The sequence below is a fragment of the Phoxinus phoxinus genome, assembly GCF_949152265.1.
Source record: "Phoxinus phoxinus genome assembly, chromosome: 14".
Classification (NCBI taxonomy): domain Eukaryota; kingdom Metazoa; phylum Chordata; class Actinopteri; order Cypriniformes; family Leuciscidae; genus Phoxinus; species Phoxinus phoxinus.
Window position 1 is genome coordinate 33,351,675 of NC_136889.1, and position 70,954 is coordinate 33,422,628.

A 70,954-nucleotide genomic window follows, 5' to 3' on the forward strand; every position below is an offset into this window, starting at 1 on the left:
TTTTGTAGGTCCTGCATTGTCTTCTCCTTGGTTTTGTTGTACCTTTCGCTGACCATTGCTTTAAGCACCTTCCGGGATGGGAGGACATAGCTTGGATCAAGCTTGTTCACAAAGGCCCTGAAACCCTCATCCTCCACGATGGTGAAGGGCTGCAGATCCTTCACCACCATGTTTAGAAGAGCCTCATCCAATTCCCTCTGTCTGCCTTTTAAAAGAGAAGATAAAACATACTTTCAGAAAAATACACTGAAAAAAATCAGCTTCAAATAGTGCACAGCAATTAAAAGAAGCCTACTGGTTCATTATTTGGAAACCTTTCTAAACAAAGTTATGTTATGAAAGTTTATGCTCAGTGTGCAGAGAAAGATAAAATGAAATGTAGAACTACAACAATTAGGAAAACCAAAATGATGTCTTCACTGGCTGTAGACTGGGCACTCATATGTAGACCTATAAAATGTAAAATGTATATTCACAAAATATTATATTATATTGACAACATATTATATTATATTCAGTGGTGGAAAGAGTACTAACAAATTGTACTTAAGTAAAAGTATTGCTTAAGTAATAATTTACTTGAGTACAAGTAGAAGTACTGAAAAATAATATGACTCAAGTAAGAGTAAATAAGTAGTTAACTTAAAAACTACTCAAGTAACTACGTTACAAAGTACTTTAGTATTATTTTTCTATTTTTACCCAACATGGGGAGATGCTAGCGATATGGAGCGTTCTGTTTCATTCATACTGGAAGCCCAGTACTAATCAACATTGTATCATAGAATTTAAGAAAATAATATATTCTCACTCTGTGTTAAGAAGCAACACAGTTGACATGTATGACATGTATACAGTTGACATCAAACACGATTGACATGTATTTTGATTTTGGAGCAAAACATGACATTAAACTCATAAAATGTAGTGTTTGACGGTATGCTAAACAAACATACTAGCTTTCCCTGTTGTCAAGAGCAATTGTTTTATTACTAATTTTGAAAAGTAAGATAATTTGAATGTTTTAATTTAAATCATTTTATAATTGAAAGCAAAGAAGGTTAAGTGAGAGGTCAAAAAAGTGCCAGTAAAAAAAAAATGAAGTGAAGTATGGTTAACATTATTATTATTATTTTTTTCGTTCTACCGAAAATGTGCTGGGAGCCCACTTGTTGCTATAGTAACGAACTACAGTTTTACATGCATCTGATTGACAGAAATAATAAATGCGATCTTATTTCACTGTTGTCGAGTTTTTATCAACTTTGTACAAAGTTTGCTTCATATATTTAGTTTAACTGTATGTATTGGTAAAGAGGGCGAGCTTTACCATTAAATTAAACTGTGTGCATTTAAGACACTTACATTGTTTTTCCTCCGTCCACGCATTATCCATGTTATGAGCCGAGTTTTTTACTTCAACTGCTCAATGCTCTGGTATTATCAATGGGATGACCCATTTCAGGAGTTACCATTATTGAATATGAGCATAGCTCAGTTACATTCACTGAAATATTGAAACGTTAGTGATATTAGTGATTCAAAACACGAGCGCCAGTGATTGAATGTGCGGTTTGAACGCCAGCGCCCTCCAGCCGAACTGGAAGTTTTGACTGGTTTTGCACCCGAGTCAGACCTGTCAGTTATTGGTTGAACTGCTTCAGTTCTGTCAGTTATTGGCTGAAGCGCAGGGCTCCACCGCAGTGTCTGTCAATGTCAGCTCACCCTGTTGCTCCGTCGGCAGACTCGGCACCTTTGTCAGAGTACTTTGTACTTTTGGTGAAAAATAAATGTAGCGAAGTTGAATACTTTATTTTTATTCTACTCAAGTAAGAGTAAAAGTACCACAATTTAATTATACTCAAGAAAGTAGAATTTTTAAAAAAAAATCTACTCAAGTACTGTAACGAAAGTATTTATAATTAGCTACTTTCCACCTCTGATTATATTCACAGTTAAACTGTTTTTAACATGATTGGCAGTTGTGATTGGGACGTTAGGTTGTAGGGCTTAGGTTGACACAGGCCTATGGACTTTCTAAACAGTGTCCCAACAGTTTATTATATTTCAATTATAATTATATTTCAAACAATGCATACATTGCTTAGATGGCCCAGCAGTGTCAGTAGCAGGCTTAGGTACAGGGGGAATGCTACCATCCTCTGCACCCTGCAAAATGGCAGGATGAGTGCTCCTCAAATGGCGCATCATGGATGATGGATGATGTATTGTTGCAGTATAGGCTAGCTGCCGATCACAATACATACATCTCACTTTATTTGGGGTTTCACCACAGATGTACGGCACAGATTGTCCACTCTTCTGTGGAGCCTCCATTTTTATCTATCTAGTATCTATCTATCTATCTATCTATCTATCTATCTATCTATCTATCTATCTATCTATCTGTCTGTCTGTCTGTCTGTCTGTCTGTCTGTCTGTCTGTCTATCTATCTATCTATCTGTCTATCTGTCTATATTTCTATCTATGCATCTATTAATGTGTCAATATATGTATACTCTGTCTGTCTCTAGCCTATCAGTCAATGTCTCCATTTAAATGTAAGCCTAAATATAACTAAACAAATCGCACAATAAATGTCACTATATCACCAAAAATCCGCTATCTCAAAATCAAACTCCTCTCACAAAAACCCACGAGGTCAAGATCCGTTGACTTCACTTTTATACAGATGTGCGATTGTGTGGTCTGTTCCCGACCCTGTCAATCAAACGCTGATTCGGCGGACCATGCCACCTGTCGAAACACTTGTGAAACACTCCGAAGCTTCATTTAGCCATAGTCACGTGACATGGGTGTTTTGAATCACGCTTCGGATCAGTGTTTCGAAACATCTGTGCTTCGGGATCTCAAAAAGTTTCGGAACGCCACTTTCTCGTCAGCCATCCCTAGGTTCGGGTCGAACTCGGAGCTCTCCCCCCGGACAGCACATCAAATACGCATTAAACTTTTCTTCCTCTAATTGTATGTAAGTGTGAACTCGTGAAACTTAATTTATTCTCCCAGGAACTGAGGTGGCCAGGCGGAAAGACCTTCTCTTGCTTAGTGGTGGTGGTGCTGTAGTGGGTGACACTTTTGGAGTGCCCCCGTGTGTGATCCAAGTGCACGGTGGCGTGTGTGCGTGAGTAGTATTGCGCTTTTAGAAAAGCCATTAAGCGGTCCTTCCGCCGGCAGACTCAGTCGGGTTGTTTGGTTTAAATCTTCTGTCTGACGTTGGTGTGAGTTAAGTTTACAGATCTTTTTTTGAGGCTCCTCCTATCCTGGTGTGTAGAGGACCGTGCTGATGTTTGCCATTTCACACTGCCCTATGTGATCACCTTTCTGGTAGCTTGTCATCAATTGTACATGTAGCGCTAAGCGCCCTTTTAAAGAACATACTGTTTTAACTATTTTTGTACGTCAATAAAGACTCTTTGTATTAATTGCTTGCACTCATGTCTCTGACCTTCCTGGCGCACACGAATCTGTGTGAGCTAGAGTTAAATGCTGGGTTATTTTGATATTCCCTGGTTGGTTCAGGGTGGCGTAGTCAACAATTATCACAATAAGCTAAATCTGTTTATTAAAATCTTATACGGCTTTCATTTTTAAAAATTGGCAAAAATCGAACCTTTCATATAAGTAAAATAATTAAAGAGTGGGGGGGAAATCACATTATTAAATAAATGTTTTTCTCCAAAACACGTTTGCCACAATTATTGGCACCCCTAGAAAAATATCTCTTGAAGTATTAATATTTAACTTATTTTTTTAGCACACCAGGGTGACTAGGAACACGGATTGTCTATGACTTGTTTCACAGGAGTTAAAATATGAGGAAACACAAAGGTCAAATTCCCTTAATCATCCATCACAATGAGTAAAACCAAAGAATATAGTTCTGATGTGCATCAAAAGATTGTTGAGCATCACAAAATAGAAAGTGGCTGTAAGAAAATAGCTAAATAATTGAAAAATCCCCATTTTGACCATCAGGGCAATAATTAAGAAGTTTCAATCACCTAAAGATGTTGCAAATCTGCCAGGAAGAGGATGTGTGTCTATATTGTCTTAATGCACTGTGAGGAGGAAAGTTTGAGTGGCCAAAGACTCTACAAGGACCACAGATGGAGAATTGCAGAGATTACTTGAGTCTTGGGGGTCAGAAAGCCTAAACAAATATATCAAACAACCCCTACACCACCACATGTTGTTTGGGAGAGTTTCAAGAGAAATCCTCCTCGCTCCTCCAAAAATAAACTCCAGCAATTCATTTGTCAGACATGACTGGAACTTCAAAAGGGACCGGATTCTGTGGTCAGATGAAACAAAAAAGGGCTTTTTGGCAGCAAACCCACTAGATGTGTTTGGTGAAAAACAGGGATAAAAAGTACCCCATGAATACTGTTAAATATTCTGCTGGATTTTATATGTTGTGGGCCTATTTTTTTGCTGGAGGCCCTGGACATCTTGTTCAGACACATGGAATTATGGATTCTAGCAAATACCAACAGATAAAACATCTAAACCTGACGGCCTCTGCTAGAAATCATATAATGGGCCATGGTTGGATCTTCCATCAGGACAACGGTCCAAAACAAACATCAAAATCAACACAAAAATGGGTAACTGAGCACAAAATACAGCTTCTGCCATGACCGTCCCAGTCCCCTAAACTGAACCCAAAAGAAAATAAGTGGGGTGAACTGAAGAGAACAAGCGCCAACATGAACTTGTGAATCTGAAGGATCTGAAGAGATTCTATATGGAGGGATGGTCTCTGATCTCTTATCAGTTGTTCTCCAAACTCATCAGGCATTATAGAAGAAAACTCAGAGCTGTTATCTTGGCAAAAGGAGATTGTAAAAAGTATTTAATAAGGAGCCAATAATTACAGCCAGCGGGTTTTGGAGAGAAGCATTTAATTTATAATGTGATTTACCTCCCACTTTCAATTATTTTACTTCAATGAAAGGTTAGATTTCAGCACATTTTTTAAATAAAAGATTTAAAGGATAACCAATGCAGTATTGGTTCACAAGACTTTTGTAATTGTATAATGTAGTCTAGAGTTTGTTTCAAAATGATGTGAAAATCATTCTGCCCACTCATTCACATTAAATAATATATTAATTCAAAATTTGTAAGATATGTTTTGGTAAGAAAGCTCTCTGCGAGGCATAAATAATCATAAATGCTGTTTTTCACACCTGGGAAGATAAAGACCCTCCAATAAAGGCCCTATCAGGTGAGACTGAGGGAACTATAAACAAAGGAGAGATTTAAATAAATAAGTTTTTTTTTTTTTACAACACATAGTCCTTAAATTCAAAAAGGCACATTGAGCACACTGATCAAAATAGAGAGACGTGAAAGGTCACACACCTTTGTGCCCATTTACCAGGTGTTTGCTTCAGTTTACCATGTACAGAGACTCGTGTAAACGTTTAAGTCAGCAGGGTTCATCTGGTCTCTATATACTAAATGAGGCAAGGTGTCAAGTTACATTCAAGTGGATGCTGCACACTGATAGTTGAGGAGATATCCCCGGATATGATTGTGAAGCGCTTTGGGTGTACAGTTGTACAAATTAAAGCGCTATATAAATGCCTCAGTGGTAATGATTTTCACCAGGAAATCTTCTGTTAAACAAATTGGAACAAACTAATTGCTTCAAAAGCATAACCTTGAGCTCTCACCGGCAGTCTTTAAAAGGTTCATCATTTAAAGGAGAAAGTTAGTTAACTTCAGGAACCCTATGGTTGCATGCTATATGAGACTTGAAGTAGGCTACAGGGCAACTATCAGGTTCACCACATTGGCAAGAAAAGGGCACTTTTTCCAAAGCCAAAAGTAGTCAAACCAGACATGCAGCAAAATGACAAGCCAGGTACAACCAAGGAATATTTATCAGTTTTATTGAGAACCTCGCTTTTGACCTTGAACCATTACAGGACCAAGTGAGGCCTTGCCTTCCCACTGAGTGCCTAGAGAGGAGAAAAAAAAGCCAAGTTAGAGACTTGAATAAAAAGAAACCTTAGAAAAGCAATCGCTACCAACCTCCATAGGGAGCAGCAGCAGAAAAGTCACCATCAGGACCACATGTTGAGTCACAGCAACCACAAACTTGGTCGTTTCCATCAGCAGCAAACCACCTGCAACAAAACAGACATGGAGCCTTCAACATGAGAAAAGTCAGCTTAACCTCCGCCCCCAAAAAACACCTCACGTACCCATTAGCAAAGGAACAGGATTTGTGCTGAGCGTCACTGGGTGCAGAAGCAAGAGTTGCCTTCAGAATACATGTTATGTAGATCTGCTAAGGGATGACAGACAAGTCACAAAACCAAAGCAGATGGGAGGAGAAGTCAGGTTAACTCATGATATTTGTAGTACATACAGAAGGACTGTTGCCCTCCTGAAACAAACGCCTCTAGCTGGAACTGGATCTTGTCAACCTGGGACCGAGGCATGAAGCGGGAGCTGGAAGCTGTAGTTTTGGCATCCACAAAGCACCTGACGACAAATCACAAAGAGCAACTCATGAATGTCAACTGTAGAGCATCAAGCAACTAGAGCTTACCCATGTCTCTGTGACAAAGTGGTTACAAAAGGCAATTTAAACAGTCCTACCGCATCAAGGGCCATGACCTTACCCGTGATTCTCAATGAAGGAATATCTCGGAAGAGAGTTCACATCAGGAACTTGAGTGGCCACACAGCTGTCCACAAACACACGCAGAGGAACATGATTGTACTGCTTCACAGATGCCTCTACGTTAATAACGCCACCCAGGAAATAGGTGTATGAAGGCCTCTGATAGAACCAATCATCTACACACAAAAACACATTTCAGGCACAGCCACAATAGCAAGGGTAATGTTTATTTTATTGAAATAAAAACATGTACCAACCCATCATGATCTTCAGGGAGAACAGCAAGACTTCTTCACCAGACTCTGTTGAGGCATACGGGACCCATGTTGGCCTCAAGGCATCACTGCTTACATTTTGGAGCCTGCGGTTCATGAAAGTACCCATTAAATGGTCTCTCGGTTGTACAAGAAAGTGCACCAAGTCACAGAGATCCCCTACCTTTGATAATGACATTGAACACCAACAATTGCACCATCGGCCCGGGTAATCGGAGTACCTGCAAGTGCCTCAGGGGTGTAGGTAAGCGAGAAGGTGTAGACAAGCTCATCCTCATTCAACTGTAAAAAGATTGTGGTTACCAAGAGGATCATCCCAAATACTTTACAAACACCAAGACCATGCACTCATATTGCTATGAATGGGAGAAGATGCACTGTGCACTATGGTGAAATTCCTAAAGAGCAAATCCCCAATTAGTAAATTCTTCAAATCACCACAGCTGCCCTCAGAAGCTCCGGTGTTGCCAGAGATAGTCAATGTTTATGAGACATGCACAAAGGATTAAACATTTTGCTGTTCCAGGGTTAAAACTATCTTTAATGCTGTTAAGGCTCAAGATTTGTTCTTGTTTCTTAAGCTCCTTTCAGACCATTTATAGGATAGTTTACATCAGATGTTTGAATGGTTATTTAAAGGCAAGTAGTTTTAAAACTCAGGATTTACCCAGTCAAATAGATAAAAAGCTGCCCTGGCATTGTAAAACCAAGTGAACTGACTTTTGTTGTGTCAGAGGACCTTTTCAAATAACCCATTAAGATGTCTCTGTTCTTACCATCAGTACGCTGTTGCAGTCCTGTAATTCATATTCAAAGATGAGCACTCTTGACCCAGGATCCTGACCAACAACAGGGCATCCACCTAAAGACAGACCAGTTGGCTGGATCAACTGACCATTGCTGAAAAAGTCCTGCTGGACCTCTATGAGAACCCGGTTCTCACCACATTTGAACTGCTACGCTGCTGGGAGTCACAGGTTGCCTCAACTGGAAGTCCACCGCCATCTCGCTCTGCACCTCGGGAACGATGGGATACCTCCAATCCAAAGGCTTCACTGGACCCTGCAACAGCTGCTTCTCTTGAAGGCCAAAAGGCTCCTGCGCAAGGCTTTTGGAGTCAGGACCCAAAGGACTCTGAAACTGAGAAGCCACTTGCAAAGGGTTCCAGAGCCCTAGAGGAGAAAGGGCCGGACTTCTGGAAGCTGGATCGGATTTTGGCCCCATGCTTCTTGGACTATGACTGTTCCTCAAACTTCCCAAGACATCAGGCAGATCAAATGCAACGATCACAACCACCACTAAGACGACTTTCAGGAACCCCATTCTAGCAAACTTTGACACAAACACCAGCACTTGGCTTTGCCATTTTGTACAGCTTTGAGTTAAGGTGGCTCCACCCCTTTTATCTTAATTGATTATCCTTGATTCTCCTCTGGACATGTAGAGTGAATGCATTTTGCGGACGCACCACTCTGCCCTTTTTTTATGCGCCTGTCCAAATACCCACACTTGCCGTCTTTGTACTTGAACACTTGTCCACTTACATGACCTACAGTATTTCCGGTCTTTGATCTGTGTTCAAGTGGGCTTGAAGAACGCAAGTGTGTGTAGAAATTTTGATTTCCCAATGGGATTGTTTACAGAGCTTTATTTACATTTAGATTTTTTTTTACTTTGCATTTTAAAATAAACATATACATGTCTGTTCAGTAGTCTCTATGAAACAAAAGACACAATAACATTTTTTTGATGTTTTTATTAAGCAAGAAAAGCCCCTTTTTCATTTACATGAGACTGCAGTTACCAGACATGTGCTGCGTCTCATATCACCTACTTATACTACACCCTAAAAATATGTGCTCTTTTTGTGAAGAAAAAGTGCATACTTTTGAGTGTGTAGCAGAAGAGTAGACAAGCTTTGGGAAATACTATCACATTCATACAATTGCGTCTTTAACTGTAGCTCTCTTCCACTTAGTTACACGCATCCTATCATGCAAACTGGCCTGTCAATCATCTAGTCAAAGATAAAATCCTCCACATTAATTTAAGTCAAGTCAAGTCAAGTCAAGAATATTTGTATAGCGCTTTTCACAATACAGATTGTATCAAAGCAGCTTCACAGTATTAAATTAAAATAATAATAAAACGTCCATGTTTGGTAATGCTAATCAATAGTATTATTTATTGATTAATTAAATTGAATATCCCAGAGTAATTTAATTTCTCAGAGTAATTTAATTTCCTACTGTATCGGAGAGAAATGCAGAAGCACGTTGATCTTACATGCAGAGATTCTCCTCGTATTAGCGCAGAGGGTTGTGGTGGGTAATATTAGCCTTTAGAGTCTGCACGGATTCACACTTCGAAAATCCACCGGAAATAGAAGACAATCTTGGGACTTCTGGCATACACTTTTCAACATACTATGCTTTGGGAGACACTTATTTTAACTCTGGCGTGGACATTTTTGCTTCAAGTGATCAATGCTTGACGAGTGAAATTATATTTATATTATCTTTCTGTATATGTATAATTTGCTTTAGATTCGTTCGTAGAAACTCTGGCTCCTTTAGTGACTGTGAGCTGAGGAGGCTCCACATTTAAAAAATAATAATTGGAGATCAAACCGCTGGAATAAACTGATCTCAATATGTGAATTTATTTAACCAAGTAACACTTTAGCATGAATATTTAATGCAACTTTCTCTTGCTCTCTTTCTCCCTCCCATCCCACAAAACAGTTTGAGACCTGTCTGCAGTTTCTATGTGCTTTTATTAAGTGTAATATTGTATGGTGATTGCATCTACATCTGCACCAGCTGGGTGGTCAAGGGTGATCGGGTCAGTTTCATTGGGGAGAAGCTTTGTGGTGGTTCTCCTTTCTAATGGTGGCTATATTGTGCAGAATGGCACATGCAGCCACTATCTGTGATGCCCGCTCTGGTGACTCAGCGCCGAGGACAGTTGAAACGTGCCTTTAGGATGCCAAAGGTCATCTCTAACTTCACTCTGGTTTTACTGAGGGCCACTTTGAAGCGGTTCTGTGGCCCTGTCTGAGGGTCATGATAGGGGTTGTTCTGTAGGTTTTGCTGTTCCAATTCAAAATAACAGTGTTTTGTACTGTACCAAATTTAACTTGCTTTCCTCAAAGCGCTGACACAACACACTCACGGAAAATGCATGAGTCATGCACTGAGCTAGGCCATTTGACATCCAATCTTGTGATCTTACAGTACGTTCATGATCACAAGTCATCTACGGATTAAATGTTTAGTAGATCATTGTTATATCTGTTAATGTTACTATTAATTTAAATATTCATCCCACAGAAAATAATCATCTCACATGTATGCCTGAACATTAAGGCTGTGAAAGGACTTCCTATTAACATAATCCACCTTATGTTCTCCTAGAGAAGTGGAGATTGCAACATGTATGCAGTCTATTGCTCCAATGACTCTAGGGAATCAAATCATAAGATTAACAGAATAATAATAAAAAAATATTTAAAATAATTCTTAACATGTACTGTATTGTATGCATTTGTGGAATTAGCTTTTTGAAAGAAAACAATTTGTTCATGTTATGTCACCCTATCAATATATCTTACCGGCAATATTATAAAAGCCCTCTTTTATGGATATGGTCGATAAATGTCCGGGGAACATTATTAATGAAACTTTTAATATACTCCTGCAGAGCGAGGACCACCTTGCAAATGGTTCGACAAACCGTGTTTTCCCCTAGGTTCTGTGCATCACCGACCGTGCAAGTATGTAGGCTACCACTTGCAAAAAAACGCAACACCATTTGCGGTACAGTAAGTGCATGGATTCGACATGTCAAATTCTTCATGTGCGGCTCAAGAAGTTTGCAAAGATAAGATATTCCTTCCGTGTAAAATCTGTATCTTTCATACAAGTAACTATCAGGAAAGGCAAGGGGATTTTGTCTGTCCCTAAAAAACTCTTTCTCTACGAAGTGCTCGTCTAACGATTTGCGCTTAGATGTCCACAGGATTAGGAAGAAAATGTGAAGCCATTGCAACAGACACTGGGAATTAGTTACGTCAGTTATATGTTTCTTTGCTCACAGCTGATTGGTCAAACTTCAGTCTGAGATCTCGAATCCAGAATTTAACCTGTCCCGGAGCAGGTTAGCCGTGCAGCGTAAGATACCATGGCGACGAACACCGATTAAAGCTGAGCTACTTTCATAGTACCTAATACCCAGGGTTGGCAGAAACTAAACTGAAACATAGCTGGCTAGCCACCTAAACCGGCTTCATGGTATAGGCACCTGACTTATGAATTTGCACATGATTTGTCTTAAAGCATATTAAAAACACCACATTGACAGCTTGATTTTCTCCACAAGGGGACTTTAAGTGCTGAGGGAATTGTTTCTTTATGAAGGAATTCCACTCCAAAGAACTGATTGTCATAACTGATGGAGCTCTGATGTTTGGACGTTAAAGTGGGGAAGTAACTCAAATGCAGGCCCTGTTCCTTGGTGCCACTTATTGGCATTGTACGGCTCATAGACTTGAGCTTGCTGTGAGTTACACATTCAAAGAAATTGGAGCAACTAATTTTAAAATCCTCATGAATCATCTTTACTTGCACCCTCCGGAAGACTCAGCCTCCGAATTGGGACACACCTACAGTCAACAGAATGTTCAAAAGGGACCATCAAAATAAAGTGTTACCATGTTTTCAAAGACATCTCGTGATTTCGGGGCATTCGAATTTCCAAACACAATGCATGATGGGATACACTTAGCCTTGAATACCACTCCGAAGCAGTATACGAGATGGTGCGGGTTTAGTGGATATTAAGGGCGCTGAGTTTTGGTTTTTAAGACATAAGGTAGTCTTACACATCAGTACTTCCTGTCACATGCACACGTGATCAAGTGGCCAAGACACCAAGAGTGGATTTTTGCACAGGCTCTTTGTCTCTTATCTGACACATTGAGAGGGCATTTAAATTACACAGTAAAAAAAAAAAAAACTAATGCATTGTTCATTTACATGACAACATTTTGCGGCCTGAAAAAAAGCAAACTTTAAAAAAGATTTTCAAAGTTCAAGTTTTGGAAACGTATAACATTGTCTCTGTATACACAACGAAAATAAACTTCCATTTTTGAAAAATTATGCGCATACATATATGTTCAGTCTATAGTGTTGCAGGTATGAAACCAGAATCCAGAAAACCAAGTCGCTGCTGGTTCCTTCAGGATTTTCCTAAGATACATTGACGTTCTGTTCTACAATGTACATGCACACACCCCAATCGGTTTTCTCATATGGAAAACATTTAAGATCACCATCCTTCGGATGAGATGTTAAACCGAGGTCCTAACTCTATGGTTAATTTAAAAAAAACAAAGGCACTTGTAAAGTAGTGTAATCCTGGCCAAATTCTCTCCTTTGGCCCTTACCAATCATGGCCTCCTAATAATTCCCATCCATTGAATCGGATCCATCACTCTTCTCTCCACCTATAGCTGATGTGGTGAGCACACTGGTGCCATTGTACTGTGGCTGCCATCGCATCATCCAACTGGATGCACACTGATAGTGGTTGAGGAGAGATCCCCTGATGGGATTGTGAAGCACTTTGGGTGTACAGTAGTACAAATGAAAGCAGTATATAAATGCCTCACTGGTAATGATTTTCAGCAGGGATTCTTCTGTTAAACAAATTGTAAAAAAAAAAACAGTTGGCTTCAGAAGCATAAACATGGACTTTCACAGTCTTTAAAATGTTCATCTCTTTCTCCAAAGTTTAAAATTAAGTTATTAACTTCTGGAACCCTTTGGTTGCATGCTATAATGGGACATTAGGACTGTCGGTTTCACCACATTAACAAAATGAGGCACTTTTTCCAAGTCAAAAGCAGTTAAACACCACATGAAGCAAAATGACAAGTCAGATACAATCAATGGTTGATTTGTCAGTTTTATTGAGAACTTCTCTTTTGCCCTTGAACCATTACAGGACCAACTGAGGCCTTGCCTTCCCACTGAATCCCTAGAGAGGAGAAAAAAGCCAAGTTAGAGCACTTGCATAAAAAGCAACCTTAGAAAGAGCAAACGCTACCAACCTCCATAGGGAGAAGCAGCAAAGTCACCATCAGGACCACATGTTGAGTCACAGCAACCACAAACTTGGTCGTTTCCATCAGCAGCAAACCACCTGCAACAAAACAGACATGGCCTTCAACATGAGAAAAGTCAGCTTAACCTCCGCCCCCAGAAAAAACCTCACGTACCCATTAGCAAAGGAACAGGATTTGTGCTGAGCATCACTTGGTGCAGAAGCAAGAGTTGCCTTCAGAATACATGTTATGTAGATCTGCTAAAGGATGACAGACAAGTCACAAAACCAAAGCAGATGGGAGGAGAAGGCAGGTTAACTCATGATATTCGTAGTACATACAGAAGGACTGTTGCCCTCCTGGAACATAAACGCCTCTAGCTGGAACTGGATCTTGTCAACCTGGGACCGAGGCATGAAGCGAGAGCTGGAAGCTGTAGTTTTGGCATCCACAAAGCACCTGACGACAAATCACAAAGAGCAACTCATGAATGTCAACTGTAGAGCATCAAGCAACTAGACCTTACCCATGTCTCTGTGACAGTGGTTAAAAAAGACAACTTAAACAGTCCTACCGCATCAAGGGCCATGACCTTACCCTTGATTCTCAATGAAGGAATATCTCGGAAGAGAGTTCACATCAGGTACTTGAGTGGCCACACAGCTGTCCACAAACACACGCAGAGGAACATGATTGTACTGCTTCACAGATGCCTCGATGTTAATAACGCCACCCAGGAAATAGGTGTATGAAGGCCTCTGATAGAACCAATCATCTACACACAAAAACACATTTTAGGCACAGCCACAATAGCAAGGGTAAAGGTTAATTTTATTGAAATAGAAAACATGCACCAACCCATCATGATCTTCAGGGAGAACAGAAAGACTTCTTCACCAGACTCTGTTGAGGCATACGGGACCCATGTTGGCCTCAAGGCATCACTGCTTACATTTTGGAGCCTGCGGTTCATGAAAGTACCCATTAAATGGTCTCCCAGTTGTACGAGAAAGTGCAAAGTCACAGAGATCCCCTACCTTTGATAATGGCATTGAACACCAACAATTGCACCATCGGCCCGGGTAATCGGAGTACCTGCAAGCGCCTCAGGGGTGTAGGTAAGAGAGAAGGTGTAGACAAGCTCATCCTCATTCATCTGTAAAAAGATTGTGGTTACCAAGAGGATCATCCCAAATACTTTACATACACCAAGACCATGCACTCATATTGCTATGAATGGGAGAAGGTGCACTGTGCAATATGGTGGAATTCCTAAAGAGCAAAAGGAGAACGCGGCGCACCTAGCGTTTTCTGTGCGTTTTTTTAGAGGCGATATGTGAACAGGCCCTAATGCACTCACTATGTGTGTGCGGGCTGCGGGAGAATAAAACGATTAAATAAACATATGAATAAAACAAAAAACAATAAATTGTTATCCAGCTGTTGCAGAAAAGCAACAAAAACTAAAACAAAATAGAAACGATTTACAGGGCAGTGTTTCTATTTGTAACATGTTTGCAGCGTTGAGCGATGTAGCCAATCACAGACATATGTTGATTTCTTGAACGCAATGGCCAAGAAGCTTTTAAGAGAATCTCCTCACCGCTCAACTGACTGTGTTCAACTGACTTTGTTGGCAAATCCTCTGATTATAAAAGATATTATAGAAGATTCATTATGCAGTCTTCATTGATATAACAGAGACGTAGGAGATCGCAAACTGATGTCAGCTTTTTAAGAATTAAGGGAGCGTGCATTCAGTCATGGCAAACCATGCACGCAGGATACGTACTTTTGTTAAATTAACAGTGGATTGTGAATGTTAATGCTTTAATAACAAATAATTTATCAGGAGCATTTATGCTAATGTGTATGGCGACACGTAGGCTAACACAAAAGTTACAAAGTTGTGTTACACCTTAACTGACACATTTTCTGCAGGAAACCCTACACAAAAGCATAAAAAACATTTACCTGCGAGGCTGAATAGGCTAAATTAACAAAAGCCAGCAAGTCCAACAAGTTACCGGTAAGCAAGTTCACCAAGCCCCCGCAATCTCATTCCACACAACACTGAATCCATTGAGTTCTTCCTCGGTGTCGCTTCTGAACAACTAGAGCGCCCTCTCGTGGCTGTAGACGGTAATGTTTTCTCTTGGTTCATCTCAGTCAGTATGAATTAATTTTGATAAAAGTCGCACCTGACTATAAGTCACAGGACCAGCAAAACTATAACAAAAAAAGTGTGACTTATGGTCCGGAAAATACGGTAATTAAAAAGGCAAGTAGCTTGAAAACTCAGGATTTACCCAGTCAAATAGATACAAATTGGTCTTAGCTGCCCTGCCATTGTAAAACCAAGTGAACTGACTTTCCTTGTTGTGGCAGAGGACCTTTTCAAATAACACATTAAGATGTATCTGTTCTTACCATCAGCACACTGTTGCAGTCCTGTAATTCATATTCAAAGATGAGCACTCTTGACCCAGGATCCTGACCAACAACAGGACATCCACCTAAAGACAGACCAGTTGGCTGGATCAACTGACCATTGCTGAAAAAGTCCTGCTGGACCTCTACGAGAACCCGGTTCTCGCCACATTGAACCGCTACGCTGCTGGGAGTCACGGGTTGCCTCAACTGGAAGTCCACCGCCATCTCGCTCTGCACCTCGGGAACGATGGGATACCTCCAATCCAAAGGCTTCACTGGACCCTGCAACAGCTGCTTCTCCTGAAGGCCAAAAGGCTCCTGCGCAAGGCTTTTGGGGTCAGGACCCAAAGGATTCTGAAACTGAGAAGCCAATTGCAAAGGGTTCCAGAGGCCTAGAGGAGAAAGGGCCGGACTTCTGGAAGCTGGATCGGATTTTGGCCACATGCTTCTTGGACTACGACTGTACCTCAAACTTCCCAAGACATCAGGCAGATCAAATGCAACGATCACAACCACCACTAAGACAACTTTCAGGAACCCCATTCTAGCAAACTTTGACACAAACACCAGCACTTGGCTTTGCCATTTTGTACAGCTTTGAGTTAAGGTAGCTCCACCCCTTTTACCTTAATTGATTATCCTTGATTCTCCTCTGGACCTGTAGAGTGAATGCATTTTGGGGACGCACCACTCTCTCCCTTTTTTATGTGCCTGTCCAAATACCCACACTTGCCGTCGTTGTACTTGAACACTTGTCTACTTACATGACCTACAGTATTTCCGGTCTTTGGTCCATGTGTTCAAGTGGGCTTGATGACCGCAAGTGTGTGTACAACTTTTGATTACCCAATGGGACACACTTTTAGTTTAGCAAAAATGCAAGTTTACAGAGCTTTATTTACACACTTTGATTTAAAGCACTGCATTTTAAAATAAACTTTTAAATGTCTGTTCAGTAGTCCCTATGTAACAAAATAATAATAATAATAATAACTTAGACTTATATAGCGCCTTTCATAGTACCCAAGGTCACTTAACAAAAAAGGGGAAGGGTAGGGGTTTAGGAATCAAAGGACTTAGAGAAAAGAAATGTTTTGAGGTGCATTTTGAACATGAGCAGGGATGGGGCAGAGTGGACGTGGAGGGGTAGGCTGTTCCAGAGTCTGGGAGCATTGGCAGAGAAAGCCCTGTCCCCAAAAGTCCGTAACCTGGTGCGGGGTGTGTCCAGCAGGTCCTTGTCAGAGGATCGCAGGGAACGTGACTGAGTGTAGGGGTGGAGGAGATCTGTGATATATTGTGGTGAGAGTCCATGGAGAGATTTGTAGGTGAGCAGAAGGATCTTGTAGGTGATGCGTGACTTAATTGGCAACCAGTGTAGCTGTTGAAGAATGGGAGTGATTTAATTTGTGCAAAAGACAAAAATTAAAAATTGTTAGGTTTGTATTAACGCTCTGGGGTCTGGGGTGTTTTCGGGGTGTTTCTAGTTCCCACTAGATGTGATTGGTGAAAAACAGGGATAAAAAGTGCCCCATGAATACGGTTAAATATTCTGCTGGATCTTATATGTTGTGGGCCTATTTTTTTGCTGGAGGTCCTGGACATCTTGTTCAGACACATGGCATTATGGATTCTAGTAAATACCAACAGATAAAAAATAAAAACCTGACGGCCTCTGATAGAAATCATATAAAGGGCCATGGTTGGATCTTCCATCAGGACAACGGTCCAAAACAAACATCAAAATCAACACAAAAATGGGTAACTGAGCACAAAATGAAGCTTCTGCCATGACCATCCCAGTCCCCTAAACTGAACCCAAAAGAAAATGATTGGGGTGAACTGAAGAGAACAAGCGCCAACATGAACTTGTGAATCTGAAGGATCTGCAGAGATTCTATATGGAGGGATGGTCTCTGATCTCTTATCAGTTGTTCTCCAAACTCATCAGGCATTATAGAGGAAAACTCAGAGCTGTTATCTTGGCAAAGGGAGATTGTAAAAAGTATTTAATAACAAGGAGCAAATAATTATGGCCAGTGGGTTTTGGAGAAAAGCATTTATTTCGTAATGTGATTTACCCCCGACTTTCAATTATTTTACTTCAATGAAAGGTTAGATTTGAGCAAATTTTTTGAATAAAAGATCAAAAGGATAACCAATGCAGTATTTGTTCACAAGACTTTTGAAAATTGTATCACGTAGTCTAGAGTATTTGTTTCAAAACGATGTGAAAATCATTCTGCCCACTCATTCACATTAAATAATATATTGATTAAAAATTTATAAGACATGTTTTGTTAAAGAAAGCTCTCTGCGAGGAGGCGTGAACCATCATAAATATTGATGCGTATTATTGAAAATAATGAATCATCATAAATATTGATGCTTTTTCACATGGGAAGAAAAAGACCCTTAGCCTGGCAAGTCAGACTTACATCAAGATGTTCAGTCTGGCAACTCCATAGACGCGGCTTAATCCGAGGGGCGGGATAAACGGTTGTCTCTCCATATCCCTCTGCACGCAATAGGATAGCGCTACAACCAACCAGAGCAACGAAGAAGGTCACGTAGTCAGAGCGGCAAAGATCCGGTCCAGCAAAACTCCGAACACTTCTTCCTTTTTTAAGAATGACTTAAGTGCCGTTCTTTGCTCTTTTCTTAAAGAAAAACTTAACTCCAAGTCCTCCAGAGTCGCGGCCAAAGCCGATTCGAAAGACCGCTGTTCTCCATCCGCAGCCGCCATTCTTTGTTTTCAAGTGGCAGCCGTCGCAACTCTGTCGTCATATGTTAAGCCCGCCCCGCCTACTCTTTACACGACGTGATTGGCCTGACCCAATTTAGGTTTTTGCAGCTAGAAGGTCTATGGAGAGTTGCAAGACTGTCCTGGCTGCAAAATACATTTCGATGCCGCTAGGGTGCGTCTAGATTTCTAGGCTAAAAGACCCTCCCATAATGGCCCTATCAGGTGGGACTGTGAGAGAACTATAAACAAAGGAGAGATTTAAAAAAGGATGTTTTTTGGATTTTTTACAACACAACATAGTCCTTAGATTCAAAAGACAATAAAGCACATTGAGCACACTGATCTAAAAAGAGAGATGTGAACGGTCACACACCTTTGTGCCCATTTCCAAGGTGTTTGCTTCAGTTTACCATGTTCATGTACAGAGACTCATGTAAATGTTTAAGTCAGCAGGATTCATCGGATGTCACATGGTCCCTGTATAATTTTTTTAAATTAAATTTAGTTATGAATTTGCACATGGTTGGTCTTGAAGCATATTAAAAATCTCACATAGACAAATATTAAAAGCTTGATTTTCACCACAAGGGGACTTGAAAGTGCAGAGGAAATGTTTTTTTTATTTTTTATTAAGGAATTCTGGAACTCTGATGTTTGGACTTTAAAGCGGGGAAGTAGCTTGAATGCAAGCCCTGTTCCCTGGTGTCACTGTCCCTGGCATTGTACGGCTCATAGACTTGAGCTTGCTGTGAGTGACAAAGAAATTGGAGCGACTGATCATTTCAAAATTCCTTCGTAAAGAAACCATTCCTTCTGCACTTCTAGTCCCCTTGTGGTGAAAAATCAAGCTTTAAATGTTGTATGCATCTATGGTGCTTTTAATATGCTTTAAGAAACCATGTGCAAATTCATAACTCACACCATTGCGGAGTATTTTCTTCTTAAACTGCAGTGAACCAAAGACAGTCTAACATGGTTTGAAATCTCAAGTGTTTCTGATGTCAAACTACCATGTAACCAATTAGATCAGTGTGATTGTCAACAAGTGGAGGATCCCTGAGCTGCTGTGAGTGGAGGCGGGGCTCATTTGCACATTCATTGAATCACGTATACTAAATGAGACAAGGTGTCAAGTTACATTCAAGTGGATGCTGCACACTGGTAGTGGTTGAGGGGATATCCCCTGATATGATTGTGAAGCGCTTTGTGTACAGTTGTACAAATAAAAGCGCTACATAAATGCCTCAGTGGTAATGATTTTCACCAGGAATTCTTCTGTTAAACAAATTGGAAAAAACAATTGCTTCAAACGCATAACCTTGAGCTTTCACCGGCGGTCTTTAAAAGGTTGATCATTTTAAACTCCCTATGGAGAAACTAAGTTGATAACTTCAGGAACCCTATGGTTGAATGCTATATGGGACTTGAAGTACAGGGCGACTATCAGGTTCACCACATTGGCAAGAAAAGGGCACTTTTTCCAAAGCCAAAAGTAGTTAAACCAGACATGCAGCAAAATGACAAGTCAGGTACAACCAAGGAATGATTCATCAGTTTTATTGAGAACCTCTCTTTTGCCCTTGAACCATTACAGGACCAAGTGAGGCCTTGCCTTCCCACTGAGTGCCTATAGAAAAAAAAAAAGAGCAAAGTTAGACTTGAATAAAAAGCAACCTTAGAAAGAGAAAACGCAACCAACCTCCATAGGGAGAAGCAGCAAAGTCACCATCAGGACCACATGTTGAGTCACAGCAACCACAAACTTGGTCGTTTCCATCAGCAGCAAACCACCTGCAACAAAACAGACATGGAGCCTTCAACATGAGAAAAGTCAGCTTAACCTCCGCCCCCCAAAAAACACTTCACGTACCCATTAGCAAAGGAACAGGATTTGCGCTGAGCGTCACTGGGTGCAGAAGCAAGAGTTGCCTTCAGAATACATGTTATGTAGACCTGCTAAAGGATGAAAGACAAGTCACAAAATCAAAGCAGATGGGAGGAGAAGGCAGGTTAACTCATGATGTTCGTAGTACATACAGAAGGACTGTTGCCCTCCTGGAACATAAACGCCTCTAGCTGGAACTGGATTTTGTCAACCTGGGACCGAGGCATGAAGCGAGAGCTGGAAGCTGTAGTTTTGGCATCCACAAAGCACCTGACGACAAATCACAAAGAGAAACTCATGATGTCAACTGTAGAGCATCAAGCAACTAGACCTTACCCATGTCTCTGTGACAGTGGTTACAAAAGGCTACTTAAACAGTCCTACCGCATCAAGGGCCATGACCTTACCCGTGATTCTCAATGAAGGAATATCTCGGAAGAGAGTTCACATCAGGTACTTGAGTGGCCACACAGCTACCCACAAACACACGCAGAGGAACATGATTGTACTGCTTCACAGATGCCTCGATGTTAATAACGCCACCCAGGAAATAGGTGTATGAAGGCCTCTGATAGAACCAATCATCTACACACAAAAACACATTTTAGGCACAGCCACAATAGCAAGGGTAAAGGTTAATTTTATTGAAATAAAAAACATGCACCAACCCATCATGATCTTCAGGGAGAACAGCAAGACTTCTTCACCAGCCTCTGTTGAGGCATACGGGACCCATGTTGGCCTCAAGGCATCACTGCTTACATTTTGGAGCCTGCGGTTCATGAAAGTACCCATTAAATGGTCTCCCAGTTGTACGAGAAAGTGCACAAAGTCACAGAGATCCCCTACCTTTGATAATGGCATTGAACACCAACAATTGCACCATCGGTCCGGGTAATCGGAGTACCTGCAAGCGCCTCAGGGGTGTAGGTAAGAGAGAAGGTGTAGACAAGCTCATCCTCATTCATCTGTAAAAAGATTGTGGTTACCAAGAGGGTCATCCCAAAGACTTATACATACGTCTTATACATACACCAAGACCATGCACGCAGATTGCTATGAATGGGAGATGGTGCACTGTGCAATATGTTGGAATTCCTAAAGAGCAAATCCCCAATTAGTAAATTCTTCACATCACCACAGCTGCCCTCAGAAGCTCCGGTGTTGCCAGAAATAGTCAATGTTTTAGAGACATGCACTAAGGATTGTAAATGTTGTTCCAGGGTAAAAACTCTTTAACGGTGTCAAGGCCCAATATTTATTGTTAGTTTCTTAAGCTCCTTTCAGACCATTTATGGGTTAGTTTACATCAGATGTTGGTTTGAATAGTTATTTAAAGGAAAGTAGCTTGAAAACTCAGGATTTACCCAGTCAAATAGATAAAAATTGGTCTTAGCTGCCCTGGCATTGTAAAACCAAGTGAACTGACTTTCCGTGTTGTCTCAGAGGACCTTTTCAAATAACCCATTAAGATGTCTCTGTTCTTACCATCAGTACACTGTTGCAGTCCTGTAATTCATATTCAAAGAGGAGCACTCTTGACCCAGGATCCTGACCAACAACAGGACATCCACCTAAAAACAGACCAGTTGGCTGGATCAACTGACCATTGCTGAAAAAGTCCTGCTGGACCTCTATGAGAACCCGGTTCTCGCCACATTGAACCGCTACGCTGCTGGGAGTCACAGGTTGCCTCAACTGGAAGTCCACCGCCATCTCGCTCTGCACCTCGGGAACGATGGGATACCTCCAATCCAAAGGCTTCACTGGACCCTGCAACAGCTGCTTCTCCTGAAGGCCAAAAGGCTCCTGCGCAAGGCTTTTGGAGTCAGGACCCAAAGGATTCTGAAACTGAGAAGCCACTTGTAAAGGGTTCCATAGCCCTAGAGGAAAAAGGGCCGGACTTCTGGAAGCTGGATCGGATTTTGGCCCCATGCTTCTTGGACTATGACTGTACCTCAAACTTCCCAAGACATCAGGCAGATCAAATGCAACGATCACAACCACCACTAAGACAACTTTCAGGAACCCCATTCTAGTAAATTTTGACACAAACACCAGCACTTGGCTTTGCCATTTTGTACAGCTTTGAGTTAAGGTGGCTCCACCCCTTTTACCTTAATTGATTATCCTTGATTCTCCTCTGGACCTGTAGAGTGTATGCATCTTGGGGAAGCACCATGCGCATGTCCAAATACCCATACTTGCATATTTGTACTGGACCACTTGTCCACTTACATGACCTACAGTATTTCCGGTCTTTGTTTTTTATTTTTTTATTTTTTTTTTATATAGGGGCAATGCACATTAATAAACATAAATGTAAACGTGCCAGAATTAGCCCAAATGGCTATTTTTCATCTGTAGACCCTTGACAGAATGTTAAAAAACCCTAAAAACAGAGACAGAGCATATCACATATATACACATCATATGAACAAAAATAAACAAACGTGAATTATCTAAAACAAAGTAAATGTGAGAGAAAGGAAAGAGAGAGAGAAAGAGAAAGATGGCAACAGAAGAGAGCAACATAGCCAAGAACAATTAGTACAAAGAAGTCTTTGATCGAAGTGTTCAAGTGGGCTTGAAGACCGCAAGTGTGTGTAGAACTTTTGATTACCCAATGGAACAAACTTTTAGTGTAGCAATGTAAAATGTTAAAAAGTTTACAGAGCACATTTTGTTTACAGAGCATTATTTAAACATTTGGATTTCAAGTACTTTGCATTTTAAAATAAACGTATAAATGTCTTTTTAGTAGTCCCTATGTAACAAAAGACACAATAAAAAAAAAATTTATGTTTGTATTAAGCAAGAAAAGCGCCTTTTTTATTTACATGAGACTGCAGTTACCTGACATGTGCTGCGTCTCAATTCGCCTACTTATACTACGCCCTAAAAATATGTACTCTTTTTGTGAAGAAAAGTGCATACTTTTGAGTGTGTAACAAAAGAGTAGACAAGCTTTGGGAAATACTATCACGTCATACAATTGCGTCTTTAACGGTTGCTCTCTGTCACTTATTTACACGTATCCTATCATACAAACTGGCCTGTCAATCATCTTGTCAAAGATAAAATCCTCCACATTTCATTTAATTTCCTACTGTATCGGAGAGAAATACAAAAGCACGTTGATCTGCAGTTGCAGAATGCAGAGATTCTCCTCATATACAAATACAAATGCATTTAAAAGTGAATTGCCAAAAGGATCTTTATAAAAGTCCACGTTGTTATTGCAGATGAAATATAACATTGATAACATTATATAAATATTTTTCTATCAGGTTAAATTTTGAGTAGTCACTCAAACCTTTATCTAAACCTCTCACCGTGCGGCATGTTTTGTAGTTTCTTTTAACACTTTTTACTTGTGTTTGTAGTTCCCTTTCAGTCGCTCACGTTCGACATAACATCAACGTGACGACGTAATTGGAATCACTTCAGGGAGCCCTATCATCTTCGAGTGTCTACAGAACAAGCCATTGCGGCACATGCCCCGCACCGCAGCGCGGGTATAAACAGGAAGCGGGCGCACGCACTCATTATCTTTCACTTCGGAGCCGAGCTTTCTGTTTGACTTCAGAATTCTACAGACTCTACGAGCGTTGAAGGCTCTGAAGACTCTCTGTTCCAGTGTTGGTGTGACGGCGCGATCAGCGAGTGGCCGCGAGTGGGCGGCTATTCTTTCCCGGGCTGCCGAGAAGGTCGGGCTTGTGTGGAGCCCTCCACCACGTCCCGAACCTTCCCGGCTGGACGATTGGTTTCTTGGGGCGGGCCGTGCTGGTTCTCAGCGCGCCACCCCGGTACCATTCTTTCCGGAAGTGCATGAGGAGCTCACTAGAACGTGGACGGTTAGTGCCAGAAGCCATCCTAGTGGCTCCTCCCTCCTCACCACCCTCATTGGCGGAGCAGCTAAGGGATATGTGGATTTCCTGCCAGTGGAGCGTGCCGTTGTGATGCAGCTGTGTCCAGTGTCTGCTTCCTCTTGGCGGGGTAATCCACGCCTCCTGTCCAAGGCTTGTAAGTTTTTGTCTGGTCTCTCGGCGAAGGCTTACAAACCCTCCGGGCAACGAAAGAAACTGCACGTTCCGTTGGTCAGGCAATGTCCACCTTGGTGGTCCAGGAACGCCACCTTTGGCTCAACCTGGCGGATATGAGGGACACAACGATAAATATCGATTCCTGGATGCCCCTCTTTCCCAGGTTGGGATATTCGGCGGAGTGGTCGAGGGCTTTGCCCAGCAGTTCTCGGCCGCCCAGAAACTCTGGCCCCCAAGAGTGCGTGCTTGGCGGTCGACGACGCTATGCCTTGTCACCCTCAAGCCCCTCATTCACCGCTCACTCACTCTGCCCTTCGACGGAAGCAGGTACGTGTTGCACCACACACTCAAACCCCACTCCGGGCCGCCATGCCATCTGAGTCGGGTCCTTGCATTCAGCCGCGCTGCCCCACCTCGGGTACGTCTGTGGTGGCATTGGTCCCGCTTGCACAGTGTCTGGGAGCCTGGCTAGCGCTTCCCAGCCCGTCTCGCTGGCTCATCCATACTATCAGACCATCATCAGTACTCATCCGTACTCGATACAGATCGTTTCTTCGTTTTGCGTTCGAGGGACGGGCATATCAGTACAAAGTCTTACCTTCGGGCTGGCCCTGTCGCCCCGTGTCTTTACGAAAGTCGTGGAGGCGGCCATTGCTCCCATGTGTGAGTATGGAGTTCGCATTCTCAACTACCTCGACGACTGGCTAATTCTAGCCTAGTCGAGAGAACAGTTGTGTGAACACAGGGACATGGTCCTCAGTCACCTCAGCCACCTGGGGCTTTGGGTAAACTTGGAAAAGAGCAAACTCACCGCCGGGCAGAGGATCTCTTTTCTCGGTATGGAGCTGGACTCATTCAACATGACAGCGTGCCTCACCAAGGCCTGCGTCCAGTCAGTGTTGAACTGCGTGAGCGCGCTCAGACACGGAACAGGGGCACCACTGAAACTTTTCCAGAGGCTCCTGGGGCATATGGCATCTACAGCCGCGGTAACGCCGCTCGGATTGCTTCATATGAGGCCGATCCAACACTGGATTTACCTCAGAAGAAGAAGAATGCGATTTGAAGATAAGACTTTTAAGATAAGACATGCATTATCACTTATAATAGTTAACGGGTTGTAACGAATTAACTCTATGAAATATTAATAATCAATATTAACTGGTTATAATTGATTATGCATATTTGGATCAGTTAATATAATTAACTTAATATAGTCAAATTAATATTACAATCAACCCACCTGTTCGTCCCGTGAACACTCAGCGTTAATTGTTTATTAATTCTAAGAAAAATTTATTTCCGGGGAAGGGAAATGTCTTTCTTACTGTAGAGTACTACTAAGAGCCTGTAGTCAAAATCTAAATCGTAAAGTAAGCTTTATTGCAAGCAAATACGTTTTGGGCACAAGTTTTATTAACAAAAATTACAAACATAACTAATCTAATATTTGCTGAATTTGCATGGTTAGTTCGACTCTGTCCTGGTTGAAGGTTTTCTCTCTCTCCATGAGCACATGGCTGAGCACATGCAGATTATGACCTGCCGGCCCTGGGCTGGAGAGGCCACGCATGCATCCAAGGAGTGAGTAAGTCGGAAGAGTAGATGGCTGCCCATTCAGTAATGGAAAAGTTGCAGTTTTCCTCTGAGTTGGATTGAAGAGAATACAGTCTGACTCTGTTGGGAGAGTGAAGGCCTAGCAGAGGGTGGTCACAGCCTGTCGGGGCCCATGGGGTCCCCACAGACATCAACCCGAAGAAGCAGCAGTGAAGGCCAGAAGAAGAGAGAGCGGTATAATTGGTCAAGATAATGTCTGAAGTATCTATGCAACGGTATTAGGTTAATCAAAATCACTACGCTAGTGAGTATGAGGAAATTATGTAACCCTGTATTTCTTTCATGTAAAAAAACGTCATTCGAGGTGTCATTGTAATGGGAAAAACATGTCAGAGTCAAATCTTGACTCCAAAATACAATAATATGCATTTATTCTAGGAAATACCATATTTCTAGATATGAATGTTAAAACTTGATATCTCACATGACATAGTCAAAGTAGGCGTTTCTTCATAAAACAAAGAAACATCTTTCCCGCTCCAGATCAGAAGATCCTATTTGCTGTTGTCCCAAAAAGAAGGCGTAAACATATGTCTTTAAAAGCTATTTTCTCCCTCTCTTCTCTGACTTTTGGCTATCCAACGCTATCCAACTCTCTTACCGCTCTTGAAGAAAACAAGCATCTCCAGCGAGCTTCTCGCTCTCTGACCTCACCTCCTGCCTCTTCTCCCCCACGCAACGCTTCTCCAAGGAACATCTGAGAAGGGCACCAGCCTGCTCCCTCGGACAACACATGTTTGAGTCGTAGCTGCCGTTCTTGCAACTAAGTTATTTGCCTCTTCCTTCACGGGAGATGAATCTTATTTTCCGGTAAATGTTACATTCAGTGAGCCTTTTAAGCTTCCCGCGACACCGGAAGACGCAGCAGAAACAGGACACCGTCCGTGCTCCCTGCCTCTCAGCATCACCCGAACAGAGAACAAACTAGCAAGTATTGACCTCTTTAAAGCTGATTCCAGGTGTCTCTTGAAATTAGGTTCCTGTCTGTAATTATTACCAGATATTCCTTTTCTCTCTTCTTATTTTCTCTCTTTCATTTCATCCACTCTGATCACGCTATTTCTTATGTTCTTGTTTGTTTAAATGTTTGTTTGTTTTATTGTTTGCATTTTTACTTACGTTTAGCCTATAGTTGTAGCTCATGTAATCTCTAGTTTTGACATTTATTAAAAGTAAAACCCATTCATACTTTGACTGTATGAAGTCACTGAAATGCCAAAGATCTAATTAAGCTACACGCTCGATATTATAGACTACTTTGAGTAGTTTTAATTCATAAACTCAGAAAGTCTTATGTTCATGGCCAGAAGATAAACTTTCTTGGAGTTTGTAAACACGGTAATACCCTTTGCTGATCTGTGATAAGCTATCTTACATAGGTACACTTGGTGGACAAGTGACTGATTTTAAAAACGAGACCAGATCAGTTAATAGGTAAATACCGAAAATTGATAAAGTAAATGTATGTGCGATTTATTAATTATGACCATGAGTTATGATTATTAATATTTCCAAAATTCCCTATTGAGCTAATTCGCATGGACCCAGAGTCCGAGTCATTTACGTTACATCTATAATTCAATGTTAGGCTTAATCAGCAGCCATATCACCCTGTAGCCCAAGACCGGTTGCCCACTGAAGCTAAGCAGGGCTGAGCTGGTCAGGGTCTGGATGGGAGACTCCTGGGAAAACCAGGATGCTGCTGGAAGAGGTGTTAGTGTACCAGAACCAGTAGGGGGCGCTCACCCTGTGGTCTGTGTGGGTCCTAACGCCCCAGTGTAGTGACGGGGACACTATACTGTCAAAGAGCATCGTCCTTCGGATGAGACGTTAAACCGAGGTCCTGACTCTCTGTGGTCACCAAAAACCCCAGGATGTCTTTCGCAAGAGTAGGGGTGTAACCCCGGCATCCTGGCCAAATTTGCCCCTCTGTTTATCCCGAGGTTAACCGCAGTCCGCCGTATCCAGATCTGATAAAGGACCTTCGCCTGGACACGACGACAACGCAGTCCTGAAGTGTCAACTAGCCTCTCCCCAGTGAAGGCCTCCTTCCCTTTACCTCTATACAGATAAAACGTTGTCAACATAATTCCGGTTCGCATGGAGACGCGGAAGCGATAAAAAAAAATTCTGTATTATGAATTTTTAAGGGCAGACAGGGGTAGGGTTAGGAGATAAAATATACAGTGTGTACACACTCTAAAAAATGCTGAGTTGTTTCAACCCAATTTTGGGTCAAATATGGACAAACTCATGCAGCCGTTGGGTTTGTCCATATTTGACCCAAAATTGGGTTGAAACAACTCAGCATTTTTTAGAGTGCAGTATAAAAATCTAGGACTATTGTTCCTGCTGTATTGAAGGGAATCAGAGCTCAAATTATTCAACATTGTATTTGTATGTAACAAAACCACAGCAGAAAATGGCAGCTACTGATCGGCCTGCTTTTCATTGTATGGAAAAATCAGTAACTTTGAAATTTTTATAATGCCGCTTTTCATGTTTCAAAAGAAAAAAGGCTAAGTTTGGAGCTACATGAGGGGTAAACGGTGACACAATTGTGAAGTTTTGACTTTATTGTACTAAAGATAATAGATGATTGCACTGCATTTTAAAGTAATCCTTTTTTGGACCCACTTTATATTAGGTTTCTTTAACTATGTACTTGCATCAAAAGAGTAATGGTTAGTTACAGTGTACTTTAACTACACTGTCTGCTCCTGTCTGCCCCGCTGTGACTGCTGCTGCTGCTGTGAGTTTGTTTGCTGCGTCTAAGCCTCGTATTAGCTTCGTGTTTCTTTCTGTTTTGAACCATCATTTATTATAAATTCTAGTTGTTTATACTACTAAATACAGCTTACTCAACATCTCAGATTAACCTGACATTGCTAGCTTCCGTTATTGTCAGCACAACACGCTAACTCGCTAGCCTTTTAACGCACCACCCGTGCGCTCAGTTATTTATTTTTCTCTCGCGCGCCCGCGCCTTTGAGTTCATAAAAGCCCAGGTGAGTAAGAATCAGTCAACAAACACGGTGAGTAATGTCTTCTCCTGTTATTGTCACCTGCACTTCATGTCACATGTTTACCATAGCCTTCTCTGTCGGCAATATAGGATTTATATGTGATAAATGCAAGGAGACAGTCAGGCTGACGGAGAAGATTTCAGAACTAGAGATACGCATCCAAACTTTAATCGAGAATAGTAAGAAGAGTGCTAGAGCTTTAGATACTATTTTGGATGCGCCTAGCCTAGTTAATTCTTTACATGAGTCGGTTCCGGCTGAAGTAGAGCCCGTGCAGCAGGGCAGATGGGTGACAGTGAGAGATCGCTCTAGTCGCGGATCAAAAAAACACTTTTCCGTTCCGATAACAAATCGATTTGCCCCGCTCAGTGAAACACCCACTGAGAATTATTCTGATTGTGCCCTAGTTATTGGCGATTCTATTACACGGAACGTGAAAATAGAGACACCAGCCACCATAGTCACATGTTTGCCGGGAGCCAGAGCGCCTGACATCAAAGCAAATTTGAAAGTGCTGGCTAATGCTAAACGTAAATTCTCTAAGAATATTATTCACGTCGGCACTAATGATGTTCGACTCCGCCAGTCGGAGATCACCAAAATTAATATTAAAGAGGTGTGTGAACTTGCAAGTACGATGTCAAGCACTGTAATCTGCTCTGGCCCCCTTCCTGTTCGCCGGAGTGATGAGATAGTTAGTAGATTGTGTTCACTCAATGGCTGGCTGTCTGGGTGGTGTCCACGAAATAATATAGAATTCATAGACAATTGGAAAAGTTTTTGGGGCAAACCTGACCTGTTGAAAAGAGATGGTATTCATCCCTCCTGGGATGGTGCTGCTCTTCTCTCTAGTAATTTGGCTCATAGTCTTAGAGATAAAACATGACAATCTGGGCCTCAGGTCAGGAAGCAGACAGACTGGCTTAACCGACCGTCTGCTAGCGGCCTCACGTCACCAAGAGAGACTGTGTCTGTTCCCCGAACTTGGAAATCCAAAAAACGTTCAAACCCATCTAAGGTTAAAAATTTAATTGATGTTCAACAAATAAAAAACAGATATAATACAAATGAGCAAATGATAAAGCTTGGGTTGCTGAATATTCGATCTCTTACTTCAAAAGCGCTAATAGTTAATGATATGATTACAGATTATAACCTAGATGTGCTGTGTTTAACAGAAACCTGGCTAAAACCAAACGATTACATTGCTTTAAATGAGTCAACCCCACAAGATTACGGTTATAAACATGAACCTCGTCTGAAACGCAAAGGAGGAGGTGTTGCTGTAATTTATAGTAATATTTTCAAAACCACTAAGAAATCTAGTTGTAAATATAATTCTTTTGAAGTGTTGGTGCTTAATGTAAAAATATATAGTGTAAACGATAAATCACGTTTGAAAATTCTGCTGGCTACTGTATACAGGCCACCAGGGCACCATACAGACTTTATCAAAGAATTTGCTGACTTTCTATCAGAATTAGTATTGGCTGCAGATAAAGTACTAATTGTTGGTGATTTCAATATACACATTGGTAATGAAAAAGATGCATTGGGATTGGCATTTAAAGACATTGTAAACTCAATTGGAGTTAGACAACACGTGTCAGGACCGACTCATTGCCGTAATCATACTCTAGATCTAATATCACATGGAATAGATGTTGATGCCGTTGAAATACTGCAGCAGAGCGATGACATCTCAGATCACTATCTAGTCTTGTGTAAATTACATTTAGCCAAGGCTGCAAAGCCGACTCCGTGTTATAAATATGTTAGACCAATCACTTCTGCCACTAAAGATTGCTTTATCAATAATCTTCCAAATCAGTTTCATCATCTCAGCATCCCGGATAGCTTAGAAGAACTTGATATTGCAACAGAAACTTTTAACTCTCTCTTTTCCAGCACTTTAGACATAGTTGCTCCGCTGCGCTTAAAGAAGATTAAAGAACATAGTCCAACGCCGTGGCACAACGAGCACACTCACACACACACACACACACACACACACTCAGGCCCTTAAGAGAGCAGCCAGAAAAATGGAGCGCAACTGGAAGAAAACAAAACTAGAGGTGTTTCAGATTTCATGGAAGGAGAGCTCGATTGCTTACAGAGAGGCTTTAAAAGCTGCTAGATCTGCTTATTTTTCAACCCTATTAGAAGAAAATAAACATAATCCTAGGTATTTATTTGAAACAGTGGCTAAACTAACGAAAAAGAAAGCTTCAAGCCCAGAAGTTTCCAAGAAACACAGCAGTAATGACTTTATGAACTTCTTCACTTATAAGATCGATAATATCAGGGACAAAATTATAACTATGCAACCGTCTAATACAGTATCGCATCAGGAAGTGCATTGTAGTCTCCCTGAGGGAAAATTTGATTCATTCATTGCTATAGGAGAGGAAGAATTTTGCAAACTCGTCAAATCATCTAAATCGACAACGTGCATGTTAGACCCTATACCGACTAAGCTGCTGAAAGAGATGCTTCCAGATGTCATAGATCCTCTTCTTAATATCATTAATTCATCTTTGTCTCTAGGATACGTACCAAAAACCTTTAAGCTAGCTATGATTAAACCGCTTGTTAAAAAACAGCAACTTGATCCTACAAAACTAGTCAATTACAGGCCGATCTCTAATCTGCCATTTCTGTCAAAGATATTAGAAAAAGCAGTATCCTCACAACTGTGTTCCTTTCTTGAAAGAAATGATATCTGCGAGGATTTTCAATCCGGATGTAGACCGTACCATAGTACCGAGACAGCTCTCGTTAGAGTCACAAATGATTTGCTCTTATCATCCGATCGTGGTTGTATCTCTCTATTAGTGTTACTTGATCTTAGTGCTGCATTTGACACCATTGACCACAACATCCTTTTAAATAGACTCGAACATTATGTTGGCATTAGTGGAATTGCACTAGCATGGTTTAAATCATACTTATCTGACCGTTATCAGTTTGTAGCAGTAAATGAAGAGATGTCTTATCAATCACAAGTTCAGTATGGCGTACCACAAGGCTCAGTACTAGGACCGCTGCTGTTCACTCTGTACATGCTACCATTAGGAGATATCATTAGGAAACATGGAATTAGCTTTCACTGTTATGCCGACGATACTCAGCTGTATATTTCTTCAAAACCTAACGAAACCTACCAATTCACAAAATTAACGGAATGCATAGCTGATATAAAAAATTGGATGACTAGTAATTTCCTACTACTAAATTCAGAAAAAACAGAGATTCTAATTATTGGACAAAAAACTTCCACACGTAATAACCTAGAGTACTGTCTAACACTTGATGGCTGCTCTGTTAAGTCTTCGTCGTCGGTTAGGAACCTGGGTGTGCTCTTTGATACCAATCTTTCATTTGAAAGTCATGTGTCTAGTATCTGTAAAACCGCTTTCTTCCATCTTAAAAATATATCTAAATTACGTCATATGCTCTCAATGAATAATGCAGAACAATTAGTTCATACGTTTATGACCTCAAGGCTAGATTATGAGATGCTCTACTGGGTGGCTGCCCTGCACGCTTAATAAACAAACTACAGCTAGTTCAAAACGCAGCAGCTCGAGTTCTTACTAGAACCAGGAAGTATGACCATATTAGCCCCGTTCTGTCAACACTGCATTGGCTGCCTATTAAACATCGTATAAATTTTAAAATATTGCTGATCACTTACAAAGCACTAAATGGTTTAGCTCCGCAGTACTTGAGCGAGCTCTTAACGCATTATAGTCCTTAACGTCTATTGCGATCTCAAAACGGCCAGTTAATAATACCTAGAATATCAAAATCGACTGCTGGCGGTAGATCCTTTTCCTATTTAGCACCAAAACTTTGGAACAATCTTCCTACCATTGTCCGGGAAGCAGACACACTCTGTCAGTTTAAAATCTAGACTAAAAACACATCTCTTCGGCCTAGCATACACATAACACATTATAGACTTATATAATTAGGCTGCATAGTTTAGAACAGCCGGGACCGGGAACACTCCCCGTAAATCCTGATGTACTTGGTACATCATAAGAAGGATGGCGTCTACGCTAATATTAGTCTCTCTGTCTATCCCGAGGTTTACCGCTGTCCACCGGGACCAGCGCCAGGACACGACGCCGCCGCTGACCTGAAGTGTCAACCAGTCTCTCCTCCTCTCCACTCTTCGACTTCAACAAACAGGAACTGGACAAATACTCTGATTCATTCTGAACTTCTGACCTGTAATGCTCCTGAATCATAATCATACACTGTTCACTCATTGGCCAGAGGAGAACTGGCCCCCGACTGAGCCTGGGTTCTCCCAAGGTTTTTTTCTCCATTCTGTCAACTGATGGAGTTTTGGTTCCTTGCCACTGTTGCCTTACCTTCTGGCTTGCTTAGTTGGGGACATTTAATATTCAACAATATTATAGATCTGCCTTAAAGGTGGACGATGATGAAATTGTTTTTTGTATTATTTTCATGTTATCGCTGTGAAGCTGCTTTGATACAATCTGTATTGTAAAAAGCGCTATATAAATAAAGGTGACTTGACTTGACTTGACTACTTATTGTGTTGATCCTGTATTGCAAAACTGCGGCTCTTGAGCTGGACACGGGTCAGGTTAGAAACAGGGTTGCTGTGGGTTAAAGGTGTAATTACATAAATTAATTATAGCTCTGATTACATGCAGATAAAACGCTTTATTTTACAGTGTCATTGTTACATATAGTTAATATAGTAATATATATATATAAATATAAATAGTATAGTAAAACTATAAATTATGCATAATTACATGCAACTACCCTGAAACAAACCAAACCCTAATCCAAATCCTATAGACATGAAGTTAATTAATATGAATCAAAATTTGTGTAATTAAATGTGTTAAATGTATAATTAGTGTAACTATGACATCTTAAAATAAAGTGTAGCCAATATTTTTAATTTAAGTAAAAACATGTTTGCGATTTCTATTAAATAAAAATCACCAAAGATTGTTGTTTTGTAACAATCTTTGTGGAAGTTAGATTAAAATTCTCTATATTCCAAGTCAATAATAAACAATGACCACACTAAATACAATTGTTCATGTGATGAGTTTAGTATCGACATATTCTGTAAATTATGTATGAACTATCCTTGGACTTTAGATAAATAGAGACCTTGCTTTACAGAGCAAAGAGAAATATAACTCACAGGTTATGTGAGATCGAATGTTCAGACTTCACCACTGAACGGATCGATATGCTTCTTGAATTATGACTGTAAAATTATAGGACTCTACACAACACATGGCTTGGTTCTCAGGTTCAACTTTATTTGGCTAGAATGCATGCAGATACTGTATTAACAACACAAAAGACAGCAAATGTCCACATTTCCAGAACTATGGAAAAATGAATTTCTTCCAAATATAAAACACTCACTGAAAAAAGACCCTGCTTATCATTTTCAAATAATCTGTAATACATAATAGTAAATTACTGAGTGCCAGTTCAATGAGCCCATAATTGTATTCATAGAAATACTGCCGAAAAAAGATTATTTAGTTTTCTTTCTTTTCTTTCTTTTTCATAAATAGAGCTTTAAAGTTGTGGAAGTAAAAAATCCCACTCGTATTCTCCAAAGAGAAATAGATTTTTAAAAATTTCTTATGAACCTTTTGAGTGATGAAAAAAAACCTCATAATTAATTGTAACCAAAGTTAAATTCATTATAATATTAGCAGATTCTTTGTTGCATCTGAAATTGTGCATTAATGCATTATACTTTCTAAAGATGTAACAATGAATAGATAAGTATTATTATGTATTTTAAATGTGGTTGAAATTATTCATGAGATCATTCAATGCATTATAAGGTGCATAATTGATGCATTAAACATATTTATAATACATTATATATAAAGCCTTTAAGTAAAGCGTTACCAAAAAAATAAACTATATGTTTCCCTTTCAAGGGAACTCGAGCTGCGTCGAGACGCGGTGGGAACGCCCTGCGTGATTGCACCGTGAAGCACGTGTATAATCAGACCAATGGAGAGACCAGACGTCACAGGCGGGTGACGTCATCGACCAGGAAGCTATAAAGCACCCCTGAAAACAGACCGCGACAGCTTCTGCGCCTTCAGCAAGCGATCAGTGTATTCTATCCTTGTCATATTTGTTGTTGTCTGTCAAGTTGCAATATATATATATATTATGGCAAAATAGAGCAAGCAAGCGTTGTGTTGTTCCCTGCCCACGTTATATCACGAGCGGACACACACACATCAGCTTGTTTGGGAGTGGAGCATGCCAACAGTCAGTTCTCGAGGGGACTGCCTGTGAGCATTGCGAGAAGCTGTCCGTGAGGACGCTCCGCTACTGCCGGGCGTTTTTCGAAGAGGACGGTTCAGTTCCTGTTCCCCGAGGCGCGGGTTCTTCCAGTATCGGGTTCTTCCGTTCTTAGGTTTATCACCCGCACCTTTACAATATGCGTGGATGCAGCTCTGGCTCCTCTGAGACTCCAGGGCATTTGCGTATTATACTATCGACGATTGGTTGATCCTAGCTCAAACTGAGCAGATGGCATTTCTGCATCAAGATGACGTTCTGTCTCATTTACAGATGTTGGGGTTGCGACTCAACGCCAAGAAGAGTGCGCTCCTCCCAGCTCAGAGGACCACTTTTCTAGGTGTATTATGGGATTCGACAATGATTCGGCGTAAATGGGGTAAAACTAGGCCAGTCACTCACTATGGAACAGTTTCGGACTGTTGGGTCTCATGGCAGCTGCGTCCAACGTAATTACTTTGTGCCTTCTGAACATGAGACCCCTGCAGTGGTGGCTCAGGACCAAGGGTTTTTCTCCAAAGGGAAATCCGTTTTCGCATGATCAAGGTCACACGGCTATGCCTACGTGCCTCGGTCATGTGGAAGAACCTCACCCAGGGCCAGTGTTGGGGGCTTCTCATCGACGCTTATTCCTATCGGCGGATGCTTCCCTCACAAGTGGGGGGTGATCATGAGTGGTCACTCAGCGAAGGGTCTTTGGCAGGACCATCTCCTTTTGGCACATAATTGGCTAGAAGTGATGGCGGTATTCCGAGAATCTCAATACTTCCTATCAGACCCGAGAGGTCACCATGTGTTTTTTCCTTCCGGACAATACACGGATGGTCTCGTATATCAGAGCAGATATCCTGTTGAGGCAGGGGCTGAGGCCCGGGGAATGGAGACTTCACCCTGAGGTGGTGGAGCTTCTTTGGGAGAACTTCGGTCAAAACTTAAGTCTTGCTTTCGCATCGTTTTATACAACGCATGTTGTTCTCCCTGACTCATCCAGCTCCGCTTGGACTGGATGCAATGTATTAGGTGTTGAGGCTACACCTGTACACATTTCCCGATATCTGTGCTCCCGGGGGTTACCCTCATCCGGAGTTATGGATACAGTGGGCTCGGCCTCTGAGGGGGCCCAGCTCATAGATTCAGGTCTCTCGACCGAAGTCGTGGAGACCATACTCCAGTCTAGAGCTCCCTCTACGAGAAGACTGAATATGCATTGAAATGTAAACTGTTCTCTGCCTGGTGCGGAGAACGCCTTCTGAATCTTGCTATCTGCCCTATGGTACAGTACTTGATTTCTGCAATGAATGTTTCTCTGCTGGGTTATCTCTGAGGAGAGATCCTTATTTCGTCTTCTCCGTGGTGCATACTTTTTTTTTTTTTTGCACCTGGTATGGTAAGGCCCACTCTACCAGGAGTATGGCTGCCTCTAAGGCTTTATTATCGGGGGTTTCCCTCCATGACATCTGTGATGCCATACTCGCAGCATGCCTGTGATCGACTTCCTTCGGCTTTTCAGAAGCTGTCGCGGTCTGTTTTCAGGGGTGCTTTATAGCTTCCTGGTCGATGACGTCACCCGCCTATGACGTCTCGTCTTTCCATTGGACTGATTATACACGTGCTTCACGGCGCAATCACACAGGGCGTTCCCACCGCGTCTCGACGCAGCGTCTCGTTCCCTCTCAGGGAACGTCTCGGTTACGGATGTAACCCTCGTTCCCTGAGTAGGGAACGGAGACGTTACGTCGAAATGACGACGAATGGGGTTCGCTTAGAAGCCTATCCTCTTCGAATATTAATAAAACGAGCCAATGGCAAGCAAATGCCATGGGTCTGCTGAATTTGCATAGCGTAACTCCGCCCCACAGTGTGGGTATATAAGGAAGTGAGCCGGCAACATGCAGATATGTTTCTTCGCTGAAGGAGCCAAGCTGAACTCAGGCTGTTCCAGCGGTACAGCGGAAGTGGCAGGAAGACGTAACGTCTCCGTTCCCTACTCAGGGAACGAGGGTTACATCCGTAACCGAGACGTTCCCTTTCGTAGTCACTTCGAGTTACGTCGAAATGACGACGAATGGGGTTCCCAGTCCAATCACGCCACCTCGGCTGTCTTCCAGTGCCCTGCGTAAGTCTGAGCTCCCTGTCGTGAGACTAGCACGGACGAAGGACTCCTACTTAACACAGGAATACCAAGGTACACTGGGAAGCATATCACAGTGGAAATATGCAATCAGTGCCCGCCCGAAGGGGGGGGACTTAAGAAAACACATATGACCCGGAGGGGGGTGCATACGGATAACACTGGGGTGTCCAGCCCGTAGGGTGGAGTATTTCAACCCCAGGGGTGGCAGACTGGCTTGCCAAGGGAAAGACACATGCTCGAAGGAGGCTTACAGTGGAAATACACACGTGGGGGTCGCCCAGCGGGGGAACCATGCACATGGTGGCACCTAGCCAACGCGAAAGCTGCCGGAGGCATAACTCTGGCGTTGACGTCAACAGCGCTGGAGGAACTCAGGGCTTATCAGGCTCACCTGAGGAGAATATCGCACGTATCCAGTCCGTGGAGTGGAATGGCGAGCAAGCGAAGACACCTGAGCGGGTCCTAGCACCGGCTGGTTGAAGCGAGTACTCGGGAGGACACTGGCTCCACTCGGAGATTGTAGAATCTGGCGAATGTGTTGGGTGTCGCCCAGCCTGCAGCTCTGCAGATGTCTGTTAGCGAGGCGCCATGCGCTAGAGCCCAAGAGGAGGCCACACTCCGGGTGGAGTGGGCCGTCACACCAAGGGGGCACGGTCGACCTTGCTGCTGGTAAGCCAAAGCAATGGCGTCCACTATCCAGTGAGACAACCTTTGCTTGGAGAGAGCCCTTCCCTTCAGCTTCCCACCATAACAGACAAAGAGCTGGTCTGAGGTCCTGAAACATTGCGTTCTGTCTACGTAAGCACGGAGGGCGCGTACTGGACAGAGCAATGCCAAGGCTGGGTCTGCCTCCTCCAGGGGCAGCGCTTGCAGGTTCACCACCTGGTCCCGGAAGGGAGTGGTGGGAACCTTGGGCACATATCCAGGCCGGGGTCTCAGGATCACGTGAGAAAAGGCCGGCCCGAATTCCAGGCACGCTTCGTCTACAGAAAATGCGTGCAGGTCCCCTACCCTCTTGATGGAGGCCAGAGCAACCAGGAGCGCTGTCTTAATTGACAGGAACTAAAGCTCCACTGATTGCAGAGGCTCAAAGGGAGCACTCTGCAGGGCAGTTAGTACCACTGAGAGGTCCCAAGAGGGAACGAGAGGAGGGCGAGGAGGCTGTAGTCTCCTCGCTCCTCTCAGGAACCTGATGACCAGGTCGTGCTTTCCCACGGACTTACCATCAACTGCGTCGTGATGTGCGGCGATAGCGGCAACATATACTTTCAGGGTGGAGGGAGACAGCCTTCGCTCCAACCCATCCTGCAGGAAGGAAAGCACGACACTGATCGGGCATGATCTGGGGTCTTCTGAGTGAGAAGAGCACCAAGAGACGAAGAGGTTCCACTTCAACGCGTAGGCATGTCTAGTGGACGACGCTCTAGCGGAAGTGATGGTAGCCACCACCGCTGGTGGTAGGGTACTCAAACCTGCCTCGTCCCGTCCAGGAGCCACACGTGGAGGTTCCAGAGATCGGGACGAGGGTGCCAAAGGGTGCCCCGTCCCTGAGAAAGGAGGTCCTTCCTCAGAGGAATTGGCCAGGGAGGTGCTGTCGCGAGGAGTACAAGTTCGGAGAACCAGGTTCGGGTGGGCCAGTGCGGCGCAACCAATATGACCTGCTCCTCGTCCTCCCTGATCTTGCACAGGGTCTGTGCAAGAAGGCTCACTGGGGGAAACGCATATTTGCGGAGGCCCCGGGGCCAGCTGTGCGCCAGAGCGTCCGTGCCGAGCGTGCCCTCGGTCAGGGAGTAAAACTGGGCGCAGTGGGACGAGTCGTGGGAGGCAAACAGGTCTACCTGTGCGTCCCCGAACTGATCCCAAATCAGCTGGACCGCCTGGGGATGGAGTCTCCATTCTCCAGGAAGAGGCTGAAGCCGTGAGAGCTCGTCGGCTGCACAGTTCAGGTCTCCCGGAATATAAATGGCTCGAAGCGACCTCAGATGCTTCTGACTCCATAAGAGGAGGTGGCGGGCGAGTTGCGACATACGGCGGGAGCGTAGACCACCTTGTCGGTTGATGTACGCTACTGTCGCGGTATTGTCTGATCGGACTAGTACGTGCTGGTTCTTGAGCAGCGCCCGGAAGCGGTGCAGAGCGAGACGTACTGCCAGCAACTCGAGGCAATTGACATGCCATAGGCGGTGGGGTCCTGTCCAGGAGCCCGCGGCAGCATGTCCATTGCACATGGCACCCCAGCCCGTGGAGGAGGCATCCGTTGACACAACAACATGCCTGGAAACTCGTTCTAAGGGCACTCCGGCCCGTAGAAAGCTGAGGTTCGTCCACGGGGAGAAGGTCTGACGGCAGGTCGGAGTAACTGGTACTCGGAGCTTGCCCTGGTGCCATGCCCACCTCGGGACTCGATCGTGAAGCCAGTGCTGAAGCGGTCTCATATGAAGCAATCCGAGCGGCGTTACCGCGGCTGCAGATGCCATATGCCCCAGGAGCCTCTGAAAAAGTTTCAGTGGAACCGCACTCTTGCTCTGGATTTGTCTCAGGCAAGTCAGCAGTGACTGCGCGCGCTCGCTCGTAAGCTGCGCGCACATGGCGACCGAGTCGATTTCCATACCGAGAAAAGAGATCCTCTGCACGGGGCAAAGTTTGCTCTTCTCCCAGTTGACCCGAAGGCCCAGACGGACTAGGTGCCGGAGCACTAGGTCCCTGTGTTCGCAAACCTGGTCCCGAGAGTGAGCTAGGATTAGCCAGTCGTCGAGATAATTCAGGATGCGAACCCCGTGTTGCCGTAGCGGCACAAGGGCTGCCTCGACGACCTTCGTGAAGACGCGAGGAGACAGGGCCAGCCCGAATGGGAGGACCGCGTACTGGTATGCCTGCCCCTCGAAAGCAAACCGTAGAAACGGCCTGTGTCGAGGAAGAATGGAGACATGAAAGTAGGCGTCCTTCAGGTCGATCGCTGCAAACCAATCCTGTGGCTGCACACATTCGAAAATGCGCTTGGCCGTGAGCATCTTGAACGGAAGCCTGTGAAGGGAACGGTTCAAGACGCGCAGATCCAGGATTGGTCGTAACCCACCGGTTTTCTTGGGGACAATGAAGTAGGGGCTGTAGAAGCCGGACCTCATTGCGGCTGGAGGGACAGTCTCGATCGCACCCTTCGCCAGCAGGGTGGCGACCTCCGCTCTCATGACAGGGGCATTGCCACCGACCATAGTGAAGCGGACTCCCCTGAAGCGGGGAGGAGACCGCGCGAACTGAATCGCATAGCCGAGCCTGATGGTCCGCGCGAGCCAGCGGGACAGGTTGGGAAGCTCTAACCAGGCTCCCAAGGACTGTGCCAGCGGGGTCATGCGGACGACAGACGTCCCCGCGGGGGTGCAGCGAAGCGGAATGACCGGCCCGGACGTGGGTGGCATAGCGGCCCGGTGTGGGGGCACGGTCATTAGCCGCGTCCTGCCAGAGGGAGCCAGGGAAGGACCAGCGTTCCACGGGGGCGTGCTCTGGCAGGGGTCTGGCGACAGAAGGGGATGAGAGCGGCGGGGCCCGTGGGCGGCGCGCACTGTCATTCCCTTCTGGGGGCTCAGAGATGGGGATATCAGTTCTTTCTTTAACCACATTAGGGTGCTGCCCACCCGTGGGTGAGCAGCGGGGAGTGGAGAACAAAGGATTCTCCCCCGGCCCTCCACCGGGGGAAGGAGTGGTCCTGCTACCATCTCCTGAGAAGAACTGATGGCCATCTCTGAGCAGCCCGTCTCAGGAGCGCCGCTTGGCCTGGCGTTTAGCGGGGCGCGGGGCTGGAGAGGGCTGGGGCGCCTGCCTGCGGCGTCCTCCACGACGCGGCCCGGGTGAAGGCTGCTGCTGGGGCCGTGCGGGAGGGGCGGGAGCCGCGGGAGGGCGCCCTCGGCGGCGAGCAGGCTGAGGCGTCTGAACCGACGGCTGGGTGGAGGCAGCAGCGGGCCGTCGGGGCAGAATATGACGAATAGCCTCAGTCTGCTTCTGGGCGGTTGAAAACTGTTGGGCAAAATCTTCAACCGCTCCGCCGAAGAGGCCAGCCTGGGATATGGGGGCGTCAAGCAGACGAGTCCGCTCAGCGTCCCTCATATCGGCCAGGTTGAGCCAGAGGTGTCTCTCCTGGACCACACTAGTGGACATCACCTGGCCCAGGGAGCGTGCGGTCACTTTCGTCGCCCGGAGAGCGAGGTCAGTGGCGGCACGCAGCTCATTGAAGAGCCCTGGGTCAGTCCTCCCCTCGTGCATGTCCCTGAGCATCTGGGCCTGGTAGACCTGCAGAGTGGCCATGGCATGCAATGAGGCGGCTGCCTGCCCCGCAGCTCTATAGGTCTTCGCCACCAGGGTCGACGAAAACCTACAGGCCTTGGAGGGGTGCTTAGGATCACCACGGGAAGAAGCACTCTGTGGACACAGTTGCATCGCAACAGAGCGTTCAACCATAGGCACCCCAGTGTACCCGTAAACAGCCGCCTGATCGAGAGGAGGAAAGGCGGAGGAGGTCGCCGAGCGATCACGGGAAGACAAGGGTGTCTTCCAGGACCTCGAGACCTCCTCATGCACATCCGGGAAGAAAGGCATTGGGGTTGGACGCCGACGTGAATCGGCGGCCGCGCCCAAAAACCAATCGTCCAGACGCGAGCGCTCGGGGCAGGGTGGCGGATTGCACTCTAACCCGATGCTCGCGGCTGCCCGGGAAAGCATGGCCGTCAGCTCGGGATCAGGATCGGGCAATGCTGACGCGCCCGGAGGCGGCAGCACAGCCGACCCCTCATCTCCCGAGGACTCCTGCCCACCTTGTGATGCTGTGATCGACATAGCATCGTCATTAGGAGCGCCAGACGGCGCACTCGGTCCGCCGCCGACCGTTGGCCGGGACTGATCGAGCGCATCATCTGGTCGGCTCGCGGGTTGCGGCACTTGAGAGGGGGATGTGGCCCGAGGACGAATCGTCGGTTGTTGTTGCCACACCGTCACCCTCAGGTCACCCTGGCCACCAGCCGAAGTACCAGCTCTATTACTAGAGGGGGTAGATCGGGGTGTGGATGAGGGGACTCTCACTCTTTCGAGATCACTGAGTCTCGACCGTAGTGTCGCGATGGTCATGTTTCCGCAATGAAAACATGAGTCATCCACAAGCGCTGCTTTGGCGTGCTCTAAGCCCAAACACGCAAAACAGCGATTGTGCCCATCTAAATCAGACAGCCAGTGACCACAACCAGAAGGGCACGGGCGATGCATCTTTAAAAAGACGTGCCACGCGCTTTGCTCTTTTAGAGAGAAGGAGAAATCCCCGCAGATGCTGAAGCGACCAGGGAGAGAACACACACACACTGGCAGATCACTGCTCAGATCGCAGGGAATGTGCACTCGCTGGAACTCGCTGTCACACCAACACCTGGAGGGAAGCTCGTCTCGAAGAGGAATAGAGATGATACTCAGGATGGCTTGTGGAGTGAAGGATAAACTTGGCTCCGAAAGCGAAAACATATCTGCATGTTGCCGGCTCACTTCCTTATATACCCACACTGTGGGGCGGAGTTACGCTATGCAAATTCAGCAGACCCATGGCATTTGCTTGCCATTGGCTCGTTTTATTAATATTCGAAGAGGATAGGCTTCTAAGCGAACCCCATTCGTCGTCATTTCGACGTAACTCGAAGTGACTACGAAAGGGAACCAGGGTTACATACGTAACCTGAGACGTTTTCTGTACTTGTAATCGAAACTATATGTCAGTTTTATATTTTACCATTGCCTTTGATTCACATAAGTCCTTCACAATACTTTTATAGGCTGAGCAGTTAATTTACTCATAAAATACATTTGTGCAAAATAACTGAAACAAACGATTATACTGTACATACAGTACAAAGAATGAAAATGGCACAATTCACAGGAAAAAACTGACTCTTTTTACTAAAACCACAAGAACATAAGTCACAAGACAATGTCACTATAATCCGTACTCTGGTAACACTTTAAAAAGGTTCATTAGTCAATTACCTTAGTTAACATGAACTAAGAATGAACTGCACTACTTCAGCATCTATTAATCTTATTTAATATTAATTTTAACATTTACTAATACAGTACATTATTAAAATCAAAGGTTGTATTTGTTAACATTAGTTAATGCACTGTGAACTAACATGAACAAACAATGAACAGCTGTACATTAACACTAACATTAACAAAGATCAATAAATACTGTAAGGAATGTGTTGCTCATTGTTAGTTCATTAACTAATGAACCGTATTGTAAAGTGTCCCCAGGACTCTTTAATCGTCTGTGATATGGGTGACGTGAAAACCACTCAGTTCGACTCCCTTCTTACATTCGGTGAGGTTGGGATTGGTGTCCGTCTCCTCTACGGTCTTCCTGGAGTTGTACGTGGATTTCCAGCGCAGAAGAACGATCCTTTTGAAATACCTGACAGTGTTGTTCTTCACACTGACGAAGCAGAAGGTGTTGATCATACTGTTGCTCATGGCGAGGCACTCGATGATGTAGAACGCCACCAGGGAGTTGCGCTCTCGCGAGATGAGCGTCGGGTGGAAATCCCGCAGGATCGTGTATCCGTAGTACGGAGCCCAGCAGAGGATGTAGGCCGTGAGGATCCCGATGAGCACCATGACCGTCTTCCTCCGGCAGCGCAGGCGTTTGCGGATCTGCTCCGTCTGGAAACCCGGCACGCTCTTGAACCAGAGTTCCCGGGAGATGCGCAGGTAACACAGGGCCATGGTGAGCACCGGCCCGACGAACTCCACGGCGAAGATGAAGAGGAAATACGAGCGGTAGTACAGCTGCTGGTCCACCGTCCAGATCTGGGCACAGAAGGTTTTGCTGCGGTTCGCTCCGTTGGGGACTTTGGTCGCGGACGCGAAGTATGCAGACGGTATGGAAATGAGCACTGGGACGACCCACACCCCGGTTATGAGGCAGTATGCGGTCTGGAGCTTCATTCTGGGCCTCAAGGGATGAACAATGGCCATATACCTAAACACGACAGAGATGAGCAGGGTCAATTTACATTCATACTCAATGGGGAAATTCACTAAAAACATGCTTTTTGTTTACTAACCAATGCTGATAAACCAGCTTTAACTATCTGCACTGTATAGTGCTGCGCCATGCAAGAATCACAATATTTTGGTTTACAAAAATCCAATTATTTTTTGAAAAAATTCGGATTGAGTGAATGATTCAATGACTCACACATAAATACTTCACTTATTTTATTACTGGTTTTTGAACAAATTTCTTAAATGAATGATTTAATGACACATTTTTAACGGTCATTTCTAACGGTACACCTACTGGTGTAATGAAGTAACTGATAAAATCTTTATTTGAAGTTACTTTAAAAAAGGTGATTTAGTCTATTTGAATTATATATGACCAATAAACTTGTATCCCAGTACTTCTGTGATATGAATGATTGTAAGACAGAAATACTGATACTGCGTGGTTGAAAAGTCTATTAGTGAAGCGGTTTCATATCTAGAAGAATATGACGACGGCTCTCTCTGGATCAGAACACAGATCTGGATGTTCACTGTGATCGGACTTATCAAAGATTTAATGAACTGAGCCGAATCTCTGTCGTTTAAGAATAAGATCGCAATCTTTTAATGATTAATCATGCAGCTCTGTCTCCTTTTCTATTAATTTGTATAATTATGTATTGCACCCTCACCAGTGTCAGTAAATGTCATTCAAGTAAAGTATGCTAGCATGTGGACATCATTTTATTTTTTTAATGAACTAGGCTATCCTTTTTTTCATACTGAATTGTGAATGATCACATCTTTCTTATTATTTTATGAATATAAAATATTTTAACATAACTGCTAACTTTAGCGAGTCTTGTGTGAAAACCTAAAGGTCTCTAACACATCGAAGTCACTGTGAAATCAACTAATTTTAATATGGCAGTATTTATTCTAAATAATTTATCAGCACATCATTGTTGTGCTAAATTAATGTTCCTAGTAATCTTGAATCAGAATAAGTTCCTCTTGCAGCTTCTCTTCTCTGATGATGTGGGCAGGGCAACCTGTCACTCACATGAGATCAGCCAATAGCAAACCACAACCATCCAATCAATTCCCCACAGACACAATCAAGCCCCGCCCACATGTGTTCTTGTTCCAGAAGCGCTTCACTCGATATACGACACAATAGAGGAGAAAGCACTAGAGCAACTTTATCTTCAAGCTGATTTTAACACAATTCTTTTGCTGCTCTGAGTCTGATGCTTCCTTCAGGAAATGTCTATTACAATTGGTTATATATATCAGTAGATCAGAAACTTGTAAGCCATTCATAATGAAATTTTCCTTAATCATGGACTGTCATTACAGACAAGTCAAACAGCAAGGCAAATTTAATCACAAGTGTTTTTCATGAGGCCTTTTTGCATAATTAAAAAACACTGTGATGAGGTTCAAACAAACTCTGTCCTGTCATAATTCAACAGTGTAAAATGACTTGCTTAGATGAAGTGTCGGGGGAAACTTTAAAGGGGTCATGACATGAGAAACCAAATTTGCCTTGATCTTTTGGTATATAAGAGGTCTTTGTACCATTAAAACGTCCTGCAAGTTTCATAGCTTAAGACGTCCTCCCCATTATAAACGAATCATTTATTTAATCAAGCTCTAAATACAGCTCGTTCTGGATCCATGGTAAGAAGTGACGTCACGGTACGAAGTGATGTACCAGCGTTTGCATATGACCGCCTCCAGCAGAAGACAGTTACGCTTTAAGCGCAAGACAACTACGCTCATTTCGTATCGTTGTCGCGCCCGCGCGCCTCACAAGTGTTCAGTCGCCGGACAGCGAGTGGGTCTGTGTGTACAGGGAAATGACGATGCCGCAGATGTGCTGTTCCTGGCTGTGGACAAACAACATCTTTGAATACGCTGCGAAAGATCCAGTCGTCAGGGAAAAATGGATGCACTTTATTTTTTGCGGACGTCTCAGTCACGGCAGTGTTAGTTTAAGCGTTTGTTCTATACATTTGAAGGATGACTGTTTTGAGAACAAATCCCAAAATGATGCTGGCTTTGCCAGAAAACTGTTGCTCAAAGATAAGTCCGTGCCGACTATTCTGGGCTCAACAACGACGACGCAAACTGTAAGTAATGTATTTAAAACTTTAAACTACTTTTTAAATACGCCGAATCCGCAAATATTCTGGCTGGGGGCGTTAATAATTGATGCATAGGCACTGACGTTAGCCAATCATAACAGTGGGCGTTAACACTGAACTCTTAAAGGGGAAACACCCCCAAAACAGACTGTGTGAATCAGAGGATGAGAAACAGGGAAAAGGTCATAAATCACTACATTTTAAAAGTTTTTTGTAAAAAAAACTATAGTAATACTATATTTGCACCTAAGGGAACATAATAATAAAATAAAATAAAACATGTCATGACCCCTTTAAAAGCTATTAATAACTGCTGAAGAAATAGTACAGGAGCTGAAATGTAATCTTGATTCACTCTCTGACAAAGCTGATCATTAATATTGTCGATGTTCCCACATGGCGAGCGGTAGAGATGTGCAGCTTGTGTGAAGGACACATCATTGTTGTTCTACATTCACTGGAAACGGATGTTAAAGAATACACACACAGAGACAGCACTTTACACAGGTTCTTGCCTGTGGGATTCACTCACATTTTTACAGAAATATTCCTAACAGTGACCATTAGTATGGTCTCTACATTTGGGAGCCGGTTGGGTTTTATTTATTGAATAAAACAGGGTTCAGAGTTAATATTCTGAATGGATGAGACGTGTTTGAAGCTGGTAAACACACTTTCTGTGAAGCCTTTATTGAAAATGCATTATAATGGTATTCTTAAGGCATTATAATGCATGTATAATTACGTATAATATGTTATATATAACATATAACATATATATATATAACATATAAGGTGGTTGAGGAGATTCCCTTATTCCTCTTCTATGTGAAGCGCTTTGAGGTCCCAGAAAAAGTGCTATATAAATGTAACAAATTATTATTATTATTATATATCATCTTATGAATAACCATAACAAGAGTTATAAACTCATGTTACTTTACTTGAAGCAGACAAAGAGCACAAAACACATTATATTACCACATTATAAAGCCTTTTGGATGTTTCCATGAAGACTTCACGGTAAGATCTTAATTGCCAAGATATGAGACATATATTATAACTATGGGAACTATAATCCTATAAAATCATATAATGTGTTCATTGTGTGTTATAACTCTTGTTATGAATATTAAGGTTTTTAAAATGCATTAAGAATACCATTATAATGCATTATGAATACAGGCTGCATAGAAAGTTAATCTTAAAATTAAAATTACATTAACTTAAAAATTACACTATTTCCTCACGTTCATGTTGTTCCAAATGTACAGTATGCAGTTTTTTTTTCAACACAATGAGAGATATAATTATTATTTTTACAGCAATAACTCATAGTAGGTTTTTATAATGCATAATGCATGCATTATAATGCATCCAGAATACCATTATAATGCATTATAAATACAAGTGTCATAGAAAGTTAATCGAAGAATTAAACTTACATCACTTTTTTACTCATGTTTATGTTGTTCCAATGTGCAGTATGCATTTGTTTTTTTTAACACAAAGGGAAATTTTATTATTATTATTATTACAATAATAATCCATAGTCACCATGATTGTCAAATCTGCCAAGTACTAGTAGATCTTTCACTTCACCAATGTTACTGTATGAAATGTGACATATTCAAATGTGAAGAGATAAGTGTGTAATGTGTGTGTGTGTGTGTGTGTGTGTGTGTGTGTGTGTGTGTGTGTGTGTGTGTGTGTGTGTGTGTGTGATGTGTGTGTAATGTGCAGCTGCGACACACACTGACATCAACCCTGCCATGTGTGACGACATGTGAATGCAAATGTGAATTTCTACTTTTTATTTCCTGCTATTAAATGACATCAGAAGACTGGGAATAAAGTCATATGGACTATTTTATCACACAAAGCTTTTTATGCAGTTTTTGAAGTGTTTTGTGTTTATGAAGTCTTTAATCGTGGAGAACAGTTGTATAACGATTCTTCAAATATTCTCCTTTTTGAGCAACAAAAAATAACAGCTTATGGTTATAGAAAAAACGAGTGAGTAAATAATGAGATCTTTTTTTCTTTCATTATTCGTCAACTTTAAACAGCTTACATTTAGACTAATGATTATTTTAATTGCCTGAAGTATTGTTTATTGTGATTATTGCTATATTGTTAATAATGCATCACATTCTCTCATGTTTTACTTCACTTATTTTACGCTGGACCCTTATTGCCTTTATTAGGGATGCACGATATATCAGCCACCATATTCATATCGGCTGATATATGTTCATTTTTAATGTTATAGTTATGGCTTCAAAGAGAAAATTTGGCTGATATATTAAAGCCAATAAATAATGGATTATTCCTTTAGCTGAGACACTTCAGTCGCCGTGACTGTTTTGAACTGCTTGAAATATGATTTTAATTTTAATCTTTGGTATTGAAAGTTGGCCATAGAAGTGTAAATTTTATTTTGGAAACTTTCACTGGTTCAAACTATGCTACTGTACTTTTTTCGTTTGATTAATGTTGAAGTGCTTGGGACATGCCTTTTAATTGTGAGACTTTTGTGTTGTAATCAACTTTGTAATAAACAAATATATATATCGTATATCGTTATATCAATATATCGGCTTTCAAATATAAGGAATTATCGGTAACCTAAAATGTTCGTATCGGTGCATTCCTAGCATTTATATTTGATTTTACAGGAATAATTCACTTCAAAATGAAAATTCTGTCATTATTTACTCAAATGTGTATCATTTACCCATTTACTCGTCATCCTCAAGTCGTTCTAAACCTGTATGAGTTTCTTTCTTCTGCTGAACACAAAAGAACATATTTTGAAGAATGTCGGTAACCAAACAGTTTATGGACCCCATAGACTTCAATAGTATATTTCTCCTTCTATGGAAGTCAATGGGGACCAACAACTGTCTGGTTACCGACATTCTTCAACATATCTTCCTTTGTGTTCAACAGAAGAATGACATTCATACACGACTTGAGAGTGAGTACATTTTCATTTTGAATTGAACTATTCCTTAAAGTACAGCTCTACTTTAAGTTGCCAAGATAGTGAACAGGTGTTCAGTTGTTTTGTTCTCCATACAGGATAATGCATGGCAGATTATTCAATCTTTTTATCTTAAAGCTTTTGTTGCAGAGTATGCAATATTTTCCTCACAGTTGAGTAGTATCTGAAGAGTATAGGAGCCTCAATGCATCATGAACCTGAAAGCCAAGAATATTTCGGCCAGTAAATACGCAGTATATAGTGGGATATCTAAATCACACCGACCTGTCGACGGCGATGGCCAGTAAGGCATTGGTGGACACATACAGAGACACAGTCCTGAGGTAGTTGACGGAGGCACACAGCACTTTCCCATGGTCCCAGGAGAGCTGCTTGACCACGTAGTAATCCACCAAGAAAGGGCAGCACACCACCGCCACGATGAAGTCGGAGATGGCCAGGTTAGCGATCAGGAGGTTGGTGAGGTTCCTGAGTTTTTTGTATCGGGCCAGAGTGGCTATGAACAAGAAGTTTCCGAAGCCGCACACCAGCATAATACAGACCAGGACCGCTCCGATGACGATGGTGGCCACGAAATAGGCCAGTCCCTGCGTGGTGTCCGGCATCTCGTCCGCGGGAACGCCATAGTCCATGTCGTAGAAGTCCGTGTAGGTGTCATGGACGTCCAGAACGGGAACTTGACTGTGAGGGTTCACGTACACGGCCGCCACGTGAGAGATGTTTGCGTCCGCCATGGCAGGAACACCAGAGGAGCGAGTGAGTGAGAGAGAGAGAGAGAGAGAGAGAGAGAGAGAGAGAGAGAGAGAGAGAGAGAGAGAGAGAGAGAGAGAGAGAGAGAGAGAGAGAGAGAGAGAGAGAGAGAGCTCTTGTGATTTCTGTCGGGTTTCTCGTCTCGTAAAGTTTGTCTAGCGGTCAGCGGTCATGATCCAGGCTGGGTCTTGTCTTGTGCCGCACATGAAACACACAACAATCACGGTCAATGAAACAGAACAGAAACAGAAACACAGATGTTATTTCATGTGCTAAACAATATCACTGAGTATAAAAGTAGACACCTCAAGCTTTCTAAAGACATATCTCTCATGATGTCTGCGTGGCAATTATTTGCTGAGTTTCGCTTCATTTTTGTGACGCGTTTCAGAAAGAAGTTCACAGAGACGGCAGAAAGCGTATTTACGTATGAACAACTCTAGCTGTATTCCTATTTATGCGGATTAAAATCGTGGCATTAATGTTTTGACTCTTGCATTCAATTTTCTTCACGTTTTCAGTCGCATTTATTAATGCAGTTTACTCGTAATACTCATAAATAATACCATTCCGCTGTTCTGTTCGTGCCTTCTGCTGCAAACTCGTTTCGGAGGATTAGCCTACATGGGTGTAAAAAAAGCGTTTTCTCCTATATTATACACTAAAACACAACATAAATTCACAAAAGACATACATTTTATTAGCTTGATGTAATCCAAATCTGTAGACTGCATGCGTTGTTTGCAAGAAACAGATCAAAATTCATTCAGCCCTTTATCCAGCGATCTTCATCTCCATTATCATCAGCGACCGTAAACGTCAAATCCTGCGCTCGTGATTAATTCAAAAATTGTGCCCTTGAGAAGCGTTACGACATGTTTTACGGCAGTGATATCAAACGCTCATTGGCTCTCGCCTGCTTCGTCACAGATTGCGACCTGCCGTGTTTCAGTCGGTGACGTGACGTGTCCTACATTTGAAACGGAGAAGCGCGCGCGCCTTCACAGAGCGAAGCCGGATTAACATTATCATGGATTAATAATTTAAATTCTGCTCTGTACCTCATACAAAACTATTACACTGCCAGATACTGCGACTGCAACTGCAAAACATCGTCATGTGAACGACTTTTGGTCCCGGTTTTGACATTTTCACAATAAATAAATTACTGTGATTAGACTTTTCTGTCTGTTTATGTTTTTCTTCATAATTTGTTGCCAAACGTTACGTAGTTTTAAGAAATGGTTACGGGTAGGTTTAGGAGTAGTAGGATTGGTGGCCCAAAATATATTTTTACACATCTCTGTCCATTATGTTTCATAATTTTTATATTATAAAATGGGTATGTTTAGGTTGGAGAGTAGGGTTAAGGGATCTTAAATGTATCTATAAAATGGAAATTATACAGATATATTTATGATATGAAATATTCGTAAATAGTTAACGTTGTGTAGCTGTAAAATGGTAATAATGTTACGTTTAAATGTTGCAGATACGTCCAAATTATACGTTTCAGCATCTATCCAAACATACAAATAAGTACGTTTTCTATCTTTGAAAATGACCTACATATTAACAATGAGACCAGGCTGAGGAGAAATACTTTGAGGAACATAAGCAAACGATCACGGTGATTTATGCTGTGGCTGATCAGTGTATTGTGGATATAAAACAGAGTGCAGATCTTTAGAAGGCTATCACATCCACATTTGCATTTAGCTAAGTATACTATATAGTGTAAGACTGGAAATGTGTTTTCTTGCCCCTGAAATATATTTTGGTATATGACGTATATATTTTCAATATTTTTGTGTACAACACATATGTAGCATATATTTTGGGCTTTTTTTTTTCTTTTTCTTTTTTGCAGAATGGGATTTCAGAAGACTTGCACAATATTGTTTTAGAAACTTTTATTGTGCTTTTAGTTCGTTGAAAGCTTAATTTCCCTTTCACTATAATTGTATGGAAAAGAGCAACCAGAGTATTATTCAAAATATCGCCTTTTGTGTCCGAAGAAAGAAAGAAGTCATACAGAGCTGGAACTATTAGGTGAATAATGAAAGATTGTTCATTTTGGAATAAACTGTTCCTTTAAATAATGAACACATTTTCATCAACTTGAGCGGGAGGGAATGTTGAAAGAGTCCTGGAAGAAACCGCTCCAGAACTGCAATCCTCCCTCCTGCGGACACTGTATTTATAATGCATGTACTTTCTCCTTCTGCAATGTGTCTGTATTAATAAAAAAGTGGACGAACGTGATTCACTACGAGGGAAACATGAATACTGAAAAGCATCCAGACCTCTAAGGAAACCAAGCAGTGTGAAAATTATGCATCTTTGCAAACCAAAAGCATTAAAATGGTAAAATATGCAGTTTTAAAGAAAACAAATCTCTTATTTGTTGTTCAAACAGTTTTAAAGTGGACAATTTGACTGTACATGCAAATATAAATCCTTTCACTTAAATCATTTTACATTATTAAACATTTTGCCTTCCTGGCTCCACCACAACATCCTATTCCATTTGAATAAGATTCTGCTTTTATTAAACATGTATTAACAATGCATTAAAAGGGTGTTAACTTTATATATTTATATATCATAATTAATTGTAATCACGGTTATAATACATTATAACCCCACAGTATGTAAATCATAAATAGAAAAATGCAATATGAACTGGAATATTTGATCACGTCTGCAACATGAGCTTTATTATAACCATGAAGAGGCATCATCACAATTATTGTTTGTTTTGTAGAAATGAAAATTCAACACTTCTGTTTGCTGGCCGTTTACTTTATTACATTAGAGCGAGGCTGTAAACGGTTCATAAAGAAGAATAACAATAATAGACATCAATAATGACAGATATTTCACAGTAAATATTTACCACTTTATGCAACATTATTGATACTGTCACCTCATGTCTTATGACATATCTAGTATAAATAACGATGAAGTTGTCCTATCTGATGTTGTGCGTAAACTTACCGAAGAGTTGAGAGACGCGTGTCATTGTCGCTCGCGCGTGAAGTCTCGTGCCGCATCTGTGTAACGCGCGCGGTCGTGTGCGCAGCTCCGCTCGAGTCCTGCACAGATGAGCATCTCCTCTCTCCCTCTGGTGGCAGATGTGGAAGAAGTCTGATCATTGGCTTCTCCAGTCCTCGAGCACGGATCCACCTGTCCACCGTGACGCGCTGGTTCAGAAAGCGACGCGTCATTGGAGAGTCTCTATACGGCACATTCTACATTGAATACAGTCCTTGAATTAAAAGGCTCAGTTGGGATTATATTACAACATTATATATAGTCAGTAGATATAGTTTCACCCAATGACCTAGCCTCCTGATACCCAGAAAAAAAGGTTAGTGTTTTTTCGTGTCATTACATTGCTTAGACTAGAGCATAATCTTATCTTAAGGCTTTTCTTGAAAGAAAAAAAAAGAAAAAAGAACATTTTTGAAACATGATATTTTAGTCATTTGTTTTGTAATGTCCTCTAGAGGACTAAAATTAAAAACAGATATTAAAACTAAAAAGACAAAAACAATGGTATTTTATTTTAAATCATCAATCAATTGTTAGGTTTCAGGATTTTATAGCCTACCAAACTTTGTATAAAGACGATTCTCAACTATGTTATGATGAAAGATATAAAATAATGATTTGATAAACCATTTTGCTTTATGCAATAAGTAAAATGGCCATAGGAGGGTTTTCCCATTTCATACAATATCTAATTTGCATATTAATGTGTTCTTGGGGCAACATACAATGAAAAAAATAAGCGTAATAATTGGAGTAGTAATTGGCAAAATGTTCATTATAATAGGCCTATATAATATTTCAAAGGAATATTGAAATATAATTTCTTACCCTATTCACTTCGCCGAAAGAGCCATGTGCCAAAAATATGACTTTTTTTGTTATTAAAATGCCAAACACACAGTGAAGCCCAGCACAGGTGAGAGATCATAACACAAAAGTAACATAACATTACATAAAAAAGTAATGCAGGTAGTTACTTTTTTAGGGAGTAGTAATGCAATATCAGTAAGTAAAGTAATATACTAATATAGTAAAGCAATTGCATTACTTTTAAAAGTAGCTTTACCCATGGTGGTGGGGAAAAAAAAATATTTCAATGCATTTGCATTGCATATCAAAACATAAGAAAATGCAAAAGCATTAACATACAATTTTTCCTCCCACCTAATATTTTTAAAATCACAATGTCTCATTAGGGACTCCTTTAGGGAACCATGCAACTTGTCTAATTAAAGTTGTTGTAATATATTTAAATGTTTGAATAAAGGCTGCGAATAACAAGTGAGTTATTTTGAGAGTGATTAAATAAGTCAGAGCCACTTCAAACCAGCTGACATTACACTGAAGTAGACAAACAAGCATCCGTCAGTCCGTCAGCTTCATGTGTGGAGCATCCGTCAGTCCGTCAGCTTCATGTGTGGAGCATCCGTCAGTCCGTCAGCTTCATGTGTGGAGCATCCGTCAGTCCGTCAGCTTCATGTGTGGAGCATCCGTCAGTCCGTCAGCTTCATGTGTGGAGCATCCGTCAGTCCGTCAGCTTCATGTGTGTAGAATCCGTCAGTACGTCAGCTTCATGTGTGGAGCATCCGTCAGTCCGTCAGCTTCATGTGTGGAGCATCCGTCAGTCCGTCAGCTTCATGCGTGGAGCATCCGTCAGTCCGTCAGCTTCATGTGTGGAGCATCCGTCAGTCCGTCAGCTTCATGTGTGGAGCATCCGTCAGTCCATCAGCTTCATGTGTGGAGCATCCGTCAGTCCGTCAGCTTCATGTGTGGAGCATCCGTCAGTCCGTCAGCTTCAAGTGTGGAGCATCCGTCAGTCCGTCAGCTTCAAGTGTGGAGCATCTGTCAGTCCTTCAGCTTCATGTGTGGAGCATCCGTCAGTCTGTCAGCTTCCTGTGTGGAGCATCCGTCAGTCCGTCAGCTTCATGTGTGGAGCATCCGTCAGTCCGTCAGCTTCATGTGTGGAGCATCCGTCAGTCTGTCAGCTTCATGTGTGGAGCATCCGTCAGTCCATCAGCTTCATGTGTGGAGCATCCGTCAGTCCGTCAGCTTCATGTGTGGAGCATCCGTCAGTCTGTCAGCTTCATGTGTGGAGCATCCGTCAGTCCATCAGCTTCATGTGTGGAGCATCCGTCAGTCCGTCAGCTTCATGTGTGGAGCATCCGTCAGTCCGTCAGCTTCATGTGTGGAGCATCCGTCAGTCCGTCAGCTTCTTGTGTGGAGCATCCGTCAGTCCGTCAGCTTCATGTGTGGAGCATCCGTCAGTCCGTCAGCTTCATGTGTTCATGTGTGGAGCATCCGTCAGTCCGTCAGCTTCATGTGTGGAGCATCCGTCAGTCTGTCAGCTTCATGTGTGGAGCATCCGTCAGTCCGTCAGCTTCATGTGTGGAGCATCCATCAGTCCGTCAGCTTCATGTTTTGAGCATCCGTCAGTCCGTCAGCTTCATGTGTGGAGCATCCATCAGTCCGTTAGCTTCATGCGTGGAGCATCCGTCAGTCCGTCAGCTTCATGTGTGGAGCATCCGTCAGTCCGTCAGCTTCATGTGTGGAGCATCCGTCAGTCCGTCAGCTTCTTGTGTGGAGCATCCGTCAGTCCATCAGCTTCATGCGTGGAGCATCCGTCAGTCCGTCAGCTTCATGCGTGGAGCATCCGTCAGTCCGTCAGCTTCATGCGTGGAGCATCCGTCAGTCCGTCAGCTTCATGCGTGGAGCATCCGTCAGTCCGTCAGCTTCATGCGTGGAGCATCCGTCAGTCCGTCAGCTTCAAGTGTGGAGCATCCGTCAGTCCGTCAGCTTCATGTGTGGAGCATCCGTCAGTCCGTCAGCTTCATGTGTGGAGCATCCGTCAGTCCGTCAGCTTCATGTGTGGAGCATCCGTCAGTCCGTCAGCTTCATGTGTGGAGCATCCGTCAGTCCGTCAGCTTCATGTGTGGAGCATCCGTCAGTCCGTCAGCTTCATGCGTGGAGCATCCGTCAGTCCGTCAGCTTCATGTGTGGAGCATCCGTCAGTCCGTCAGCTTCATGTGTGGAGCATCCGTCAGTCCGTCAGCTTCATGTGTGGAGCATCCGTCAGTCCGTCAGCTTCAAGTGTGGAGCATCCGTCAGTCCGTCAGCTTCATGTGTGGAGCATCCGTCAGTCCGTCAGCTTCATGTGTGGAGCATCCATCAGTCCGTCAGCTTCATGTTAGGAGCATCCGTCAGTCTGTCAGCTTCATGTGTGGAGCATCCGTCAGTCCGTCAGCTTCATGCGTGGAGCATCCGTCAGTCCATCAGCTTCATGCGTGGAGCATCCGTCAGTACGTCAGCTTCATGTGTGGAGCATCCGTCAGTCGGTCAGCTTCATGTGTTCATGTGTGGAGCATCCGTCAGTCCGTCAGCTTCATGTGTGGAGCATCCGTCAGTCCGTCAGCTTCATGTGTGGAGCATCCGTCAGTCCGTCAGCTTCATGTGTGGAGCATCCGTCAGTCCATCAGCTTCATGTGTGGAGCATCTGTCAGTCCTTCAGCTTCATGTGTGGAGCATCCGTCAGTCCATCAGCTTCATGTGTGGAGCATCCGTCAGTCCGTCAGCTTCATGTGTGGAGCATCCGTCAGTCCGTCAGCTTCATGTGTGGAGCATCCGTCAGTCCATCAGCTTCATGTGTGGAGCATCCGTCAGTCCGTCAGCTTCATGTGTGGAGCATCCATCAGTCCGTCAGCTTCATGTGTGGAGCATACGTCAGTCCGTCAGCTTCTTGTGTGGAGCATCCGTCAGTCCATCAGCTTCATGTGTTCATGTGTGGAGCATCCGTCAGTCCATCAGCTTCATGTGTGGAGCATCCGTCAGTCCATCAGCTTCATGTGTGGAGCATCCGTCAGTCCGTCAGCTTCATGTGTGGAGCATCCGTCAGTCCGTCAGCTTCATGTGTGGAGCATCCGTCAGTCCGTCAGCTTCATGTGTGGAGCATCCGTCAGTCCGTCAGCTTCTTGTGTTCATGTGTGGAGCATCCGTCAGTCCGTCAGCTTCATGTGTGGAGCATCCGTCAGTCTGTCAGCTTCATGTGTGGAGCATCCGTCAGTCCGTCAGCTTCATGTGTGGAGCATCCATCAGTCCGTCAGCTTCATGTTTGGAGCATCCGTCAGTCCGTCAGCTTCATGTGTGGAGCATCCATCAGTCCGTCAGCTCCATGCGTGGAGCATCCGTCAGTCCGTCAGCTTCATGTGTGGAGCATCCGTCAGTCCGTCAGCTTCATGTGTGGAGCATCCGTCAGTCCGTCAGCTTCTTGTGTGGAGCATCCGTCAGTCCGTCAGCTTCATGTGTGGAGCATCCATCAGTCCGTCAGCTTCATGTTAGGAGCATCCGTCAGTCTGTCAGCTTCATGTGTGGAGCATCCGTCAGTCCGTCAGCTTCATGCGTGGAGCATCCGTCAGTCCATCAGCTTCATGCGTGGAGCATCCGTCAGTACGTCAGCTTCATGTGTGGAGCATCCGTCAGTCGGTCAGCTTCATGTGTTCATGTGTGGAGCATCCGTCAGTCCGTCAGCTTCATGTGTGAAGCATCCGTCAGTCTGTCAGCTTCATGTGTGGAGCATCCGTCAGTCCGTCAGCTTCATGTGTGGAGCATCCGTCAGTCCGTCAGCTTCATGTGTGGAGCATCCGTCAGTCCGTCAGCTTCATGCGTGGAGCATCCGTCAGTCCATCAGCTTCATGCGTGGAGCATCCGTCAGTACGTCAGCTTCATGTGTGGAGCATCCGTCAGTCCGTCAGCTTCATGTGTGGAGCATCCGTCAGTCCATCAGCTTCATGTGTGGAGCATCTGTCAGTCCTTCAGCTTCATGTGTGGAGCATCCGTCAGTCCATCAGCTTCATGTGTGGAGCATCCGTCAGTCCGTCAGCTTCATGTGTGGAGCATCCGTCAGTCCGTCAGCTTCATGTGTGGAGCATCCGTCAGTCCATCAGCTTCATGTGTGGAGCATCCGTCAGTCCGTCAGCTTCATGTGTGGAGCATCCATCAGTCCGTCAGCTTCATGTGTGGAGCATACGTCAGTCCGTCAGCTTCTTGTGTGGAGCATCCGTCAGTCCATCAGCTTCATGTGTTCATGTGTGGTGTATCCGTCAGTCCGTCAGCTTCATGTGTGGAGCATCCGTCAGTCTGTCAGCTTCATGTGTGGAGCATCCGTCAGTCCGTCAGCTTCATGTGTGGAGCATCCATCAGTCCGTCAGCTTCATGTTTGGAGCATCCGTCAGTCCATCAGCTTCATGTGTGGAGCATCCGTCAGTCCATCAGCTTCATGTGTGGAGCATCCGTCAGTCCGTCAGCTTCATGTGTGGAGCATCCGTCAGTCCGTCAGCTTCATGTGTGGAGCATCCGTCAGTCCGTCAGCTTCATGTGTGGAGCATCCGTCAGTCCATCAGCTTCATGCGTGGAGCATCCGTCAGTCCTTCAGCTTCATGTGTGTAGCATCCGTCAGTCCGTCAGCTTCATGTGTGGAGCATCCGTCAGTCCGTCAGCTTCATGTGTGGAGCATCCGTCAGCTTGTCCGCTGGTGAACGACTGCAGACGGTCTGATCAGCAGAGGAACTGAGGACCTGATTTGTGAATATCACATCATTCTTTCATTAAACACATTTAGATAGCACAACTGCTGTTTCTGGAACCGCATCGACTCCCTGTTGTGTTTACACTATTTCTACTGATAGATTTTCATTGTGCTGAGATTTTGTTCTAAGAAAGTTAGAGCATCTGATTTACTAAAAAGCCATAGCCAGCAGGATAAACAGTATTTTCTTCACTTGTCAGACAATATTTTCAGTAAAAAGACACGAATTGCAAAATAAATGCATGCAAAAATGCTTTGTCAGGAGTCAGGAGAGATATTTTGCATACAGAAATCTTGGTTAGATGCCCTGAGTTGTGCTAAGTTCTTAAAGTCATACATGCTAATGTGCTCAGGCTGTTTCCTGAGTCACTGTGATGCATTCATTACAAGAGTGCTTTAGTTAAAGAAGCCAGGAGCAGATTTGGTTAAGTTCACTGAGGGAAATCCTTGTGAAAAAAGTACTTATTATGGAAATAATGTGCTTTAAAAGAATATGGCTGTGGGCTACAGTACTTGACTGCATGTTAATTGCAATTGAATGCAAATCTATCACAGTTTGAATTTATATTACATTCACTTAGCTGGACTTTACCATTTTGGCTTGAATTTATTTATTTATTAATTTAACCTTTATTTATTTATTGTTTTGCCTTGCGTGCTTTCCTAACTTCTTACATGAAAAAAAACTTGCAGTTTATTAAAGGAATATTCTGGGTTTATTAAAAGTAAGCTTAATCAACAGCACATGCACATCCTTTGATTACCACAAAAATGATTGACAACCTGTCCCTATTCTTTTATAAAAGTAAAAATCTGGGTTACAGTTCCAAAGGAAGTTAATGGGGACAATTCTGCAAAGTTGTTGCCATGATAACAAAAACTGAAAACTTTACAGCCCAGAATTGAAATCCTCGAAAAATTGGTGCCATTGACTTCCATTGTAAGTTTCCCACTATACCTCCTCCGGGGACAAGTCAAAATTATTGTGTTGTATCGACATGCTGTGCCACAAACGCTGTCGATTGATCTTAACTTGAGAAGAACCCGAAATATTCCATGTGTTCCATTTTTTCAGTATTATTTACATTCTTGATGACATTATAAATAGAGCATGCAATTAAAGCATAAGTGGTATTTCTGGCAGGGAGGCTCGTCGTGCATTAGTCATTCAGTCAAACAATTATAGCCTATCACAGTGCTGCTCTTAAAAGTTCATGATGGCCTATTTATCTGCATTCATTGAGCTGTCATGGCAACCGTCACCGGTCCCGGCCCGTGGGGGGTCAGGCTCGCGTCCCAGCCAATTCTCTCAGCGGGATCTGACGGCTCAAAAAAATCAAAATCAATTTCAAGCTGGCATCTCAAACAAACCAATCATTAACAAACCAAACAAACCTCAAACAAACCAAACATTCACTGACTAACCCAAGGATTCTTGACTAAGATTCTTGCCAAAAAGGTTCTATAAGGAGAAATGTCTTAAATGATTGAATAATGTTTAATGTGATATTGAAAAAATTCCAGTGATGTTTCTAGAATGTTTAAAAGCTGTTTAATTCATAAACTTAAATGTAGAATGTAAATATTGCATTGCTGATTTGTTCCTAGTTATCCACCAATGACTGAACAGTGTTACCGGATCTTCTTAGTGTGTGCTCTCATGTGTAAAGCCATGCAGATTGTGGTTTATACGTGCAGTCCTGAGGACTGAGGTGGACTACGTGACGTAAATGGGCGCGCTGTAACCCAGTGGGTGAGTGCTAGCATGTCAGCAGGCATTACGCTTACAGGGTCAGATCACAGATCAAGTTCCCACAGAGGCTAGCGTGAGCTACACGGAGCAAATGGTAACCGAGAACGAAAGACGCAAAAAAGGGTTGCAGTTGTTGCTGGAATAATCCATTATGGCATATCATTTTTCACACCTTCATATATTTTCAGTCAGGTTAGGTTTTATTACCATTGACAATAATGCTTTAAATATCAGGCCATTTGGGAACAGAAGATATGCTTTTGTCATCATTCTGTTCAGTTTATATTAGTTTTCATGGACTTTCAGTTTGTTTGTCATTTGTCTTTCTTCGGATTAACGTCACTCCTCAGCATCCTTGGTTACCGTCATTATTAGTTTATCCGTGTCAGCTGTGTTAGTTTCATCATCTTGTTTGAGTTTGTGTGTATATATAGGTCACCTTATCACACACTCTTTTTCCGGTATCGTGTACAATACGGTGTGTGTTTGTGTTCTTTGTATGGATCGCTGTTGGATTATTATAAGTAAAGGTACCTGTTTGGATCTTCATCTTCTGTGTCTACATCTTCCTCTCTGTATGCACCCGTCACAGCTTTAAGGTCCTTGCACACTGAGTCAGAAATTTTAATATGCGTTTTTTTTGTATTCGTCATTCGGCGGCGTTGAATGGTCAAAACACCTCTCAAAATGCTTGTTAAGTATGCGAAAAACACAGAAAATCGAACACGATTCCAATTTTTTTTATGATGGACGAAAGTTTCGGAGGCAGTGTGCAAAGATGATTGACATAACGTGAGGTCATATTTATTTTTATAGGTGCGAAAATTCCGGACGAATTTTGGACTTATTCATTTGAAAACAAACAAAAAGTTTTAATTAAGTTCGCAAAATGCAAAAAGCTGAGGTTTTTTTTCAGGCAGCGAACATCTCAGACACATTAATGTTGTTATTTGTAATTAATTAGTAATTATTTATAATTTTTCATAGTTACCTATTAGTTCTTAATGATGCCAATCACATTCAATAGGCAGGTCCATGGTGGGAATGGTGTCAGTAGAGCGCCAGCTTTGGCTTACTCTTACTGACATCAAAAATAGGATAAGACACTCTATAAGACAAAAATAGAGTGGTTAAAACCCCTAGCAGAGTACTGGACCGCGTGGAAACGTGCCTGAGATCTCACAATGGGTATCACGTACTATTTAACAAGGCTACACCATCCAGTTCCGGAAAGGCCCACCTCTTCCCAACGGGGTCCTTCCCATGACAGTGAGTCCTTAGGAGGCCTCGGCTTTGAGTCAGGAGATTGTGTCACTCTTAGAGAAAGGGGCTATAGAAGAGATACTCCCGCTCAGTTAGAGTCAGGCTTCTACAGCCGTTATTTTGTTGTGCCCAAAAATGATGGTGGTTTGCGTAGCTTAAATCTTGAGCTCAGAACAAGCATATTCAAAATGCTGACGTTAAAGTCCATTTTGTCTCATGTTCAAACCGGAGACTGGTTTGTGACCATCGATCTAAATGATGCGTACTTCAACATCCAGATCGTCAAGAGACACAGGAAGTTCCTCAGACTCGCTTTCAAGGGCAAAGGTTACCAAGAACCTTCTACGTCAAGAAACAACTTTTCTGGGTGTGGACCTGGATTCGTGCACGATGCGGGCACAATTTACCTATGGCTAAGCCACGCCCCCTCCACTCACTCGGACAGTCCACATTGGGCTACAGGCGCTATGGCCGCTGTCATAGTAGGAGACATTTCACAGGAGGCAATTGATGATTTTTGGAGACAGAAAGATTATATATCATCTCGAAGTCACCAAAAGGACCTTAACTATGCATTGGAGGGTTATATTAATCATTTTATTGTTGAGAAGGTCGATGAAAAGCCTCAGCTCCAGGAAAAAATTTACAGGTCAGTGTAAACGTGATAAACCGCAAAAATACAAAAATAAAATAAAAACACAAAGTTCCCCAGTTGTTTTGGTAGAAAGTTGTCTAAAATGTTGTGCTTCAATATGTAATTAATGGTTCATGATCAAATTAAATATGTACAGGTCTAAGTAGCATACGTTTCCAGGACAAGCCTTTTTTACCATCTTTACCGAGACTAGCCTAACGTTACCTCTCCGCTAGTTTGGTGCTACAGTATTTACATTAATCATTCAGCACAACATTGCTAACATTTGTTATATCGGTTATTTACAGATACGTTAATGAAGCTAAGTGACATGATGCACAACGCAGCAAGAAGCTAAAGTTACCATTTTCTAATGTTAGGCGAATGTTAGCCTAACGTTACGTTATAGATGTTAAAGATAACGTTCAAATACGTTGTTGACTTTCCTTAGCACAGATGTAGACATCCTTGTTTAGTTTATCCACGTTTAGTTGGTGTTGTGGTCTACCGCATAACTTAATCCAGAGCAGACACTTATCTTGGTTGAGATGTGGCTTGGGAAAGGGTAAAAAACACACACCATCACCCAGCCTCTCGGGATACCTAGTGTCGGAGTTGCATATTCCCCATGTCATTCTTGTCATTTTAAACTAATGAAAACTGACTAACTGCAATGCATTTCAATGGACGTGGAAGCAGAGAATGTCCGAGTGTATTGGGTTAGCTATGCGCACTGTGATTGGCTCATCGCGCTTGGGGGCGTGGTTTAGCCATAGGTCAATTGTCTCCCGCACGCTTTCATTCATTACAGGACTGTCTGGGTCAGTTCTGGGTAGGACTTCTAGTCCACATTGGTTTATGTCGCAGCATAATGACTTATGGCAGCAGCGTCCCCTGTGGAAGTGGATTTGTTTGCTTTGAGCATGCCTACACACTGCCCGCTCTGGTTTTCCCTATAGCCTCCGTCACCACTGGGAATAGATGCTCTGGCTCAAGAGTGGCCCAGGACCAGACTTTTTGTCTTCCCACCGATTCATTACTCTCAATGGTCCTGCTCAGAGTACAAACTGACGAAGTGAGACATCTGTTGTTGGTGGCCCCGGTCTGGCCCACTTAGATATGGTTTTCAGACCTGAGACCAGACCTGCTGACTCAGATTACAGATGCTATTCTTAACTCTAGGCAAGGCCCTCCACAAGGCACCTGTATGCTTTTAAGTGGAAGCTGTTTGCCTCTTGGTGCAGGCAATGTGACCTGGACCCAGTTCATTGCCTTGTCGGTTTAATAGTCGTTTTCCGGCAGGGACAGTCCCAGCCACTCTTAAGGTTAATGTGGCAGCTATATCTGCTGAGCATCTGCCTATGGGGGGTGTTTTTGTTGGACATCGCCCCCTGGTATCCCGTTTTCTGCAAGGGATGAGACGGCTTAGGCCTTTCCGCCCTGTTTGAATTCCCTCATGAGATCTTTCTATCATCCTTGAAAGTATAACAGGTGACCCCTTCGAGCCATTGGAGTCTGTGTCAGAAAAGTTCTTGACCCTTAAGACGGTTCATCTGGTGGCTCTATCCTCCCTTAAGAAAATAGGAGATCTACAGGTTCTTTCAATCAGCCCATCTTTGATATAGATTTTGCCCGGGGTTGGTTAAAGTCTTTTTGCATAGGCCAGGTTATGTTCCTAAGGTTGCTTCGACCCCTTTCGTTCCCAGCAAGTGTTCCTGGAGGCTTTTTCCCCTCCTGACTCTGAGACTGGGAGTGATGTGCCTCTGCCCGGTGAGGGCGTTGAACCGTACATCCCAGTGGCGTAATGGCTAAAAGGTGTTTAATGTACATTCAATTAATCATTAATTACTAACTTATTATTGCGTATTCATCGCATGAACGTGGATCCTTCAAATGTTTAATAAGTTGTAAATAATGGCTAATATGTCCCAACTATATGTTAAGTTGATCATTAATTACTAGTGTGTTCATGCTTAACTAATGCATAATTCTGGACCCTTAAAAAGAAGTGTTACCCTGAAGGGGACTGAGCAGTTGATATGTCCCCTCAATTATTCTTGTGGAGTTTTTAACAAATTGTAAACTTTTTTGGGTAACACTTTAAAATACGGATCCTTCGTTAATGAATAACTACACAGGAACAAATGAGTAACACAATGTTAACAATCTAGTAACTACAGTTAACTAACAAGTAACTCTGATTAACGAATTAGTATTTTTTGAATACTTCCCAGAGAAATACTGCATTTTTTACAGATTTAAGTGGTAGTTCACTAATAACTAATCAATAACTACTATTTTTCAATACTTCCCAGAGAAATAATGAAAAAAATTCACAATTCATGCAAAACGTAATAACTAATGCAGATACACTAGTATCTGCCATTACACACTAGTAATGGCTCAAGTGTTAATGCATACTTCTAAAGAAATTTTCTAAAAGTATAGTATTTAAAAGTTCACAAACAATATCTCATACGCTTGAAATGACTTGTGTTTGGTATTCCTATAGAAGTATGTAGTAACACTTGAGTCATTACTAGTTAGTTAACATGATCTTCACTTTAGAATACGGATCCAAATAATTAATAATTCCTATAGAAGTATGCATTAACACTTGAGTCATTACTAGTTATCATGATTCCATGCTGTAGTTACTAATGAAGAGCCAACCCGAAAGGGTAGAATCATCTAATCATTCACAGGATATATATACACACACATATTTATATATATATATACATATGAGCAAAGAGACATACATACAAACACTTTTGAGAGGTAGGTTGTTATGAAGTGGAAGGATGAACCCAATCGCAGACAGTATGAACTCAAACAAGGTTTATTACAACAGAAAAACAGGGGAAAACAAAACCCACGAGGGGGTAAAACGAGGGCAAGACTGACAAGGGATGACTAAACTTGATAAACACTAGACAAACTTGACAATAAACTAACAACAGGATCAGGATAAGGCACTTACTAGACAAGACTCTCAACAGGTATTCACAGGTAACATCAAACAATGAACCAGCACAGGACAACAGACACATGGGGATTATATAAGGAACACTAATGACAAGGACAGGTGAAACTGACTAGGCAATAATCACAAGACGAGGATAACAAGGGGGCGGGGTTACATAACGAGACAAGCACATGGCCTAAAGAATAGGCCATGCACTTGTACACAAAACATGATTCTGTCATGATCCTGCCCTACAACCAGGGAAAATCAAGGACACTAAGGCAGAATCATGACAGAACCCCCACCTTAAGGAGCGGCTACCAGACGCTCCTCAAGGGAACATTAAACACGGGACATGACAGACTGTGACAAAGACACAAACCAACAATACATGACAAAAACTAACAATGGCAGACAAGAAAATACAAAGACAGGGTTGGGGTGGAACAATAAAAACAACAACCATGGCAGAGGAGGTGGAGGAATAACAGAGTTCATGGGGGAATGTCCAGGGTGGGCGGGGGGGCTGGGGGTCTTAGGACCACAGGATGAGGGCGAGGAACGAGGAATCCGGGTAGGCTTGGATGGAGACACACGAGGAGGGAACTTGGGCGAAACAGTACGGGGTCTAGTGGCGACAGGGGAAACAGTCTGGGGACAAGTGGCGACCGGGACGAACGGGGAAACAGTCCGGGGACAAGTGGCGACAGGGACGAACGGGGAAACAGTCCGGGGACAAGTGGAGACAGGGGCGACCGGGAAGACAGACTGGGGTACTGCATTGGTGGACGCAGCAACAGACTCCGACATAGAGGACACAGAGGATGAGGAAACAGGACTCCTGACGGGGGACAAGACAGGCGAAGGGGCAGGACTGGGTGCAACGCTCACAGGGACAGGATCGGGTGCAACGCTCACAGGGACAGGATCGGGTGCAACGCTCACAGGGACAGGATCGGGTGCAACGCTCACAGGGACAGGATCGGGTGCAACGCTCACAGGGACAGGATCGGGTGCAACGCTCACAGGGACAGGATCGGGTGCAACGCTCACAGTAGCTGAGGATTCGGGACAGGGCAAAATGACAGGACTGACAGGGACTTCCAGGATCTTGAGAAGGGTCTTTAGGTAATCTGACAAAGTTTCAGCGGCGACAAGGACAGGCATGTGTTGACGGGCAGAAACAGACCGCAAAACCTTCTCGGCAGCTGAATCGGCCTGGGCCCTCTCTGCAGCGCTCACTGCTGCGGCAGGCTCTGGGACAGCGTTCACTGCTGCGGCAGGCTCTGGGACAGCGTTCACTGCTGCGGCGGGCTCTGGGACAGCGTTCACTGCTGCAGCGGGCTCTGGGACGGCGATCACTGCTGCGGCGGGCTCTGGGACAGTGTTCACTGCTGCAGCGGGCTCTGGGACGGCGATCACTGCTGCAGCGGGCTCTACTCCAGGCAGAGACGAAGGACGGTGGGCTCCCTTCCTCCTTCTCTTTCTCCTAGGTCGCGGTGCCGAGACAGTAGTTGGAACAGTGACCAGTTGGAGGATCTCCGCGGGAACCGTAGCAGGCTCTGGGAGGACAGTCCCAGGAGGGGTAGACTCGGTCGAAGAGGACTCCGATGCCGACTCCCATGACAGCCGTCTTCCCCGCTTACCGCGAAGAGTAGAAACTGTGGATGACGCCTCGGGAGTCGAGGTGGAAAGATTCCGGTCCCCCAACGTAGCCACGGCGAGAACGCGACCCTCCGGGATCACGGGCAGCTTGGCTGGTGGCGACAACACGGTGGGACCCTGCGACTCCTCCCGAGAGAAATGATCCCAGAGTCGGGCATAATTCCTCATGATCCACTCGCCCTGGGGCGGAACTGGACAATTGACCCTCTTGTCAGTGGGAGCCGACAACCAACATTGTCTACGGATCTGGGAGGACATACTGACTGCTGGGTTCGGTCTTGGCTGGTTCATTCTGTTATGAAGTGGAAGGATGAACCCAATCACAGACAGTATGAACTCAAACAAGGTTTATTACAACAGAAAAACAGGGGAAAACAAAACCCACGAGGGGGTAAAACGAGGGCAAGACTGACAAGGGATGACTAAACTTGATAAACACTAGACAAACTTGACAATAAACTAACAACAGGATCAGGATAAGGCACTTACTAGACAAGACTCTCAACAGGTATTCACAGGTAACATCAAACAATGAACCAGCACAGGACAACAGACACATGGGGATTATATAAGGAACACTAATGACAAGGACAGGTGAAACTGACTAGGCAATAATCACAAGACGAGGATAACAAGGGGGCGGGGTTACATAACGAGACAAGCACATGGCCTAAAGAATAGGCCATGCACTTGTACACAAAACATGATTCTGTCATGATCCTGCCCTACAACCAGGGAAAATCAAGGACACTAAGGCAGAATCATGACATAGGTTAAATAATAAAATAACTGGTATTTGGATGGCTGATGACTCAGTATGTTCCAGTACTCACCATGATGAGTCTAGTTATTCAAAGCCAGTCCAGAGGAATGCTGGAGAATCGGCCACAGGGTAAGTGTTCCAGACAAGTGCATTTATAAAAACAATTCTTAAAAATTATTTAGTTTATGAATAGTTCTCTAAAAGACAGCAGTGCATAGGCTAATTATTGACAGCTTTCCCAAATCATAAGTCTGCTACGCTATTACATATTTATAATTAGTGTACAGTATCTAGCAGTAATGTTAATCTAGTGCTAGTCATTTTTCCTGCATTAGTTATTACGTTTTGCATGAATTGTGAATTTTTTTCATTATTTCTCTGGGAAGTATTGAAAAATAGTAGTTATTGATTAGTTATTAGTGAACTACCACTTAAATCTGTAAAAAGTTCAGTAGTTCTCTGAGAAGTATTCAAAAAATAGTAGTTATTGATTAGTTAATAGTGAACTACCACTTAAATCTGTGTGCTATTAATTACTAATTTGTTAATCAGAGTTACTTGTTAGTTAACTGTAGTTACTAGATTGTTAACATTGTGTTACTCATTTGTTCCTGTGTAGTTATTCATTAACGAAGGATCCGTATTTTAAAGTGTTACCCTTTTTTGTTTTTAATTCAACTCATGGAAACTAATGTGGGGGAAAAACACTTACTGTACATGAGTTTTGGTAAAAGTTGTGTATTATGTTAGCTGTAAAGTTTTGGTAATTTCTTATGTTAGAATTACAGCAAAGCAGAGCCTAACCATTAAAGAGGTGTATGTGCTATTCAGGCATTTAATGTTGCTCTGTGGGAATGCTCTGAATGTGTTTATTTACTCTTTGAAAAATGCTGTCTGTTCAGCTGTCATGTTTCTGCAAAGTTCTGCGTATCATTGTGAAAGCTAAATGCAGCAGACACAAGAATATTCCGCATTGTGCAATATCAATTCCAAATGACAAAAAAAAAAAACATTGATGTCCCAGTGAAGATTCTATAGCCAGGCACACACAACACACAAGAGACTGTAAACAACTCATACGTCATCCTCCCATTTGCTTCTAGCCAGTCACGTCCCTCACAATGTCATAGGAGAGCGTGTTCATTTAGAAAGCAGACTGCAAAGTAAAGAAGAGGGGAGCTCTGCCAGCTTATGCTTTGAGCAATCACTTGAGGATGCTTCAGTGTGATAATAATCCATTATGACAGAGAGTAGCTCCATCTCCAATCAGAGCATGGCAGAGACCCCCAAAGCCCTGCTGTGGATGACTCACCTTCACCTGAGCGGGGCCACAGACAGATGTGCCAGACAGATCGCAGTGACCAGCTGATTACCTCCGAACGCCTCTTAACAAATGTGGACTCGAAATTCTGACTGGGTGAACAAGCAACTGTTATAAAACACTCACACTAGTGGTCAAAAGTTTGGAATAATTATGCATTTTTTTTCATAAATCCCGACCTGACCCGACCAATCCCGCTAAATTTAGATCTCGTTTCCAGAATCTCACATTTAAATCTCTCCTAAAAAAAAGAGCATAATTGGAGATTTTGCTTTTCAGGAATTGTATTTGTTATTTTGGTCTTATCATGACACTATACACTCTAAAAAATGCTGGGTTGTTGGACAAAATATGGACAAACCCAACCGTTGGTTTTTTACATTTTACCATTTTTACATTACATTTTTAACCCAACGTTTGGGTTTGTCCATATTTTACCCAAAATTGGGTTGAAACAACCCAGTATTTTTTAGAGTGTATGTAAAAAAAAAACACATTAAAAAAAATGTCACAGAGACATTTTTTTAATGAAATGTGAAAATTATAAGCTAAACATATGAATAAACGAAAACTGTTGGCTTACTTGCTATACTGCAAAATAAAATATTGCCTGCTGTAAAAGTTAAGGCCACCTAATAATACAGTAGTCAACATTTGAAGTGGATCAAAACCTTTCATTTAAGTTATACATGCATTTTGAACAATACCCGTTCTTGTCTCAGGACAACTTTGATGAACTTTTTTGATCCACTTCAAATGTTGACTACTGTATAAAGTGTGATTGTAGGCCACTGGGTCTTTGAAAGAAAGAGTGGAAATAATTACAATCTTATGTCCATGCAATAAGATATCAATTTCATGAGGTTAATCAGCAGGTACACCAATGGATGTATTTACATGCTGAGTAATAAAGTACTGGCTGTTATGTGTCATTGCCAGACTGTAGTTGAAATGTTTAGTTGTTTCGTGTGCCCTGAAACAGCAGGTCCTGCAGTTTTTCATTGTCAAACAGAGGGCTGTGTGAGTCTTATCATTGTGATCATAGACTTCTGGAAACAAAAGCAGAGCTCAAAAGATCATTCAACACAGCAAAGCCCTCGACAATGATGGTGCTTTTGCTGGGCTTGTGCACACATGACTCCACTGGAAGAATCCATACGGCACACCATGTGAAACATCTGGATGAAACGTTTTTTAGCTATTTGGCCCCGTGGCCCGAACGGGCAGAGTTTAGTCTAGCATTAGGCAGCAGAGGGTGAGCACCCTAGTTTTCACACACTAAATGTGCTGAGGGGTAAAGCACTTAGTTGAAGATCGCAAACAATGTTGAAGTCCAGCTACCGGCGCGAGGTACGCAAGGAGAAGTACGAGCGCTCCGATGTGTACGAGGAGCCCAGCAGCCCAGAGACGGAGTCGGCTCCGGCCGTCCCGGGATGGCAGAACCTGCAGGAGCTGAGCAGACGCTTCACACGTTACATCAACCGCTCGCGCGTCCTGGAGCAACGCAACGCCGTGTTCCGCAAACAGCTGGAGACTCTGCAGCGCATGGAGGAGACGTCGGAGCTGGAGGAGGCCTTCAGCGAGCAGATCAGCGTCAACAGGCAACGCATCCGAGAACTGCGGTCCGACCGAGCCAAGCTGGAGCGAGAGCTGAAAGATGCAGAGCGCATGCTGGACGAGTACAACAGCAGGTGAGACAATCTCACAGAGGGTGAAGAGTGGGGAAGGTTGAAGACTTTTGATGACTGATAACCAGAGGGGA

The 70,954-nt window shown here is 43.1% G+C and overlaps 5 protein-coding genes across 10 annotated transcripts in view; 1 reads left to right on the forward strand and 4 right to left on the reverse strand.

Moving 5' to 3' along the window:
* Nucleotides 1-5,309: 5,309 nt before the first annotated feature.
* On the reverse strand, nt 5,310-8,310 carry LOC307010234 (zona pellucida sperm-binding protein 3-like). Of its 4 annotated transcripts, none has more exons than XM_079634741.1 (9): nt 7,878-8,308; nt 7,711-7,796; nt 7,098-7,216; nt 6,917-7,020; nt 6,658-6,835; nt 6,402-6,517; nt 6,235-6,317; nt 6,062-6,156; nt 5,895-5,988 (listed from the first exon to the last, which is right to left on the reverse strand). In XM_079634741.1, the coding sequence occupies exons 2-7, from the start codon at nt 7,711-7,713 to the stop codon at nt 6,268-6,270; spliced, it is 570 nt and encodes a 189-aa protein (XP_079490867.1). In that variant the 5' UTR covers nt 7,714-7,796; nt 7,878-8,308; the 3' UTR covers nt 5,895-5,988; nt 6,062-6,156; nt 6,235-6,267. The 4 variants fall into 4 exon arrangements, with proteins under 4 accessions (XP_079490866.1, XP_079490864.1, XP_079490867.1 ...); XM_079634739.1 differs by having other exon boundaries at nt 6,235-6,320; nt 7,878-8,286; XM_079634740.1 differs by having other exon boundaries at nt 5,310-5,988; nt 7,711-8,310.
* Nucleotides 8,311-12,579: 4,269 nt separating this feature from the next.
* LOC307010232 (zona pellucida sperm-binding protein 3-like) lies at nt 12,580-16,124 on the reverse strand. Of its 2 annotated transcripts, none has more exons than XM_079634735.1 (8): nt 15,474-16,066; nt 14,081-14,199; nt 13,902-14,005; nt 13,641-13,818; nt 13,385-13,502; nt 13,218-13,300; nt 13,050-13,141; nt 12,580-12,976 (listed from the first exon to the last, which is right to left on the reverse strand). In XM_079634735.1, the coding sequence occupies exons 1-8, from the start codon at nt 16,017-16,019 to the stop codon at nt 12,906-12,908; spliced, it is 1,311 nt and encodes a 436-aa protein (XP_079490861.1). In that variant the 5' UTR covers nt 16,020-16,066; the 3' UTR covers nt 12,580-12,905. The 2 variants fall into 2 exon arrangements, with proteins under 2 accessions (XP_079490861.1, XP_079490860.1); XM_079634734.1 differs by having other exon boundaries at nt 12,624-12,976; nt 13,218-13,303; nt 15,474-16,124.
* A 2,929-nt stretch (nt 16,125-19,053) lies between these two features.
* On the reverse strand, nt 19,054-22,292 carry LOC307010236 (zona pellucida sperm-binding protein 3-like). 2 transcript variants are annotated; one of them, XM_079634744.1, is made up of 8 exons: nt 21,593-22,292; nt 20,954-21,072; nt 20,773-20,876; nt 20,512-20,689; nt 20,257-20,374; nt 20,090-20,172; nt 19,919-20,010; nt 19,054-19,846 (listed from the first exon to the last, which is right to left on the reverse strand). In XM_079634744.1, the coding sequence occupies exons 1-8, from the start codon at nt 22,136-22,138 to the stop codon at nt 19,776-19,778; spliced, it is 1,311 nt and encodes a 436-aa protein (XP_079490870.1). In that variant the 5' UTR covers nt 22,139-22,292; the 3' UTR covers nt 19,054-19,775. The 2 variants fall into 2 exon arrangements, with proteins under 2 accessions (XP_079490870.1, XP_079490869.1); XM_079634743.1 differs by having other exon boundaries at nt 19,257-19,846; nt 20,090-20,175; nt 21,593-22,238.
* Nucleotides 22,293-42,983: 20,691 nt separating this feature from the next.
* On the reverse strand, nt 42,984-53,329 carry prokr1b (prokineticin receptor 1b). The gene is made up of 3 exons (XM_079635533.1): nt 53,191-53,329; nt 49,705-50,382; nt 42,984-44,275 (listed from the first exon to the last, which is right to left on the reverse strand). The coding sequence occupies exons 2-3, from the start codon at nt 50,172-50,174 to the stop codon at nt 43,558-43,560; spliced, it is 1,188 nt and encodes a 395-aa protein (XP_079491659.1). The 5' UTR covers nt 50,175-50,382; nt 53,191-53,329; the 3' UTR covers nt 42,984-43,557.
* A 17,041-nt stretch (nt 53,330-70,370) lies between these two features.
* bfsp1 (beaded filament structural protein 1) overlaps nt 70,371-70,954 on the forward strand; it is a 40,479-nt gene continuing 39,895 nt past the window's right edge. The window contains exon 1 of the mRNA XM_079634449.1: nt 70,371-70,883. Coding sequence (XP_079490575.1) covers nt 70,516-70,883 — 368 coding nt within the window. The 5' untranslated portion in view covers nt 70,371-70,515. The remainder of the gene's footprint in view (nt 70,884-70,954) is intronic.

Bases quoted from the DNA above. Each gene is read 5' to 3' on its own strand.
- LOC307010234 (XM_079634738.1), bottom strand. The intron at 6,836-6,916 runs GTTGGTACATGT...TTTTGTGTGTAG, and splicing joins CTCCCTGAAGATCATGATGG to ATGATTGGTTCTATCAGAGG. The intron at 6,321-6,401 runs GTATGTACTACA...GTCATCCCTTAG, and splicing joins AGGAGGGCAACAGTCCTTCT to CAGATCTACATAACATGTAT.
- LOC307010232 (XM_079634734.1), bottom strand. From the start codon at position 16,019: ATGGGGTTCCTGAAAGTTGTCTTAGTGGTGGTTGTGATCGTTGCATTT. The intron at 14,200-15,473 runs GTAAGAACAGAT...ATCTTTTTACAG, and splicing joins ACTGCAACAGTGTGCTGATG to ATGAATGAGGATGAGCTTGT. The intron at 14,006-14,080 runs GTAGGGGATCTC...CATGAACCGCAG, and splicing joins GTTCAATGCCATTATCAAAG to GCTCCAAAATGTAAGCAGTG.
- LOC307010236 (XM_079634743.1), bottom strand. From the start codon at position 22,138: ATGGGGTTCCTGAAAGTTGTCTTAGTGGTGGTTGTGATCGTTGCATTT. The intron at 21,073-21,592 runs GTAAGAACAGAG...ATCTTTTTACAG, and splicing joins ACTGCAACAGTGTACTGATG to ATGAATGAGGATGAGCTTGT. The intron at 20,011-20,089 runs GTACGTGAAGTG...GTTTTGTTGCAG, and splicing joins TCCTGTTCCTTTGCTAATGG to GTGGTTTGCTGCTGATGGAA.
- prokr1b (XM_079635533.1), bottom strand. From the start codon at position 50,174: ATGGCGGACGCAAACATCTCTCACGTGGCGGCCGTGTACGTGAACCCT. The intron at 44,276-49,704 runs GTCGGTGTGATT...TGTCGTGTTTAG, and splicing joins CTGGCCATCGCCGTCGACAG to GTATATGGCCATTGTTCATC.